Source organism: Melanaphis sacchari, unplaced genomic scaffold (assembly GCF_002803265.2).
Source record: "Melanaphis sacchari strain LSU unplaced genomic scaffold, SCAv2.0 Contig26_pilon_pilon, whole genome shotgun sequence".
NCBI lineage: Eukaryota > Metazoa > Arthropoda > Insecta > Hemiptera > Aphididae > Melanaphis > Melanaphis sacchari.
In genome coordinates this window covers 1,485,596-1,557,684 of record NW_020271143.1, presented here as the reverse complement: position 1 = coordinate 1,557,684, position 72,089 = coordinate 1,485,596, and the positions used below count along the sequence as shown (strand labels likewise).

The following is a 72,089-nucleotide window of genomic DNA, read 5'->3' as shown; positions in this document are numbered from 1 at the left end:
TGTAAAAATAATGAACTAAATACAATTGACACTCATTTAATTACATAGCATAAAACCTGAGTCGAAGAAAACTATATAGATTTCTATGACTGCCAGAGGTTGTTTTGATGGAGATTTTAATTGAAATAAATGTGTTATTTAACTTAAAAGCTTTATTATAAATACCATAATACCAAGGTAATTTATATATTTTCGTAGTTTTAATGAATATTGTAAATAATTGAACTTCAAACTTTCATAAAATATATGTGACTCTTATTTTAAACTTTGTTTTTAATTGAGTACTAGTAAAAAAAAAAAAAAAACATACGAGAAGTATAAATAATTGCATAATATTGTTACGTAAAACATAGTATCTACATACTGACTACTGTATAAACTAAAATACCATTCTGGTAAAAAAAAAAAGAAAAAATTATTACTAATTCACTTATTACAGTAAAAGAGGCCGTAGAATTTAATTAATATTCATGATTTTTTTACGATAATAAAGATAATCGTATTACTCTTTGTTAACCATCACATGCCGATATTGTAATAATGAACATTTATTTTATAAATACATTTTATACATTCGTATGTACATTATACCTATAAGAATGAACTATTTATATTTTCTACTGTTATAAGGTTGTTTATAGACAATCAGTTGTCATGCGTGTTTACAATTATTAGGTACAATGATATTATATACGATTGTCCACAAGGACTATACAAAATTATGTACACACTCCACAAATATATTATTTTTGTTCAATGCATCTGAAATCTAACAACAGAAATCTATTTAAATAACACCTACTCACTTATTGAAGTTGCGTACAACTATTACAACTACAATAAGTCATGTTTATTATGACAAGTAGGTACATTCATAAAAATTATTCATTTATATTTTTTAATTTTGCGTATTCACACATTTTGTTCGTGAGAGCCGTAGACATCGTTCTATTAAATCCTCTCACTTTCCGATTCACTACGTCAATGTAGCATCACGACATTATAATATTATGCCTTCGTTATTTTTTTGGTAGTTTCTTCTTACGATTATGTCTATAAGGAATGTGTGAAAATCGATAGATGACCTCTAAACGGCTCTAATCTAATCAGAGTGTACATTAGTCGGATGCAGTTTTCAATCCTATACTACTTCTTAATAAAAGAAAAAATTGGTTTTACCGAAAACTCAATCACGAATCCGAGAAGCGTTGTAAAAGTTGATATATATGTATTAAAAATATAGCGATTGATGAACAAATGAAGAACAAATATTTTTTCTTAAAGGTCGTATACTCGTATCGCACTATAGCATATAGTAGGTGGAATTTTCATCCTGAATCATGCACAGAACTTTTGAAGAACAATATGAATAATTCCAACAATGTTTTCAAAATTCTCATGCTCTTACAAAGTTGCAGACTAACGAGACTTGGTCTAATTTTATTGTGGATAATGATTGTTGTGTGATTACAAAACTATATGAAAATTGAAAAGTTCATTAAAATTTATTTTTCTAATAAACCAACTCTAAACCAACAATACACTGAGTTATATAATTTAAAAACTTATGATATATTGAGAAGTTTTACAAATGCTCGATGAAGGTCTATTCTTAATTTTTAAATTGGTATTTACTGACATCAACAAACAACAATGAAATATTGCACATTTACCATAATCGAATGAGCCATTATTTTTTCCCTACACAATATTATAGGAACCTAATTACTATAAAAATCGATAGAACTTATTTTCTTTCTTTATAATTGTTTAGGAGAAACGGTCTTTTTACACATAAGTATTGCGTTTGATTTTGATCCTTATTTCTAATCGTTAAGGTATAATATAAATGTATATCGGCTGACGACAAAGAAGAGAAACATTTATTGTATATTATGTGTAATGTAGAGTATAGTTAGACACACTACATAGAGTGATGCATTTGACAGGCTACACTTATTTTTGTGATTTAAAAAAAAATGTATTTTATAACATAGCTGGCGACTTAAAGATTTACTATACACTTGTATAACAAATATACACAGAATTTTTTTTTTTTTATGTTAACTCACGTACTACGTATAGTTATAATAAACTGTAGTAGAATACTTTTCTAAAAAACCTAATGCTATGATAATATCAGTAATAATATATTGAATACATGCATTGTTATATATAAAAGCAATCGGAGTAAAGTTACAGAAGATACATTGTGATATTTGTGGTGCGTTACTTCGCTCGAATGAACTTTAAATGCTTTAATATATTTATTGTTCAGTATATTGTGTAAACATTCTTAGGAAAGTTTCCTGCTCCAGAATATCAAATAAAAATCAATGTAGTAGGTTACCGCATAATATCTGAAAAAAGTAAAAACACTTAAAAAGTCACTGTACCGGAAAACTTTTAGAAAAATATTTCGTATGCATATACGATATACATACAAGGTATTACAATAATATGGGATTATTTTTTGAACGGAAATATTTTATTTTTTTTTAAATATCACGATAATCGGTTGCCGAAAAACTAGTGTACTTAGTTTGTAGTTGGTTCGTGATTGATATGAGAATATCTAGGATTTTTAACGCACAGCGCAGCAGAGTAGTCAAACGGATCAAGTAGAACCCTAGTTTATAACCTCAGGACCATCTGTGAAACAGTAGGTACCGTGATATATATAGTGACGATGTGTTGTGAATGACGGATTTTATTAGATTTCGAATCCTTTGAACAATCGGCCAAAGCTAAATCAAATACTTACGCCGTATGCGCTTTGCTTTGACTCGATTGTCACGTCGTCGTCGCAGTAATAATAATATTAATAATATATACTATTACTATACAATAATAGGGCAAAGGTTAGTCATTATTTATTTAATTTCCGTATTGTTTGTAGTAGATATACTAGATAGTAATAATGTTTATAAACTCGTAAGAGTTCTAAAAATGTTTCGTTGTGCATTTTAATAATTAATTAATATTTTTATGATACCTACCTGTATTATAATATTATCTCTGATTACATTATTCTGCAGATATCTCTATTCTACATTAAATTGCTTAGACTTTTCGCCTCATAATTCATATAATTTGAACTATATTACTCTAGTTTACTTTCTGACCACGCCACGATCGTTCGTCGTTTTTCCTGTCCCAACATTATATATGTATATAACTCGGGTATAATGACAAGCGTAAATCGTAACCTGCCTATTATTATAATTATATGTAAGGAATTCATGTAGCTTTCCGGGTGCGAACGCGATTATAGGGATTGTAAAGCTTTAACGACACAGATTTGACGGCAGTGGACCAGGCCGATTCGTATAATTAATTATAAGCTGCGCAGATATATAATTTACCGGCCAAGGGTTGACTGTGACGGATTGCCGCGTCTGTACATTATTTAGCACCTACCTATTATGTAGAAACCAGTAACTGGTATCACTTAAAATTATTAGAGCCACGTCAATATTAATTACAGCTAAAGCTTTAGAAAATGTCTCTATGACCCTACACGAATTTCGAAAATATATCTATCTACTGTAAAATTTATCAAATCACATTCTATTAACGTGACTATATACCTATGTATTTGGATTGCTAAAAAAAAATATTGTGGGTCGTCTATTTTCACTAGATCCTATTTGAGTACAAATTAAGCAAATGTATAGTTTCTATTTTGAAAAGGCTGGTTTTAGATATTTCTTGAAGTAATTTACCCCCCCCCCCCCCCCCCCCCCCCCCCCCACAAAACAAAAAATAAAAAATAAAATCATGATAATTATATGATATATACATTTAGTAGGTTAAGTAGAATAATCTGATGCTAAAATTATACTTGGAAATCTCCACATATATTTGTAAGAGTGTAAGCATATGATATAAAATATTTCAATAGGAAAAATAAAATAGCAATTATCAAGATTATAGATTTTCAACTGGTTTAATCACTGGTTCTAAAAATATTTTTTTATTATTCCCTAATATTTAATAAGTATCATATAAATATTAAAAATTGCAAAGAGTTATGGAATATTTTATTGACATCACTAAAAGGTAAAAAAATAGGTACCTATAGGTTAGGTCTTCTATATAGTAAGTGTCAATAGTGGGTCACTGTTATTGGATGTATTTTTTATTTGCATTCAATGATTTATCATTATATACGAAAAATGATTCTAAGCAAAGACGGTTTGTCAGTCTATACTCGTATAAGTATAATTTATTATATGTTTTTTGATATAATTGCAAAATTAATTGATTTTGCTATTTGTATTAGATGGATTACATTTTTGTATTTATAAATATTATAATAATTGATGACAAATATTTAAACTAATTATTATTTGTTATTAACTTATGAATTTTATTAATAATTTTTTATTTTAAAACAGTAGGGATACGTTTATAAAATAAATTAATATTATTTATAAATTTACATATTTTAAAAATTTTATTACGTATAGTAATTTATTTTTACGCAAAAATGTTATGTACCGAGGACGAATAATGTTTTTGAATTAAAACAAAATAATGAATATCACTGTATATAGTTTAAATAATGTAATTTCGTCCATATATAAAATTTAAATATCTATAAAAAAAAAATGATGATTGTACATTTTTATTAGACTTTATGGTTTTAGTATGAAACTTATGAAGAACTTTGTATTAATATTTTTAACTTGAGTAATAAAAATTAAATATTTCATACATTTTTAATTGCAAAACAATTTGATAATATTTACGACCTTAACAAATTTTGTCAAATATTAACTTTGAATGCTTATTATTTATTAACATAAATATTGAGCATAAGTATATATTTTTATACAGCTAAAAGAGCAATTTATGTGGAATTTTTTATAACATTTTCAAGATTTTTGGCCAATTAAAAATTTTTAACTCACATTTAAAATAAACTGAAAAATACAAATATTCAATTTGTTTTTACACAACTTATAAAAAACTAAAATTATACTATATTATGTAAGAAATAACGGTAAAAATATTTTGTGAAAATGCCAAATATTTAAGGTTGTTTATTTTTAGATTACGTCAAAGAAATAAAATCAATTTTGTCAAAAAGTTATTTTTAGTAAAAATTTCCGTTTTCCCCTATTTTTTAGTTTGCTTTTCTTGATAACTTTAAAAAACACTGAGAATTTCCATTTCTTCCAAGTATAAACTTTATCTAATTTTCTATCGAAAACCAACTTCGAAGTTCAAAATTGAAGCATTTTTTTTTTAAATTATCGTAAATATACAAAAATACATACATTATTGTAATTACAATATATTCATAATTTTGTTCTGAATATAATAAATTAGTTTTTATTGCCAAACGTCTTAGTAGTCTTAATCAAGGTAGAAAAGAAAACGGATTAAAGTTCTTAATTTCAATTTTTATTAACAGTTTTTCAGAGCTCAGTTAGAGTTAGGCTAGTTCTATCACTGGAAGTTGGTGGCGATTTATGAAAGTATAACTGCAGTACAACTGACAAATAACCATTTTTTTTCTGGTAAGTACTTATCCTTTTGAAAATGTCACTTGTCGTCTTCGAAAAAAATCTTCCCTCCATTACGCCAATGACAAAGTTTTGTGCACGTGTTTTTTTTATTCCGAATAACTATCATGCCTTCTTTATTATTTGTGTATATATTTTGTTAATAATATATAATATATTATTAGGTATGTGATTTTTTCCTCGTGAATAAAAAATTATGATGGAAATTTAAATTATCGAAATGTTAAAACTTAAAAGCATAGTTAGATACTTTATCACTGTATAGAATCAGCTAAAAAATGTAACTTTTTTTGTGAGATTGTCAATTTTTTAAATTTTTTATCTTCCATAGGTACTTAATTATTTATATTTTTTTTTAACTAGTCTATTAGTATTATTTAATTTTTCCGATAAAATATATTCCTACTTTGTTTTAATAATTGAATATTTCCTGAAACTGTTTTTACTAGTTTATGGTTTGCATATTATTTACCTTACAAAACTCAAAATCTACAACTCCTCGATCACGCGTGACATTTCAATTACTTTTTTTGTTCGTTTAGTACACTGCATATAAATACCTTATTACACTATACTGTTTTCAGTCGTATTGTGATAATATTATTACATTTTAACCTTATATTGTGTTTCGGTGCGTCAACCGATCGATTTCAGCCGTCACTCTTATAAGTCATTATTGATATTTCCATGATTACATACATGTCACGAATAATAATTTGTATGCCCGTTTATACAAATACAGAATAAACCAAACTTAAATGGACACTTCAAATGCAAAAAAAAAAAAATCCACCAATACAGTTTTAAGTCTTAGAGTAATAATAAAAAATTATAAAACTAAATAATTTTATTAATAAATCATAGTTCACAAAAAAGTGATACAAGTGTTCGACGTGTTCATATTAAGTTGTTCGTAACTCATAAGTTGTTAATAAATGTTAAATTAACTTTAGTAATAATATAAATAAAGTATTCGTTTTATACATGTATCATCATAGGTGGAGTAACTTTTTTTAACATGTAAATTATATTATGAAATATATATATATACCTATGTGGATATGTATCATATTTTTAATCTTGAAAAAATTAATTCTTAATTAAATAAATAAATAGGATAATATTAAACTTAGGAAAAAACTGTTAGAATCGATTGATAAATAATAATTAAAAATAAGTATAATTAATACAGCTTATCTATTTTTAATTAAGGAACAAGAAATTATTACTTACCAATATTTTTAGAATTGAAAACGGTTAATACTTATTAAAATTTTTTAGATTTTTCATAATATTTTTGTACACGTTATGTGTACACACGTTTTGGAATATGTTATGTTACTAAAGTTTAAAACATTTAATCAGAATTTATTCTCAATGTATCAAGAAAAAATAAGGAAATCATTATCATATACACATAAAATTAATCTTGAAAGGTTTAAATGGTCCATATTTTTATTATTGTTGTATATTATACGTGTACGTTTTTTACTATTTATTTTATTTTTTGGTATTATTATTTACACAATATTAATCATGTTCATTTATTTTTGGCATTTATTTTGGACAAATAACTCAAGAGCCATAAAGTTATTTTAAGTGAAATAAAATAATATATTATTTTTAATTGCAAAATCAATAGTATTTTACAAATATTATTACCAAAATATGATGTAACAACATAAATGAAATAATCTTGATTTTTAATTACAATAAATCGTGATGAGGCTAAAAAAATGTTCATGACTGTTTATAAACGAGTGACGATGGACGATGGTTGTAACCTGTAGGCTGTGGACAGCGTAATGCTGCAACCTCTAAATCCCTAGCAAATTTTCTACTCAGCTCGATGTTATCCCTTCACCACCTCGTATACGCGTCCCTGACTGAATGCTTTTATGTATATACTTTGATCTTTGATCGTGTAATTGAATCGTCGGCGCACGAAACCCTGCATTCGCTAAGCCTATAATTTATATCTGAATGTGTGTGTGTGCATGTATAACAACATGCATGTATATCCAGAATTCACAGACCATATTGTAAATCGTGTGTTTTGAATGTGCCCTCTATCATCATTGATAACTGGATGAAAAATGAATTGGAAGATATACATATAATATAACGTATCGGATAAAGGTGTGATTAGTTTTACATCATTGTAGTTAAAAATGAATTTTAAATTTTAATACGGAAGGTTTAAAAATTGAAAATAAAATTCCTCATAAGGTTTTACGATATAAATAATTAGTTTTCAAACGATTTTTGTTAGCTTATTGTTATTCATAAAATAATAGGTAATAATAAAAACTAAAAATATTAAACTATTACTCAAATGTTATAGTTTTCTAAATTTTTTTCAATTCATAGGAATAAAAAATTTTCAATTTTTTTTTAGTTTTTTTTTTATTATTATTGTTGATACGAATTTTATAATTATTAGATTAATAAATTTAAAAATATAATGTAACTCTATTGACACTTTAAGTTATCCTAATAAAAATTTAAAATTTAAAATACATAATTATTTTTATGTATATATTTTTTGTTTTGCTTAAAATAAAAAGTTGCTTTAAGTGTTAAAACGTCTGCAGTTCAAAACATGTATACATAATTCGTTAAAATCACAAAAATATGTAAATTATTTTGTTATTAATACGTAACAGGTGCGTGGCCAAAAATTGTTAAAGGGGGTGTTTTAATATAATATTTAAATACAATTTAGAGAGGGGGACTCTTCATACATCCATTATGGAGTTATGTGGTTACATTAATAAATTATAAATTACGTTTTACTTTTGATTATTTCTTTTAAAAAAATGTATAAAAATATAATCCATCATAACTCAACCTAAAACATATAATATTTTTTTAATAATACATTTATCTTACATGTAATCTTGAAAATTTCAGATGGTCATGAATCATGATATTCTATACAATTTTCTTCGACTTAATTAATAATCTATTCAGAGAGAACAGATTGCATTTTATTGAATACTGAAACGTATTAAATTATCATACACTAATAAATATATTTTATCACAAAAAGTTATATATTATACCAGCAATATTGGTTTCATATCCCTAAATTTCAATTAAATAATTTTATTTATTTATTATAGGATTTTAAACGATCTAAAATTGTTATTATTACAAAGTTTTATATTTAATAAGATTCATAATCTAGTTTTGTTATTTCAAAATCATTTTAGTCTACATAACCGAAATAAAATATTTTGTCGAGTAGGTAGATAATTTTTTTTAATTTAAAATATTAATTTAAGAAGTGAGTGGACTGTTTTATTTATTTATTTTTTTTTTTTGAAGCAGATTGTTTGCCAATTCACATTGGTGTGCTTATTACGCAAGTAAATTATAATTTTAATTTTTCAAAACAAATTCCTATGTATAGCACTCAACACCCCTTTACAGAACAAACAACTTCACAACGATAGATGATTGTTCCACCTATAAATATGGTAGATAATAATTAACCAATAAAAAAACTTAAACAGTTCAACAATAGTCCGAATAAAAAAGAGATTTCCACAACAAAATCAACGGAAAAACGACTAAACCTTATTTACCACAAGATATCTTCTTAAATGACCGATTAAACAACTAACAAAAAAAGAAAACAATAACAACAAATATTTTTTTGCTTATTCATGTTTATTTGTATTTATTGTAAATACTATAGCTATCTCCGTGCACTTCGTTGCTTGTACAAAATGCATCTGTGTTAAATTTGGTTGCCTAATGCAAACATTTAGCGTAACGCGTGTGGATAAATAATATTTTTGGTTTTCTAATTTAGTGTGTAGATGATATTTCCGATATAAAATCAGTTTTACGTAGCTTTTTCCATCCTATGGTTGCTTTTTTTAGACCATTTAACAGTAGCGCTTTTTTTTTTTTTTTTTTGTTTTTGTTGAACGACCTAAATTTAATTTCCTTTTCATTCTGGACAAAAAATCAACAACTCATAAAGTGTTTCAAAAACAACGAAAACGTTTTGTACTGCACATTTAACCACACACATCTAACACATCAATTATTCGCTGAAATATTAATTTCTAATAATTAATAAGTTATTAATAACAACTAATAGTTGGTAACAAGAATGAAGAAAAAATAAAGAATATCATTACCCGCGTATTTGTCTGTTATTAAAAAAAAAAAAAAAAATTAATAACGTGATTTTTCATCAGCTCATAGAATCAAATCTAGGGTAGACATACTCTGCAATGTACTCTTTAAAAAAAAAAAAATGAAGATAATCGAATGAGTATAATATTGGAGAACATGCGTCACAAACATTGCCATTTTCATATTTTATACGTATATACGTACATCGGTATATTTAGATTTATAAAAAACATTTTGTGTGCTAAAATAATATTAATATTTTATTCATTAGTGAGCAACGTGTGTGTACATGTGATTCTCATTTGTGATTTATCTCTACAGCATTCGCTGTACACACACGCACGAACGCAAATGTCAGCGATACCACAGGCCACGCGCACAATCATTACACAGTACACACGGTTTGTACCGCTTAACAAATCCATTTTCATGCCGACGTAGATAATATAACTATTATGTATACATATCGATTGAGTCATCGCGATAAGCACATTTATCACGGATAATTGCCTTTTTCATTTTGTTTACCCGAGAATGGGGTCATTCTGTACGATTTACATTTGTTTCGTTTTTATTTACTTTGCAATCGTATAGTCTATAATATAATGATAATAACTGTCGTAAGTATTTATGCTATAGATCAGCGGTTCCCAAACTTTTACGACCACGGCACCCTTAAGAAATAGTTTGTGTCACGCAGAATCCCAATGTCTTTAATTTCAACTCAACTCTAATTTTTCTAAAAAAAAAAGAAGAAAAACCAATACTCCAAAAATCAAAAAAATGTTTTAACAACATTGTTATTGATTGTTATTTACTTATTGTCAATTAAAACTAATTAAAAAAAAAAAAAACAATTTTCTATCAAAATAATATAAGATAAAAGTTTTTAATAATATTTTTTCCAAACATAATAAAAAGTTATTTTCTCGATAATCACATACATCTGGTAGAACCCTAAGATTCCGTGGAAAACTACAGCATAGATTTTACATACGAAAATACTTATTATTTATACGCCTCGATGGTTATTCAAGTACGTTTTTGAAGTAATTTTGAATATTAGCACCGATATAATGTATATATATTATGTAGTATTATATGGTATATAAAGTTGCGTTATTTAGTTAAAACTAGTACTCATTATAAAACTTTCTGTAATACATATAATTGGTATGCCTATTAGGAACCGTCAACATTTCGCAAAATACGCAGTTATAATTGCGTAGGTACGATATTATTATAAATGAGGTATTTTCGTAAACAAATCGACTAAAGGGGCATATCGCATGCGCGTTTAGTTTATATTAAATTTTCATTTTTAAAAAACTTTACTGCATGCAATTTAACAAGCAATATCCATTTAACAGTCAATTTAAATTTCCCATCTCCGACAGTAAAACCGTCCTACTTAATATGATTAACCTGGCTGTAAATATTGGATTTACAATTTGGTTTATAAGTGGAATTTTTGTAAAACATTCCTTGAAAATATTTGGAAACATTTTCTGCTTGTAACAAATTGTTAATATTTGATATGAACATTTAAAAATTTCGTATTTTAACGAATTTACTAAACAAATGTACAAAATTATGTATCCATGCGTAAAAATACAAACTTTTGATACCACGTTAAAAGTATCAATATTGCAATTCGAAATATTTTCAAATATTAAAATAATTAATTAATTTTGAGATATATATAAATGTGTTGTAATACGTAGATTCAAAAGTAGTAACTTAGAAATATATTACGTCATTAACAGACAAATTGAAGTCAGACAAAGCCATTTATAGATTATATTTTCATTACATTACAAATTAATTATATTTTATAAATATTTAATGTATTAAATAATTACCTGAGATTTATGATTTTAGTTAATACGAACTTGCTTTATATATATCTACATATATTCAATATACAAACATAGGTACTCCTATATGCTAACTATATGGATTTAGCTAAGCAGTCATCAGACATACGTACTTGGATTATGTTCTACATTATTCTTATCATTGGTAAAGTTTGTACCGAACATATAAATTATAATATACAGCTGCACTAGTGTGGAACAGATAACCATATAATTTCCTACAATACTAATTATTAATAATGACAGAATTTAGTAAATAGTTTTGTGTATTGGACGAGCTGCAGCCAAAGCGAATATAATGAAAGGAAGACTATTTGTGGCATAAAACCCTTTTATAAGGATATTTTATAAATTTTTCGAATGCGGTAAACTTTGAATGCATCAAAGAAAGTGATGGTACTGGATATCATGTTAGCCATTTTAATATAATAACCGGTAACCGGTACCTTAAACAATGGCGGAAATGATTTGACAGTAAGCAGGTGGCATAGTAATTAAATCATCGGCACTGTGAACAGGAACTTTTAAATAGTTTATTTCCGAGTTTGTCGTCAATAGCTAATATTTTACCGACTGCATTAAACCGTTAACTGATTAAAGGAAAATTACACCTGCAGCAGTTCAGACTTTTACAGACTTTTTATCGATTTATTATTATAACAGTCAACCAATGGAAAATAAATCATGATATGTCTGTCTTAAATATTATAAATGTGTGTTATAGGAATCGACAAAAAAAAGTTGGGTGTTTTAATATAAATACAATATGATGACATTTATTTAAATTTTTAATAGAATATAACTAAATAAATATGCACGATTTTAAAACGCACCCAAACACGTTTTTGAATATATGTTGAATATCATTATATTATAGTCTATGGAAAATAAAAGTTTTGTTCTTTGGAGTAGTATTTTATTACTCGAAAAGAAAATTCTGAACAATCAAAATGCACAGTACTGTTAGTGAGTAAAAAAAAAAAAAATAATTTAATTTGTTGAGAAAAACAAACTGTTTGGGTTATTATTAAAAATGTAACGCAGTTGTGTTATTACATTATTCGTATACTAATTTTAAAAGTCATAAACCATATTATTATTATATTTATATTAAATAATAGAATTTTACAAATTTCAAATTAAAAAAAAATATTGAACGCGTCATTTGAAAATACAATATTTTCTATGTTCGTTTATTATTATTGATCTATATTCTATAGTATTTTATTTTATTGCTATTAATGTTTTATAACGGTTAAATGTATCGTAAATCATGTTGATTAATTTTTAGAAAATATGCATGATTTATGTTTTATGTTCATTATTGAGATTTTTAATTCTGAAATAAAGTGAGATATATATTGGTTTTACAATAATGTACAGTGCGTTATTATTTTTTTTTAATTTATGTTTTTTCTCCATAAGCAGCACTAAAAGCTTTCTCATAAAATAATTAAAATAATGCATTAAACTATATACATATACACATATTGAAAACGTAATCATTACTATAAAATATGTAATTTTAAAAGGATTCTAGGGCAAATATTTATTCAGTTTTTTATGAATATTTATTGTATTTAAATAAGAATAACATCATATATTATTTTTTCGAACAATCGTTAGACTACTTTGTCTTTAAATATTTTTTTGATATATTATTAGAAATGTTTAATATACAAAAATATCTCTGGTGGTCTAGTAGGTATAATTCTTTACCATTGATGATATTTTATAAACTTAAATAATATACAATATCCTAACGTTTGTTGATAATAATTTGTTGTGATTGATGCAGTATGCATTATTATGTAATTAATAACTAAAGTTTTTATGTTTTTAATTTTAAACAATTTTTATTTTTATACTTAATACTTTTGTTTTAATATTTTAAACATAATAATAAATAATATTTTGAAGATATAGCAGTATGCCCGTTTTTTTCTCTCGATTTGTTATGAAACGCGTGCAGTATAATAATGTCGTACTTTACAATTTTATGGCCACCTATATTTATTTTGTAAAATGAACATTTCGAATTACTATTATTGTATGTTGAACCATTTGTATTGCTAATGTTATCTTAGTGATTTTTTTTTAAAATAATTCCGAAGTACCTTTTTGAAAATGTCTAACATTTCCGTCGTGATCTCTTTCCGCCAGAAATGATTCATATGACGTCTACATAGCGATATTATTATATTATATTCTTATTATTCTATGCTCACTTTACGTGCTTATTCATTTACAATAATGTACATATTGAATTCACCTGTGTCTTGTACAGTATATATATTATGTCTTTATTTTAATTCCCTCTTAACTGACAACCGATTTACCAAAGTGAATGTAAATAATATAATGAATAATGGTTATAGGTACAATTTCTGAAGTAGCATAGTTGTTGACTGCGCGCAGGTAGGTAGGTATCGCAGTATCCTGCTGTTATGATATATGCTCTTGCCGTGTTCGCATTAACCCATTTAGGATTAATTCTATTATTTGACTGAATATACAGCAAACAATACATTGGTGGTCAACCCTTAAAAACACCGTACTAGGAGAATAATAAAACGTAGTAATGTAGTATGTACATCCGGTAGACTGGTGCCACAAAAATGCATTTATTTTGAAGTTTGTAGTTTAAAAACAGCCAAAACGTTTATTATTTACAGCTAGGCAGCCATTATATGTGGTTCGTCTCAATAGGTCTAGTGGACAGTGTTTGCCGCCTCGATGTTTTATGATAATATTATTATATTTTGTTCGAACAATCGAGTTCTACACGAAGGCGCGTCAATGACGATTGACGAAGTTTCTACAATTACACGAGTTTCAAACTAAGCGAAAACATTGCAAAACTACAACACGGAAATGCAAACGACTACAATTATACCCTTATGCGTATTAACGGTGGTAGTGGTGACGAGCCCCACCCCCTCTTCCCTACTTAGAGGTTTTTTAAGAAGAATTAATCTAATTTCTTAGTTTTCTAGTCAATAATAACGGATAACTAAAATATATAATACTTATTCGAATTAATTGTATTTTACTTCGGTGTTTAGAAAATTGTTAATCATAATAAAATAAACAATTTGTAATTTAAAATATCTTTGTAATATTGTTTTATATAACTCTGATTGTAGATATAAAATAATACAACTGAACTTTATCTTATGAACGGATAAGTACTACCGATATATGTGTATTTTAGAATTTCTACGAAATCATCTTTTCCATGTAATGCTGCGACATTGCGTCTCATTAATAATTAATTAATAATCAAGACGGTCGTCATAACCACACCGCACTTTCAAAAAAATTTCATTAAAATCCACACAGTTTTTTCCAAAATCAAACCGTCAATACCTCGCACACTGGTATTAATAACGCACACTTTTATTTAAAATCACATTTACGTTTATAACCACGCTTAAGTCATAATATTTAATCAATATCACAAAATTATAAGTAATGAAATTAATAAGAGTAATTGAAAACATTTGGATGTACATATTTTATTCCAATTTGAGTGTTAGCTTATGTAAATAATTTTCATCTCATTATACATAAAGTAATATTTAAATACAATTATTTTTACTGCGATCTGTTCAATAACAATAAATGTTTAATTTTTAGCTATCTATCAAATGTTTTCAGATTTGAATAACGACTAAAAATTCAGGTCTAAGTACGTTACTGGTTGTACTTGTGCTTGGGGCTGAAACTATAATCTATATTATCATATTAAAATAATGGATCTCCAATTATTATAATATTATATAAACGTGTCATTAGCTTATGACTTACAGTTTTCGACTGTTTAATGAAAATGTGTGATATATGGTAGTAATATATTATGTACTATTACATAGGGTGATTCATCAAGTATGTCTATCCCCATTTTAATGCAATTTTCAAATTCTGATTTATGAAGTTCTGTAGATTACATTGTTTTCAAGATTAAAAAAAAACTTTAAATATGATAACTTTGTTTTAGTTTATAAGTTTTAACCAGGATATTTTCATGGAATCACACTGATCATCAACTATATTTTAAACATTGGATGTAAAAAATAGATATAAATGTATTAATTTTGCATTAAATATATGTTAGTTATATTATGAATACACATTAGTATAATATGGTATTGACCACTAATGACTTGATATAATTTGTTTGCTGATATTGATTACCAAAGAATAATATTTTATTTTATTGTTAAGAAAATAATGATATCGTAATAAATCATTTTGTTATCATACTCATTCTGATTTTATTTAAATATTGATTAAACAGTTAATTTTAACAACATTATAATATAACGATAAAAGAACGTAGACTAATTTTGGATTATTTTACTGTACAAACAAAAAACCAACAAAATCAAAAAAAGAAAAGAAAAGAAAAGAAGATAATTATTTTGAACTTGGACTAAGAACTATACAATCAAATCACTGTAATAAATCAGTATTTATTAATACAATTGTTAATAAATTTGACAATTGTAAGTATATCAAATCTACAAATCGATCATATAAACTATAAGCTATACAGCAGAGCCTTTTATAGTGTGTTTTAAAGCACTAAGTTTCCAGTACAAAATATGAAGTGTGCAGTCTGGATTTTCGAAGTGTATCATAAAAAAATTAATCTGAACTATAATAAAATATACTACTATATATTATCAAGAGAGGATCCAGAAATTTTTCAAGAAGGGGGGCGCACAAAAAAAAAGTCATCAGATAAAAAAAGCTTGGCCCAATAATATCTTATTTTTTATTCTTGGTCGTAAGTGTGTACCCGAATTTTATATTTATATTTTATAGGTACTGCTATCTATTGCAAACATAAATTGGAAATTTCGAACTATATTTTATTAGTATTTTAAACAAGTTAAACTTTCTCTAAAGTAGCAAACGGAAATTTATAATACCAGTAACACTAAAAAAAACTATAAATGAATTACGAGTAACTGAGAAAAAAATTATATTATTATTTAATTAACTACTTAATATTTTTATTATAGGATATTAAATTATAATACAAACATGATTTAATAGCTAAGCTTATACAATATACATATTTTGTAATTTTTGCTTTTGGCAGGTACCATTTTTTTCCTATTTGAATAAATTACTTTATAAGACTGAAAAGAAGTAAGTTTAATACTTATTATATTATTATTAATTTTAATAAAAAAATATCATTTTTAATTTATTTTAAAATAATATCTATTTTACTATGATTCTATTTTTATTGTTTTATAGAATTTATAGGAAAATATAGTTAAATTTTGATTTCTTTAAATTTATATAATATATTGTAAATATATAATGTTATTAAAATAATTAAACATTAATAATAAAATAAATGCAATATTTTTGGAAAAAATTAAATCAACCTACCATAATACTAAAAGCAAAATAAATAGCTATATCAAAAAAATGTCATGAAATATACTTAATGATATAGGCTGACATTAGATTATTAATTTACAGTAAAAAAGTAGTTCTTATTTGAAAATTTAGTGAAAGTTTGTAGACATTAAATGATGAGCAATCTAAGTAATGAAAAATACTAAAATATACTATTTAAGTATACTTTTAAATTTCCAAAAATCAGATTTTGATAAAACGTATGTTAATAGATAAAATTGGATTAAGCATATTATGTTTAGTGAATCACTTTGCGTAATAATATTGTCGTGTTTAATTTGATAATTTTATTGAATACTTGAGATAGATTTTTGTAAAACGAAACAAAAATGAAGATTTATTGTCGTGTAAGACATGGTATATTTCTAACGTTAGTGTGCAGACGACAGAATATTCCACTCGAAGCGTAAAAGAAAATGTGCATTAAGGCGTAGGATGATTTATTATAGTTAGAGCGAATTGAAGTTAACAATACCTAGGAACCGAAAGAAAACTCACGTATCACACACTCGTGTAGAATGTGTAAAAATCAAAGTAAGTTTACTGTAGATGAACTGTAAATAACTGTTCGATATCAAGCACTCTAAACACAATATCATATAAATGTTTTACAGATAATAGAACCATCGCTCTCGGACACGTACATGATCAATGCTGTGCACCACCCATTCTAAAAACCGTCAGAGATTTTTAAACCGACGATCGAGTGATGGACCCATAAAAACAATACGAACGGAGAGAGATTTTTACAATGGTTAGTCAACAGAGGACTGAATTATAATATATTTTTGACGGATAACAATATTTAATAATGTTATGAAGCGAACAACAAACCGACAGAACTTTTAAAATGGAAATTTTGCCAATTGATCAGTCGAGTCACAAGAAAAATCATGATTAATCATAAACACACAAACAGTGTGTTTGCTTTAAAATAAACACCTGAAATTAATTTTCAAAAACAATTATATTTTTCATTAAAAATATTAGAAAGTTACTTTTTTGTTCAAAATCAATACCAACTTGATGTAATGTACGATTTGTACGAAAGTAGGAGTATTAGATTTTTTCAAGAGAATTTTGTTTAAAAAAATATACACGATTTCGTTAATAAATAATATGTAAGTATTTTTTCCACTTAGCCCCTTCTCGTTCTATGCGGATACTGAGCCACGGTACAAGTTTTTTGATGTCTTCCTCAAAGAACTCTTTCACCATCTCCTTATTCCAGTTCAGGATCTCTTGTTTTACTTTTTCGTTGGTTACAAATTTTTTCCACTCATGTGTGTCTCAGGAAAGTAAAAAGTTAAAAGGTTGAAAGTGTCAACTTCCAAGTCTAGGGAGTATGTAGGTTGGTTCAAAAGGTCCTAATCGAATGAGTCCAAAAGTACCTTGGTGGTGTTAGCTGCATGCTGGTGAGCGTTGTCGTACAACAAACATACTTACCTATTGTATTTAAAATTTATTATATTACCTAATTATTAGAAAAATAAATTATGGCACTGAAATATTTTACTAGAACTATTATGTAACTAAACAAATTTGCTAGATTTTGTTAGTAATTTTTGGGTTTTGCTAAAAAATTAAACACACATTTTAGACAAAATTAGATTTATTCATTAGTTATATTTTATAATAAACATAATAATATATTTAAAACATTTAAATTAATTTTATTTGCACGCTATTACCTAATTATTCCACGAACTTATTCACATTGTTCTATAGTAAGTCTGCATTTAATCAGAAGTTAGTAACAGTAGTATTGATATATACGTAAATAAATACTATTAATTATTATAATAATTAAATGTAATAAATGCAATGTTTTCAATAATAACTATTAAATTCAATTTATTATACGACTAATAATAATAAAGTAGAAAACTATAATAGTAGTATAAGTATATCATAAAATATACTTAATAGTATAGGTTGATAGATCATATATGTATTCCCGATTCTAGCAGGTACGTTTCATTGCGGGGGGCGGAGCCAAAACCTTTCTGTATGATGTATACATATTTTTACCGATTCTAACGAATTTGATTTAGCGTGAGGCGTTCAATCCATATAGGATTCGTAATTTTAATTTAAACGCTTAAAAAAAAATATATAATATTAAATTTTACATGAATATTTTATTATCAATATTTATATTTATGAATTAATCGTCGTTTTTTTTATGAATATTATTAATTTAATTAAAATATTTCTGTTTTTATTACTGTGTTTGTCATAATATTATTTTATAATCAGGCTGTGTTACATATTATAGTGTTGTTGTATAAAATATTTAAATGTGTAAAATGTAAAGGATCAAAACGTATTCAAGCAGGACGCCCATCTAAAGTAGAAACAATTCAATTAAAAAAAAAAAAAAGTGTAAAGAAATTTAAAAGCAAATATACAAGCAAACGAGCTCAATGCATCGCATCACTACATTATACAAATTTCACATAAAACACTATATGTAACACAGCCTGATTATAATATATGACAAACACAGCAATAAAAATATAAATATAAATTTATTGATAATTAATTCATAAATATAAATATTGATGAAGTATTATTTTATTTAAATTTATTATTATATTTGTTTTAAGTGTTTATATTATAATTACGAATCCTATATGAGTTGAGCGCGTCACGCTGAATCAAATTAGAATCGGTAAAAACTAAAAATATGTATATATATATATATATCTTGCAGAAAGGTTTTGGCTCCGCCCCCACGCTAAACGTAATAGGATCAGGAAATACGAAGACCGTATCCACTCAGAATCGTTTTTCGTAAGTAATAATTTATTGAATTCAAATTGTACACATATATTACGATTCGTCCTCGGTATACTCAATACCAACTGTGTAACCCAGCGATTACCTAGTTTTCCTCTTTTTATAATTAAATTTAGATTTCATGGAAATTAATAACTCATAATATGATATTAAAAATGTTATTTTATTTTTATCACAAGGATTTTGAAAAAAATGTAGTTACAAGAAAATTTTATTTAACATGATTGAGTAAAAATCTGAATCGATATTACGATATTATTTTATTAATTTGCTTGCATTCGGATTGAATAGGAATAGAACGTATAAAAATAATTTTAGTTTCCCTAGATGGTTTAATTCGAAACTGTGACTAAAATTAAATACCAAACTTTATCATGACTAAAATAATCGTTATGGGTTTTTCAAAAATTAATGTTCATAAAATAAAGTTTGAAAATTACTTTTAAGTTTTAACCAAACAATGTTTATCAGTTCAGTTGTTTTATTTCACGAATCTAGTTACTTTTTTTTTTATTATTATGTTGGGTATATAGAATATTATTTTCATAACGTTTTTCATTCAATTAAAATCGATTTTATTGTACGTTTACTTTACAGTGAGGATGGACGAAAACCAAATAATAAAAAGGTTTAAATTAAATTGCCATTAATATTATATTAAGTTACTATTATACAAATACAACAATAATATGTGAATGAATGTTTATTTAACGAAGTGATTTCACAAAAACGTTATTATATTTTATTACTGCTGCCTTGTCAAAATTGTCATGCTCAAAGCTTGAAGAAAAAAACATTATGTTAGACTTACTTTAATTTCATTTTCCAAATATTATTGCTTTTGTACCTAATATTATTGTTCAAGTAAATGCTAATAATACAATCAAAAACAAAAATTATTTTACTAAGTATATGTTTTCTGGTGTTTAGATTGTTTCAATAATGATAAAATAATGTATTAAAAATAATTTAATTTTATATTTTTTATCAGATCAATTAATACGAAATAATATGTCAACCGTTGAATCCAAATATACTAATAAATAATAATCAATGATAATACAACAAAATATACGATATACAATGTACATAATATGTTGTAAGGACAGATTTATTCGATTAAAAAATAATGTAAATATAATAAAAAACGAGTTTAACTTGAAGCGTTTACGTTTTGTATTATAGGAAAACAAATTTTATTACTGTAAATCATCGTACAAATGACGGTGAAATAGTTATAGATTATGTTTAATATTGTAAATATGTTTTAATAATAGTATAATAAAAAATAATATGTATTGTTTTCTACTACACGTCGTCTTGTGGTCTCGGTTAGTGGTGATCGTCACCGCCTTTGAATTTTTTTTTTTAACATATTTTTTATAGTTTATTTAAAACCATTCTATCTAAATCGTATTTACAACTTTATTGTAGTTTTATAATCTGGAGATAATACGTTTTATTGACTACCGTTTATCGTTATCATTATTAATAATTATCATTTATAGCTACACATGATGCAGCTATATACCTTATACTATAAGTGTACAAGTTATGTATGTAGCAAAATTTACCAATCTATAATTACTGATAAATTATTTAATATTAAAAATATTATTATTTAAGAGTAATCGTTGATGTTACAGAAACAAAGATAATTTAAGTTATTATTTTGTGATAACCTATTGGTGGCGTTTTTTAATTTTAGGGATATAGAGAGGGCTCAGTGATGTTCTGCTTTTGTCTAAAGATCATGTAATATGGAAATTTAAATGTATTTATTCTTTTTTCAAAATACCGATTGATCAAGTGAAACAATAAGAATATTCTGAAAATAGATTTTAATTTTTCATCAAGTCCATATATACTTGAGATTGACTTACAAATATTTTTACTTATTTTCTCTTAAGCCATAAAACATTGTATACTAAAAAAATATAAATAAAAAATGTTCTTTTTTCAATTAATGAAAAAGAAATAAAAAATGAGGTAAAGGTGATTTTAAGTAGATTTAATAACAAGTGCATTTATGTGTGTAAAATAAAGACTAGTTCATCGCTTTCAAACCTCTTAATGTCAGTTTTAGTATACCTACTGTTTACCTATTAATTCTTCCAGTGTTCATCTGTTTGGTACTTTAGTCAAGTATAGTGGAACGGCTATAGTAAATATTTTCAGAAATACTCATAAACACAGTCATGTGTGTATTTATTTACCCATCATTTAATCGTTTCAACTACTTATACTTTTGTAATATTTTTCGCAATATACTTAAATGATTTACTATTATTTTAGTTTGTGAACAATCGTTATGCAAACAATATAATATGATTACGGAATTTGAGAACGCAGCAATAAAAATAGGAAATACTGCGCAAAGCTAATTTTTTTTTTTAATTTTACTGGCTTGCAAATTCATTACGATGATGGAAGATTTATGGAATAGAATATAAATGAGGTCACAGAAGTTTGTGTACTTATCATGGAAACTGTCATCATGTATATGTATGAACAACGTACCTATATCTTCAATAAATATAATAAAATATGTCTTAAGGCAGAGATTAAATTATTTATTATAGTTGCAGTGCACTAATATAGGTATATTATGTAACACTTATCTGCCAATTATTAACGCAAATGTTTCTCCCGTCAAATTTTTTTAAAAAACAATAATTTCAAATATGATATTAAATATAAATCCTTATTGTCGTTTATTGTTCGTTGCTTGAAATTTTGGTCTTACATTTTTTTGTAAGAAACGAATAATTTGTTTCACCTTCTTTGAAATAATTTAATAAGTTTTCCATGTACATATGTTTTGAATAGGGATTTTCTTTAGTAATTTCAAACACATTGTAATACGTACAAAATTGAGTGATAAATAAAATCGCGCTAAAAATATTCATGAAAAGGTTCTACTTTGTGGATTTACCATTTATATTTCATATTATTGTTCGGGCATTAGATATAAGATACACGTTTGTGGAGCTAGAGAGGTAAACCCTCTTTAATATAAAATTTACCTCCTGAAACTGACTAGGTATGAATATAAAAACTTGTAATATATATAAAAAAATTTCTCATAAATACGAGTATATTAATTAATAACCAATTTTAACCTATCTAATAGTACATATATGCATGCGAAAATTTTATATTTAACAGAATCAAAATATGCGGATACTGATGTTTTTAATACATAATATTATATTTTATACATGTAAATAATAAAATTTTTGAAAAAAAACCCCTTGCTAAGTAACCTAACCAGATACCTCATATACCATTTTCCGTGCTAATGATAATATAATATAATATCTCATTCACGTATTTTGGTAAATCATTTATTCAACAGAGCCTAATTTAAAAAAATAAATAATTTTTTACTGCACTTATTTTTTTTGCATATTAGTCAATCTTATTGGTATGTGAATAAAAAAATTTAAAAAAAATTTTTCTGAAAATTTGAATGAATTTATAATTTTTTACATATTAATCATTGCACTTTACAATAAAACCAAATTTATTTTAAAAACACTAGTGTATATTGAATTATAGTAATATATGTGAATATAATAGAAACAAATTAAGTTTAAGCAGAAATAAGTACAAAGGTGGTTGCCGGTTATTGATATAATTCTATATAAGGGCACGTTTTTTGCAAAATTTGTTTTGAAAACTGGTAGGTAAAAAATATCTTGAGTCACTTGATTTCGAGATAATGGTAATACTTATTACTAGGAGCATGAATAATAAGTCGTTTTAATAGGTAGGATACATCAATGTATCCAATAATTAATAGCCAAATAAATTTACAATTGGAGGTTTTGCAACGTTCAGATTACGGTTTGACATTAAATAATTCACTAATAAGTTTATATTTATGAGACAGATGTGCAATATTGGGACAATAACCTGCAAAACTTAGGAAATGGTTTTAAACTCTATCAAGACTCCAAATTTTACCCATATAGTAATATAAGTAAGTTTAATATTTAGTAAGCATACTATATATTATATATAGTATAAGCTATAAGGAGACTAGACAATAAGTACCATATTCCAAAATCAAAAATTATATTGTTCTACTAAGTTATAGTTTGTGAGATTACCATACATTATATAAAATATCATTTTTTTATATATTTGAAACGTCATTTTGATAATGCCGACGAAAAAAGGTCATTTTCGCACATAATTTTATGATGCATACGTTATGCACCCGACTTCTAATGTCGCAAATTTCGTCGTATCTCAAAAAAACTGAAGGTAGTAACGAATAAAGTTTCCACATACGGCTGTCTCATATACAAACAGTAGTCCGGGCTTAGTGTTATGGTCGTAACTCGTAGCAGCCACAGGGTCCGTGTGAATGGTTGGTATACATAATAACTGTACGTAATGATATAATAAAAATTCTTCGTAGACGGCGAACTTGACTCGTTTTGCGCTATAGTCACATACTCATAAACTGTTTTTCGCCGGCCGCTAGTACCTATTATTATTATTATTATCATTACAACAATTGGAAAACTGACGTGGGGCGTTTAACCCCCTCTCCCTTGTTAAAATAATCATTCTAGAGAAAAAGTGAAATCTTATGTACAATAATTAAAAAAAAAATACCATATACACAGATTATATACGTATATTTTAACACACAATCATACAGGCTCGTATCGAGACCTGGCGTGTTTTCGTTGAAAGCAGTATCTCATTCCATAACCGATGATCGTTGTAGGGATTTTTACTATGGAATGTATTTTAGGTTCTGATAATCTTGAGAAAATAATTTAGGACTATTAGTTATTACTTAATGGTTTTTTAATGACACGTCAATAATATTTTAAATGCTTGTTGACAATCAAACACTTCTAGACCTGCGCTAAATCGCTTTATTTTTGTTATTAGCGATCTTTCATATATCCTGTAGTCTTCCGTTCATCCTGGCCAGTTGCCCTTCCGATTTGTTCCTTTTCCTAGCTCTTCCACATTATTCTTCAATATATATTCCCACCAAATTGCTCGTATATAATATTATTAACCTATTTAATTTTCTAATGGCAAAAAATAATCGTTTACTTACAATACATATTGATAAATTACATTCAAATATGAATATGTTCACATAAAAATATTTTTATTTTTTTAAGTGTGTATGTATACATAATATGCGATATGTACCGTCACAGGGTAGTTGAAATAAACTATTTCATATATTGGTGATAAATCTCTGCCCAGGGGGTGTAAGATGACCACCCAAAAACCACCACATTTTTTGCCTATGATGTTATATTATGTATTATTATATCGAGGAACCGCGTGTATATAAGTACGGGACAACACATGTTAGCTGTAGATCGAGCTGTTTGCGAGTCATTAAAAATAACTATAGTTGAATAAGATAAGATAATTTTCGATAATAAGTAATAATCAATATAATATTATCTTTTGATCATAATATTATAAACCAAAGTCATTATTCGTGATTTAATCATTGATACAGAAATGTGTATGTATATTTTGTAAATATTTTATTCTTTTATTGTAGAACTACCAAACAAAATACATACTATTAATATGATTATTTTTATTATTTTATTGGAGTGGTGAACCCATGCGATAACACGATATCTGGCATAGTAGATAAAGTTTAAGTGTAAAAAACAATTTTCAATAATACTCCGTAATAAGTACATACTATGTACGCGGTTAAAATTAGTTTTATGAAAATTGAGTCTGGGTTGTTATTGTGGAGTGTAGACAAAGGTTATTAATAATTAATAACATTTAACTTAAGTACTAATAATTACATCGCTGGTTTTTGAACCGACTTAACTTAATCCAGTTTATTATTAAATAAAATAATTTGCTTATCCTAGCTCGATGTAAATTTATAGTTTAACTGATGATCATAAGTAATCATGCGTATAATATAATGAGTTTTCGGCATTATTAAAGGGAATATGCATGTCGATTGACATAATATTACTATTTTACTATTAAAAGTATGAATACCTAATTTATATAGTATTATAACCTGTTAATACCTATATTTTAAATAAACGATACATCAAAAATATTATTTTGTTGAGACGTGGTATTATGATGTGTTTGTGTTGTTACTTGTTGATAACACACCTGCAGCGATATTGTTTTGTAATTGATTATTCTATTATATGTATGTATTATACATAGAATAATATTAAACAAGAAAAATAAAACTCAGTATAATATAATTGTAGAAAATTATATTGTATTCGTATTTGCTTACCATTTTTTACAGTATACCTTATCAAGTTTCAGAATATAGAATCTTTAATTTTGAATTATCTATGCATTTAATAATACCAAATATATTATGAGTTACATGTAAGCATACATATACACATGTAGTACAAGTATACGACTTATAATTTTTTAAGTATATTATAATGTAAATTATACCTACTATATAATTAAACGTGCAGTTGCAGTTGATATTGCCGAAGTGGATCAGTATATATTATAGAATGCACTATGTACAAATAATAAAGCTATGATGTATATTACGTATATTATAAGACTATTGCGTCGATAAAATTTATTTAATAATGTATTTAAATCAGTTTTTGTAAAATTTAATTCCACGAAATTTATAATTTATTTGATTGATGTCGTAATTATCAGTTTCAGTTGAAAAAAAATATATATATATATATATATATATTATAGATATTATAATATTATAACTTTACAACTTTATAACTACTTTTTTGGAACAACAACATTAAAATTTATAATATGAAGAATGTGATTTTCTTTAAATATCCAAAGTATGGATGCTTATATATTTTTACGATATTCATGAATTATTTTTTAATATGTCATACTATAATGACGTCAACGTGAAATATTTTTAAAGCGGTATGCCGATAAGTTTATTTCTGGTATGTTTAAACTGCATATTTCACAAAGTATTTATGTGTAGTACATAGGCACTTGGAAAAATAAGGGATCAACAAGATATTCACAACAACATGCAAGCGAGTTAAGGTAGTTTATTACTAAAACAACTATTGTTGTTGTCAATAAAGGTATTTCGTAAAGATATAGAGTTATTACAAATATTGGTACATATAGGTTAACATATTACACCTTATAGTTAATGTTAATATATTATAGCTATCTATAAAATATTATATTACAAATTGATAGAAAAATTTGCAAAAAAGTTTTTTTCAAAGACGCATAGATTTAGATTATAGTACCGTAGCCCATAGTAAAGAGATTTCGAATTATACATATTTCCTTCGATTATATTTTTATTTTAAGTTTCTATAAAATACATTTTTTGGTATTCCCGAAATGTATATATATATATTTATATATAAAACCCTTAGGTTTACTTATTTATTCCTGTGATCTTTTTTGTTTATATTGAAATATATTATAATCCTGTAGTTGGATTTATCTCCCGAAATATACTCGTTAACGTTTTGTAGTTTACCAATAATATCAATTTTTGTTAACTTTTATATACAAAAATGTATAGATGCTTTGTGTTTATTTTGAGTTTTAGTAAATTTTTTTTTATGTTTCGTTTGATTAAAGTAAGAACTGAACAACTAATTAAATGATTTTTTTTTTGTCAACTGTTTTAAATTTTTATTAGAAAAAAGTAAGTAGTAGCATTGATTATAGAATATAATATAGTATTATATTATATTATATTATATAATCAATGGTAGTAGTAATAACAGTTATTATTATTATTATTATTGTTGTTGTATATATTAGTTTAAAAACAAAATATTGAAAATAAGACTTAAATTTAACGACCTGCCCGATGTTTTTAATGTTGTATTATATTTAATTATTATCAATTGCTCACGACTTTATCACATTCACGTTTAAATATAATAATAATTATTACCAAGAACGTTCTCATAAAAATAAAATATTTTTATCGAAAACACTGAAGTAGTTTCCTAAATACGTACAAACGATAAATATATTATATCATTATATTTTATTAGCATTATAATTTGATATTTTTTTCCTTATCCAAATTCATCATTTGCGGCTTCGCGACATAACGGGGCGTTGCCCATTATATATTATAATAATTATTTACAATCAGGTGGGAGAAAAATGAAAATAATACACACAGACGAGTATACAACAATTTCCATTTAGATGCATATAATACATTCATCACACGTGTCACGGATCCACTAACACTCACATAAGATTATTAATTAGTCGGAACGCCTATAATTGAGGATTTGGAGACCCGAGGGTAGGGCGAAATATTAGTAATAATAAAAAAAACCCAAAACAATCAACCCCAAGACACTCCTACATCGTTCGAACGCCTCTACGATTATATACAATATTATTGTTATACGTTTAGTCGCGTAGTGTATTCTAGCGAGGGTGGTTAAGTATGTAATGGATATATATATATATATATATATATATATTATATGAAGCGTGCAAAGGCGGAGGTGTGATGTCTATAGAGCAAAGTAGGTATGTAAACGTTACGATGACTTATAAGAGGACGCCAAATTCACGTGTGTTGTCTTCGTTTAATATGGCGGATTCGTTTTTGGCAAAACACTCTCATGTCGTCGACAATAATATTGCGATATTGCGCATATTCGATTACTCGAAACTCGCTTAAACGTCGTGAAAAAAAAAAAAAGCAACGTTTTCAAATATAGTTAATGTTTTTACATTTGTATACGTTTGATCACAATGGTGGTCAACGCACTCCACAACGTCAAAGCCATATATATATATAACACACACACACTCACACACACACAAATCCACACACAATTGGTTTTGCGTTTTCTGAGACGAATACAATACGGAGCAGCGGCAACAGTGGACAGTGGGAGTAAGGGTTGGTGCAGCAAACAGGGGTGGCTGCATGCGTGTGGCGGTATGGTTGTAGAGACAGTGGGATAACATCGTACATTCGTACGCGTAAATGGTAGGAACATAATATTATATTATTAAAATACAACGGCGAAGGCGGCGCGCGGCGTATTGTAAACGCGGCACCGCATACGCACACACGCCCCCCACCCCCACCGACGACAGTTTTAATCGTCTTGAAAAGAACGACAACAACATATAGTAATACAGAAAAACACCATTTACAATGATCGATGCGCGCGACTACAGCTACAAATAATATAGGCTCTTCGATCGTGGGCTCTCACATGCGAGGTAGACCGCCACCGATCGCCACTGATGATTCACAGTCCGTGTCCACCACTCGTGTTCCGTATCGAATTGTAACACATCTCTATACAGGTATATACCTATAATATACTCGCGCTTTAACAATAATATAATATCATCGGTCTCGTTATTCCGCGTACGGATGCTGTGTTTATACGTACCTGCACGCGTGCACGCCAACTACTCGGATAATATAATAATAATAATAATCTTTTAAATATAACTACAGCGACTAAACCGAGATAACGCGCCGTTAATAGCAACAACAACGTGTTATCGTACGTCGTTAAGAGAAGTAAAAGAAACCGTTTCGATCGGTTCGGGTGATCAGTTTGACGTAATCTCGCCCGCGATGCGCTGCTACAAACGTCGCGCCACCATCCGAGTGCTGCTGCCGCGCCGATCGTAGAACGTTCCGAGTCTCGTCGTTTTTTTGTTTTTGAATTTTTTCGATTTTTTCTATTTTTTTTTTTTTTTTTTTTACGTTTTCTTTTTGTTTTTTGATCGTTTCGTCGTCGTTAATTTTCGATTTATTATTATTCCGTTCAATTCTCCGGATGCGCTGTGAAATGCGTCAAGTCGATTTCCAGACAGCGATGCAAGTGAAAGGTAAAATCGCACTTCCGATTTTGCAGTAGCCGCCTCTGTGTCGTTTCCACATTGTAATTTTGCGTTCGAGCACGAGGGAATTGACTGCCGTTCCTGTCACCATGCATATCAGACACCATAAAAGATCGACGAAAAGTCAGTATTTTCCCAATAAGTTATATTATAAATTTATCGTATTGTAGTAGATACGCTAGTGTAACATGTACACGATAAAATATTTTTACTACTTATAGTGTGCCTATATCGGTCAAGTATTTATTTATTTTTTTAAATCGCACGATAAATAATCTATACTTTCAAATGTACATATTTTTTATGTGTACCTACTCTAATATTATTTAAATTCTTGTTTTTTTCTTCGCTTGTGTTTTTAATTTTTTTTTTTTTACGTTTAATAATTATAAACCAATAAAATAAATTCAAATATTTTGTTATATTCCATCATACATTTTGTATATTTCATTTATTTTAACGGACAAATATTTGTTTAATCTGAATATGCGTTGTATTAGAGATAGACGCTCCGTGAAAAGTTTTGCAAACAAAATTAAATCAATTCCGGTACCTAAATGCGTTTGTTTGTATTGCTGGGTACACTATTGTGTTATGTCTATATTATCGCACAGCAAATGTAAACTCGCCGTAGGTATATTCAGATATGTTGTTCACTGCTATTAAACATAGATATGAGTAACGTGAAATTGACCATTTTCAGATATTATAATAATATACAACGATATTGTAGTTTGCTTATTTGATAATAAAAACATTTAAAATATTTATAAATATTATATTGACTTGAATCTACGTATAGCTGGTTCAAAATTTAGTCATGTATATCGTATATATATATATATATTATTTATACATATAATATTGGTTTAATGTTTTGCATCTAATATTTCATTGTATTACTAATCAAATCGTACGCACTAATATTATCATACTTAAGTTTTATACATGTAATCATATTATAATGATTTAAGATTTCACACGTTCGCTGAGTAACAAAATAAATTAAAAAAACGTAAAATGCCCCATAATCTATTGATCTGTGCATTCTTTAACGAATAACTTAATAAACATATTTTTTTAGTTTTACTTTATTCACTTAATAGTTATAATATTATTAATTAGTATACATAATATGTTATATTAGTAGGAGTTACAATGTTACAAGCGGCCTATTATGTTTATTGTTTACTGTATAAACTTGGTAGGTATAGATGTTATTGTAACCGTATGATGTATTGTATATTGTATATTGTCCATCAACACTATCGAGAGATCAGAATTTAACTATAATGTAACACTTTAAATGTTGTATTGTGTTTAAAAAAATAATGAAATCGTATGGGTATAAAAGGGTGTACAAAAAGAAAACAATTTAAATTATACGATCGGTAAATAACAGTATTGAATACCTACGTATTTACGATGCTGGAGAAAAATGTTTCTTTGACAATATAATATTATAATATAATGTACTTTATATGGAATGAATACAACAAAATTATTATTGATATAGTAAAAAAAAATCGTTTGAAAACGTTTATATGAATACGAGTAGGCCGAGTAACAGGGATTTACATATTACTTGTAAGTTGTAACAATAAAAATTAAAAATGATTAGTTACGAGGAATGGCAACGTAAGATAAATAAAATGAATTATATCAACTCTGATGTATAACGTTATAGCGTAGTCTCATTATTAACAGATCTTGCCTCATAGTTCTAATCCTTCATCCATATTATCAACTCTTATCTATATAATATTGTTATTTTTTGAATTCGAGTGGAAAACGGTGCCTTATCACTGGCCCGTGAACCCGTGCCCTCTGTTGTTATTGTTTTTTTTTTTTTTTTTTTTCAAAACGGCGATGAACTTTTGACGGTTTTCTACCGAACCACGCAAACTCAAACGATTAAAATGTGGATTAGGAGGCACCTATAGTATATTATTAAATACACATAATATGGTGCATATTATGGGTACGTGTTTTATGGTCGTGCAATATTATATTGTTACCGCTGCTACCAACAATACTATATATTGCATATAACTCTGCACAAACGTATTTACTATAATAAAATTATATCTGTTCAGAGGCGTTGCTCGAGTACTGAATAATGTATAATAATACCGCACCGTGTTCGGCGGCGCGTTAATTAGCCTACCTGCTTGGATTGTATGTAATCTTGTACTCTGTTTTCAAGAGTGCTTTGTATAATTCTTTTTTTAACGTTTAGATAAATTAATTTTTTTATAATAATATTATTAATTATAGATATAGGTAAACAAGTATATATATATATTATATATTAACTGCATTTGTTATTATTAAATGATACTATATATTAACACATATTTACGATGGACTATTCCGATAAAAAATCATTAATTATCGAGTTCAGGCTGATAGGACTACTGTTACTTGGCTTGTTTTCAATCAACTAATATTATATATTATTCATATCAAATCGTATCAAATAAAGGAATGGATAGGACCATTGCAGCAACATATTTTGTGATTAAATTATGAGAATATGTAGCTTGGTAACCACTAACCATATTGTTGATAATATTCGTTTCGATTGGCCACTATTTTGATTAGAGCTTCACTTACATTTATCACAAAATATGCATGTCATTCAATCCATTTCTCTAATTTGTTATATTTATGGATACAAATATATGGAGTAAATCGAAATCAATGACATTTTAGGGATTCTGTAATATATCATATTATCGTGCGTAGCATTTAAAATAAATTATGATATTCTAAAGCATTTAAAAATACATAATATACATATTATAATCAATATAGTTAAGTACTGTAGTTTTTCTCGAGTATTCCGATATTAGTATTTTTATGATGTAGTCAAGTATTGCCAATTGAACTGCAGGTTGGTTAGCTATTTAATAAAATATAACAATATTATTATAAAGGCACGTGCATTGTATATTATGTTTATTGTGTTTGGTTCGCACGCATTTTATTCGGGATGAATAGAGTCGTCCATTCTCTTGCTGTGACCCTGAAATCGATGCGAAGGAAACGGTACTATACCGCTACAATATGTTCGGCGCTAACGACAAAACCGTTCCTTTTATTTAATAATAATATTATAATATAGGTACTTGGTGTTTCGTGTAGGTAGAAGTACAATATACACACTAAACATGGTTTTGACAAATGTATCCACAAAACGTACACAATGATCACATATTAAACTATAAGGTTTATGGTTTCATTTTTATTTATCACTGCGACGCGACAGGGAGAAATATTTTAATAGCAATATAACGAGCAAATAATTTTTTTGGTATTTTTCGTATCTAATTTATTTACTATTAAAACGTCGTTGACATTTATTCGAATTATAGACATCGATTAAATTTTTATTCTATTAAAGGATGTCAAAAACTGTTTGATATTAATAAATAATAAATTATCGGTTTTTTTTTTTTTTTCATAGGCTAATCGATAAATACTAAAATAGAACATACACTAATAATGTACTTTTATTATATGATATTATATTTTACGAATGTATTATTTTGTTTTACGATTTCATTAGTTATTCGTCGTTGATTAATTTTTTTGAAATTATAATATGGTACATTATTACGAATCTATAATATAATATAATCTAGGGTACAACGTCGATATTTTTTTAAATTTTACAGTGCTACATGCAGAGTGACATAGATCTATGTAATATAATTATATTTTCTAAGTACTTATTATAAAACTATTCATTAAGCTACTAATTAGTAATTACTATTGCCATTTGATATTATTGTTATCTATTTAAATATAACGTTGAAATTATTTTATAAGTTGTAGATTACATTCTGCGATTAAATAAAAATAATTTTGGTTTGTAATTTTGTGAATTATGAACTTAAAATGCTCCTAGTTTTAGAATAACCAAGCAATATTAAGAGAATTTTTTTACATCTCTGTACGTATAATTGTATTCTGGGATGTCTTAAATATACATATTAATATTATACTCACTGGTCACTGTTAAAATCTTCTTTGTATTTCTGAATTAGATTTTATAATGTCTATATTTTACACTAATGTCTTATACAATTTAAATAGCTTAATAAGGACATAATATACCACGATTCTATGCTATAATAGAGTAGGTTGATTAATGATTAATGTATTTTATACTATCCTAATGATTCGAAAATTTTAACTATTTATATTTTAACAAAACATTGATTATAGTAGTTTTAACTGACATTATCATTATTTAATAACAATTTTTCAGTTATTTTATATAAACCTTAACAATTTATGAAACATGTTTGTAAATGTTGATGAAAAATGTTTACCTGAAACCTATAAATTCACACTTACCTATAGTTTAACTGAGATAAAAATATATTTAACTTATTCAAGTATAAAGTACAAACTACACACATATATATATATATATATTAAAAAAATAATATTAGAATAGGTACGTAATAGCAATAAAAATAAAAATTTATAAATAAATTACTATTAATACAAATTAAATGTTACAATTAATAATATGAAGTAGATGTACGAGCGAAAATTATTGATACTAATAATGATATAATTATGAAAAAAATCGACATTTTATTCTACAGTGAATACCTAGTTATTTCAATTTCATACTTCGGATTTTTTAACGTAGTGAAGTGGAGGTGTCCGTTATTAAAAGAAAAAGGTTTTCTTAGTTTTACCGGAATTTCGAATAATATTTACTATTATTATTGTATTACTAAAAAATGTATATAATTAAATAATTGTACGAAACTACAAAGTATAACGATAATTATATTTTTAAAAACTTTACGTTTCTTAAAATTTACATTAAGATGAATAAGAAGTTAACTTAATTGTCGTACTTAATTATCTATTAACCAAAACAACTTAAGAATATTGTGTGGATTTGATGAACTTGGCAAGAATCCTGGAACCAATAAATAAATAAATATCAAGTGGATAATTAAATTTTATATTTCTTGTCTCCCACACTGTACATACTACATACGATACCGAGGTAAACTGAATAGGTACAATGAAATATTCAATTACATTAATAAGCTTCTTGTTTATTGTAATGTCGTTCGACTCGTTCGAGTTTAATTTCATAAATACTTTTTTAAAAGTTTATTAAACAAACTGTCTTTTAAACACTAAAGCTGTTGTTTGTGGGATAGAACTCACAGGCATAACGTGATTCTTATTAATCGTTAAAATACTAAAATAAAATATTTCGAAGAAAGGTGCACGAAATTCAAACTTAAATTAAAATAATAATACTGTGTTCTGGGTGGGTAATAAAAAAAAAAAAAAACACCTTCTCCGTGCTTCTGCAGTAATGTACCTATCGACAAAGGAAAAACGGAGCGGTTTTTAAATGTTTTTTAATTAATTTATTTTATGTTTATAATACCTATATTGACGATGTTTAAATAAATTGGTAATGTATCATTGTCAGAATATTTTTCTCGGTTGATTATTCCAACACTTTGATTAATTTTCAGTTATTTTTCACCCCATTATTTTTTTTTCATTATTCGGAGCGCTCTGTAAAATTGAGAAAAAAAGTAAGCAATAAACATTATTTAATTAGATTTTTAATTTATCGAGAAATTTAAAGATCGGGCAATAAACAAGGACAAAATATATAAATAATAATATACAACAATCGTTTTCAAATAGCTATTTATATTGTTTTTTTATTAACGGCCAGTTCGTTCGTAAATATTAAATTAATCGATTTCTTATAATATACAGGGCAATATTGTATATTATTATGTTATTATTGTGGTAATTCTGGACGAAATAACAAACACGGATAAGAATATTACTATTCAAAATGTTTGGCCGTAGGGAACCTATTAAGACCTTTATAGCTGGCGCGTATCAGTGTTTGATATTTACGTTTACAACGTTTGTAAGCAATTATTATAGCGACTACGGTAAGGTAAGGTGTAGATGGTATGTCGAGAATAATTCATTTTAGAGTTAGGTGTAAGAACCCGACGTAGGTATGACGGACGATCCGACCGTTTTATGGAAAATTAAAGATAGACGTTAGGACGAACGTTGTTGATTTTGTCTGTCCCGAACGTGGTTAATATTATAATGTGACTATAATTTAACAGTTGTCGGTATTTACATTTTGTACCATCGTCGCCACGCCGCGCCGTCAAGGGTGAAACCGACCAACTGTGTACGCGGCACGTAAAGAGGTATTTCGATAACAATAATAATAATAATAAGAATTGTTATATTATTTTTAAAACGAATAAACGATGTCTAAAAACAGAAACAACGCATCCGGGTGCTCAATAAAATTCATAAACTTAACATTATTTTAATGTTTTTTTTCTCTACCAATAACCCTGTTAGTGTATCCACACGATAACAAAAAAATTAAAGCCCTGTCATTTTTCTTACTTAGGTTGATAAGTGCAGCGTGTCGCTCGGAATAAAATTACCTACTTGTTTAAAAATAACATTTTTCTTGTTATAATAATCAAAGCTTATGTAAATATTCGTTCGAATACGATATTATTATAATTTAAATAACGCAATTTTGATAATGTACAAAATTATTTCAAGTCACAATAACATTTTTTTTTTATATATAAATACGTTTTAAAACCTAATTATTATTTTAAAACCCATTAACGTTGTTAAATATAAGTTTTTTTTTTTTTGAATGTTTATTTAGTGCACTTTATTTACATAATTAAACGAAATTATAAATTCTTAAGTTTATGAGATTAAATAATAAATATATGAATAAATTATTAGTTTTACCGTAAGGTATAAAATGTCTTTCAACAATATAGTCCCTTCGAATAATTTATTTTTCTGTTTAATTTTATCATTTGATAAAGGTATCTTTAAGCAATCTGGAGGTCTTTTTTAAAGAATAAACTATGTGTTCTGTATGGTTATGAATAATTAATAGAAATTATTAATTTAAAATTTAAGCAATATGAAAAAAAAAATATTTAAAAAAGAAGAAGTTAAACAATAGTTATGTTGGACACTCTGTATAGAGTATAATTATGTGTTTAATATATATATGCATATTTATACAAATTAAAATATAATTAGTTAAAAATTTGACCAATAAATTTGGTATTGCTTTAGCAAATAATTCGATTAAACTATTAAATACTAATGCCCAAATACATTAACAAATATCAGAGTTCAACAATGTCGATAATAATTTGTATGAGACCAATAATATATTAATAAGTATACTAGCAAACATTTTTTTGCAGTTATAATAATCTCTATTATTACTTATTTATTTATAACGTTTTATGATGCATGGGAATATTTATTGTTTCGCATGAAAAAGAGGAACAAATAAGTTCTAATCCATTTTATATGTACTTATAAATATAAAAATAACCGTTATCGTAAAAATACTTAAATATTCTACTTGGTTAACAAAATTAATAAAAAAATATATTTTCACGATTTGTGAAAATCAGTATGCTATAATTTAAAAAAGCTCTTGAAATTATTAAAGGATTTTGAATTACTAAATAAAAATTTTTAGTTTTTTAAAATCTTATACATAACATTGTACAACCAATATATTTGTGGGTTGATTAGATTTCAAAACGAATCAATTATAGTAACCTAACGCGATGTTACAGGACGCGCGTTGACTACAGTAAAGAATATTGATCTCGTATATTATATTCTTTTATGTATAATATTTAGGTAGGGTGTGCTAAGATGTGTATATTATAAATGCATGTAAGAAAGAAAGAGAGATGAAGTGTCAAGCCAATTTTAATATAATAATAAAATTAGTAAACATAATTTATACGCATTGAATAGTTTTGAAAACAAAATTAAAATTTAATCTTGAAAAAAATATGAGCTAGCATGGGATAGTCATTGTTAATTACACGAAATATTTAGAGAGCCAAATTTAGAATTGTTTTCATAACCACTATTTTTCTCCAAAATGAAAGTTAAACAAAGAAAAATAATTGGCAAACATTAGTAATACCCACAGTTTCATTTTGTTCTTAATTACAGTATTATTTGAAGAAAAATAAAACACAATACGGTTCTCATAAGAAAACAGTAAAACATGATACAATTATAGAAATTGAATTTCAAAAAGTTACTGCTTAAGCTTCTTAAAAAAGTATATAATTAATTTTGTTATACTCAGGGCTTTGATTTTAAAATAAATAATAAATTTAATAATTAAAAACGGATTTACAATTTTTCAAAATATTTATTTTTTTTTTAGATTTTATAGGACGCATTTCAGATTTAAAATCGTCTGCGCCTTAATTAATTTATTAAATAATTTCGTAAACTACTCTACCTAACTAACAACGAAACTAATATAAAACCACTCGTAAAAAACTTAAAACTGATGTTAAAATAAATTTTTACTTCAGTTGAAATGTTTTAATTATCAATGTTAAACTCTTTAAAAATAAGTTAACCGTCATATTACTATGATAATGTACTACATTTTCAAGTATAAAATATTACATATAGTAATAAAATGGCTGTTAAATAGTTGTGCCTATAACCAGTTCATAAATAAATACAGCAGAATTATTTTTATAGAGCACTTACGTATTTATATATTATATTTTATCTATTAGTACTTTTAATTTTATCTTTTTACAATAAGTTTATTATGATGTTTAGGTAGGTATATAATATTATAAACTACACTTAATGAGATTTTAACATTATTATCTGTTGGATGTGCAAAGGTGATCACGAGTACGATAAGCACGTTCGATATTGGAAATTATAATACCTACGAAAATGAAATTAGTGTAAACACGCGATCAATACACGAGTGACACTACGCGTACCTACCTTTAATATCACCTATGGATTAATAAACAAGCATACTATTTTTTTTTTTTTTTTTTTTTTTTTTTTTTTTTTTTAATGAAACGTGCTTAATTTAAAATCAGTTGAATATTTGTGAAAAATATTAATTGTTACACATAATATTGATTATATCATATATGATATATGTATATAATTTATCAATATCACAGACGGAAAATATTTTCCATCCTAGGCGAAAACGTATCGGATTGGTTTATCAAGTTACCAGTTAATAATGTTATTAATTTAATAGATAGTAAAATAGATTTTCCAAAAACTTATCGATAAACTGTGATTGCACTAAAGATATACTTTATTAATCAGCAGTGGATCCAGAGTTCGTCAATGAAGCCCCTCTATTTTCATTTTTGTTGATCTCATTGTCAAATGTTTTGAAAATAAGTAACTTAGCAGATGTGGTTTGATTTTTTTATATACATAATTTTCTTGTTGTACTTTGTATTTCATACAAATTATAAACAATTGTCAATATTTGGTGAAAATGATTATACTTATTATGTTTTATCACGTTTTTATTTTACAATATTCATTAGTTATTCAAGAAATATAACGAAAATTTATCACTTGATAAATGAAATTTCTGATGTTGGAAGGTGTTGTACATAATGTTTTTAGACTTTTTTTTACTTCCCAAATAATTTTTTTGCGTAGCTTGGAACGTAAAGAAACGTCATACAATGTTAACAATTTACATACTATTATTTAAGGCATGCATGTTAGAGATATAAGAATTGAAAGTAAAGATAATAAGGTAATTAAGGTTATTAAATATATCGAAGTTAAAAGTATTACTAAATAACTTGATTAATATTATTGCAGAAATTTAAAATCGTATTGTGTTGGAGAGGGAAGGAAGATACCCCTTCAAATCCTCTTCTCTTGTAAATACTAAATATAGTTACGATACTGGAGTACATATTAAATAGTAGGTATCCATAAAAAGAGTAATTTCACTTGCAGAAAAATTATGTATAAATAACATTGGTAAAATGTATATGTACATTTACCAAGATTATATCCCCGAATATAATATTATGTATGTGATTTTGCTTGTATAAATAACAAAAACTACGTCCATAGACCATAATGAATATTTTGGCTTATAGTTTGAATGTAAAATAAAAGCTTATGCTATTTATATTTATGTATAAGGTCATGTATATTCGAGCATCCTTCGCAACAATATTTATTTAACTCGCTGCAGTGTAGTTTGAAAATCAATCGATCAAACAAACAATAATTATAGTTGAACATCGCATTGGTAATAAATAATGATTCATAAATTGTAGGTAAATAGGAAATTGTTATTTACACATCTGTAGTCATATTTACGGCAGCTGCGCATTAAATGTAAACAATACTAAAATGTATCACGAGTAAACACGGTATTTTGATTAGCGACATTCTATTATTATTTTATCAATGTCTTTTAGAATTTCGTACCATTATGGACTTTAACAATGTTTAACGTCTAATTGTTCCGGTTGTTAAATACTTCACGCTTCTCACCGGTCAAAGTTTTATATTTTATTATAAATAGTTATATGAATTTATAATAATATACATGTATACAGATATTTTGTAATAATTACTTACTTAAATGTGCAAAAATCATAACGCCTATAATCATCCAGTCATATCACGGAGTTTTTTACGATAAAAAAACTGATTGCACGCCGGTATTTCACACACTATAAGTACCTATACTTTCGCGTAAATATATTACAATATAATTGTTTGGTACCGGAAGTATAATATTATTATTAATTATTATCTATTATTTATTAAACACAAAAATACTAGCGTGTTAAGTTTCATAAATCAAATAAAATTATGTGTTCACATAAAACGTAAAAAAAATCGTATGATTAAATATACGTTTATGCAGTATGTATGTTAAGAAAATATAAATAATAAAAGTATAATAATATTTTACGTTGCAGCAATAACCACGGTAACGGTAAATAATACATTTTCGTAATAAAATATCTCATATATAACATAATAATAGCTTGGCTTGTGTATTGTCGTTGTATATAGTATATTACACTCGTATGTGCTCCTTAATAATTAGGTATATAATATATCGGAAAAAAGAACTTCGTAGATAATATAAAAAACGAAACGATTTACTTTTCCCATTAAAATAGTTCTTTGATAATGTGAATTTTTTTTCTTCTTATCCTTCCTTTTCATATACATATACATAATATAAATGATGAGAATCCCGTAAAAGTTTCATGACGTCATCGTAATATAATGCATATTATATTTCACAATAAACAGCACGGAAACGGGTGACATGAAATAAATTCTTTGAAGTGAACAAATTGAGACATTGAGACAATTTTTTAATAGCATAGCTTTCCAGCAATGTACGGAAATCATACAAAAAGCCAATGTCCACGATATTGTGTACAGTTTACATTGTCTGGTAGCCGAGGACCACAATTTTCATAGAAATGTCTGACGACCTTTTAAAAATTTTGTATTCCTATAGTTATATTTTTATAACATTGTAGACGTGTGTAATATAGTTTTTGAAAACTTTTGTCTGCATTATATTATTAATATAGCAGCGATTTAATAATAACTATAAATTGGAAATATTTAAAATATAGTTAGACATAAAAAAAAAAATCTATTTGTATAATAATAAAATTACTAATATTGTTTTTGCCACAAAGTTATGTATGACTCGCTAAATCACACGTTTTTAATAGAATCTCGACTGTTTTAAATGGAAAATAGTATTTAAACAAGCTTTTTTTGTGTTCATTAATTATTGTTAATGATTTCATATCATTATGATGTCAGTACAAGCAGTGGCTATCAAGACTGAGTAAGTGAAACGGAGGTCAGTATAATGTAGCGTTACCTAACATGCACCCATTCACAGGCATATTTTACCATACCTTTAAAAATTAATTTATGCTATTTTCCAACCTAAATATATATGCCTTGTCCTTTGAATATATTCTATTATAATTATTATATTTTCTTGGTTATTACTTTAAAAGCTATTATTCTTTGCGGTAACTAAGATAAGTTCAAGTATTTATTAATGAAATTTTATTTATCCGAAAAACGTATCGGTCTATACGAGCAAATAATATATGAATCGATAGATTGTTTGATTTTAAATATTTAGATAGAAAAGAAATAACATTTATTTTTTATAGATGATAACAATTATTTTATCGTCCGACTGTTATTTTGAAATTGCCTGTTCGACAAAAAAGCTGATATAATATTATCAATTATTATAATAATAATACACAGGCAATTATCTAGTATATACAAGTATATACGTAATATTAAACTTAGTACTTACTTAGTAATTATTAATTAGTTAATTATCAACTAATTTAAACTAAACATTATTTTAGAAGACGTTCAATGTTATACAATGTACAATGTTTGAATTATTTAATCTTGAATATATTTTTAAAAATCAATTTCCAAGTTTAATTTAGTACGAATTCATTTCATTTCATGAAAAATAAATAAATATTATAATAAATATTTTATTTCAAATTAAAAAACATTTTTTGTAGTGTTAGGTTGTACAAATTTATTTTTTATTCGAGCTTATAATATAATACTGGTACATTATTTTTGTTACACGAAATCAGATATTTTATTGTTCCATCTTTGATGCAGTTGAAATTCAAGTAGACGTTCAAAAGCGTATTTTATTATTGTTATTATTATTGTGATCTGTAAATATACTATAAAGCCTAAGATAATATGTAGATATGTTTGAATGATATAATGACAATCTTCGGTACCCGAATTTCGGGTAGATTTGAGAATAACGGAAATATTACGCATTTAGTAGTATTAATTGGATTGAGACAGAGCACATTAAAGTGTCATGAAGGCTGCATAGGTCATAGAGTCGAGAAATTAGTAGGAGTAGAATTAGTATTTGTCTCGTCTCGCATATATAATAATAATATGTTCGTAGAACATAAGGCGGTATTCGGATAGTTTGACGTTGAGATGTCATCGATGCATTCGTATTGCGTATACCACTGTGTTTGTATGATGCGTTTCAAAGGCTTCCATTTATTATTCTTTTTTTATGAATTCGGATAGCCTATAAGCTAAAGTACTCATAGATGGCACTTGTCAGACATTTGAAATGGGAGCATACATTTATCACAGTTTATAAGCGCGTATGAATGGAAGGATATTATCTTCATACTCCACAATAAAGTCCATGTAATAAAATTACTTGATTTTAAACTTAAAAGAAAAAAAAAATTATAGTCATTTATACCTGCATATATTTAGAGTTATATCAAATTTTAAATTAACATAATAGATGAAATCAATAATCTTATTACAAAACATAAACAATCTGTTGAGACACCAAATTTAATTAATTTTTTTTTTTTAATGTTTATATCATTAATAAATATAATAATTTTATGTATAAAAAACAATGAAAATAATCATTTAAATTATTTATTCTCGGTTTAAATGTCAACTACAGTAGTTTCGGGCACAAGTAGTATGTCCTCGGGAAATTTGATTGCAGCAGTGTCATGATGATGGAGAATGATTTTGTTTGATGTAAGGTTCATTACGATCTAACCTAACGGTTATAATGTAAAAAATATAAAATTAAAACACCTGTGCGTGACTCTACCCCAGCATAGATGTATACTCATCTAATATTATTGTAATTTATAATATAATAAGTAAAAATATTTTAATTATATGCTGTAAATGTTGCTCGTATTATTTATATAAATATCATTGTGCATTTGTGCTGAATTAAAACTTTCGATTTTCAACACATATCTATAATAAAGTGGCGTGAATCTATTTTTAGCCAGAACACGTTAGGCCAAATAATAATTTTTTTTTTTGAAACCGGAAAATTTGTTCTATAAAATGAACAATTTTGAGAGTATTTTGTCATTGAGTAGTTCGCTGTAATTGATGTGTTAATAAATGGTGCATCATTGAATACAAAAAACGATTATGTGTGGAAATGGTGTTATAGGGTTAGCATCTATTTTTTAGGATATTTTATAATTTATTAATATTATTATAATGGTAATTCGGTAGGTTAAGTTATAATATTACAAATACTCGATTTTGTCAAAATTTTAACTTGGAAAATAAAAGTTGTAACTTTTGTAGTTTGGGTATTTTGTAAATTGTTATTATTCGTATACATATCGAACTACGAATAAATCTGATTTCAAACACTTATTGGTAATCAAAATGATTAAGACTTTACTACTTAATACTTTTTTTTTATGATTCCAGCTAGAAAAAAAAATAGGAATGTATTATTTTAAATCTTTAAGGTTTTTGCGACAAATACATCATTGTAAAACCAATTCATTCATTACTCAGATTATAATCTAAAAGAAAACACAATACTGTGGTCTAAGCCGTAATAATATATTGTTCACCCTCGCCAAGCACCGTTCATAATCTATAATAAGTTTCAATAATATAATATAAGAAATAAGAAGGGAAAAAAAGAAAAATAGCGGTTCAAAGCTGTTTTTCCCAAAAATAGTTTTTGCGTCAGGTACATTGTAAAACAATTTAACAATAAATATTACATGTCATATCGTCAAATCTACATAATGACCAAAGAATATTATGAAATATTATTTCCTGTATAGGACTGCTTTCGGTTGCGGTAAGATATCAAAAATATTTCACGATAATTTTGAGATTTGTAACTTAGCAGTATTTAAACCAGAAATCCAGGTGTTTAAATAACTTTAATCTTGCATCTGTAATGTTAAAAAAAAAATAAAATTATTTTGAAGTCGATACGAAGATTTTTTTAACATTGCATGGCCAGGATACAAGGATTGTGTCTACATACGATATTACGTATGGGTTGTAAAAACAGTTATGATCATTATTTATCCTTTCGACTGAACGACCTTAATTCTAAAAGCCAGTAATTGGGTATTTATCTCACAATATAATTAAATAACTTATATTGAATATATTACTGGATACTTATTTCTCTTTGCAGTTAAACATATTTTATGCTATGATAACTCAACGAAGCTGAATAGTTATGATTCATGACAAATTTAAATTAAGTGGCCATAATTTAAATTCTTTTATAGTCAGACTTGTAAATAAAACGCATTTGAATGTTTTGTAAAACTGATTATAAAAGTAAAATTCGATCAAAAATTATCTTAAATAATTAATACCTAGTGCATGTTTTCTCTCAGTATTTTAATTTAAACATACTTTTTATATTTTAATAGTTTATTACAATAGTTCGTATTAAAATTATGCTAGACAATTTAAGATTTTCAAGATGTTTTGATTATTTTTGAGTTATTTATAGACTTAATGAAATTTTCTACTTAAAGTAGTTTTTTCAATAAAATAATTTTTTTTAATATTTTTGGATTATTGTTGCATATATTGCAAAATTGTATTGTCCATTAAGGTTATTTAAAAAATTGTTAGTACATATTTAGTTCATATTCCGATTTACAACACATTACTCGGGAGCCAGCGAAGCCGCGCGACGGCCCCACCTCTCTACCAGTAGACAAAATATATACTATATACTTGCACCACACCATGAATACTGCAATGCGTGTTTCTATACGGCATAATATGATATAATCATGTGTATAAAATAATAAAAATATACAAGAGCGGCCCAGTTATCCTTGAAAATATGTCAGTTAGTCACATGTTTAAGAGTATACACTTTTCAATATTCATACAGTTTTAATCCTAAGATTTTATATTGTTGTCGGAATTAAAGGCATTAAGGTACCAACTAAAAATTATTAACATGGACTATTTTATTATTTAGTTATAATTTAATAAAAAATAATAATAATAAATATGGTGTGCCATAAAAGATATAGGTATATGCACCTACGAACTATAATTTGTAATTTAGTATTAATGGAGGAATCTTTATATCAATTATTTTATCGGTAAATAAATAATAAGCTTTTTGAATTCTGCAGAGTTAATTTTGAACCTTTTGAATATTTGAAAAGTTTTGGCCGGATTTGATGTACAATTTAAATAGTTTGGCTCTTAAAAATTTAAAAAATAATTTGATTTGATCTGAAAATAATTGGATATCATAATATTTCAAAGAATGACCATTTAAGGAAGAATCAATTTTTATGTTTTGATAAAAAAATCTTGATACGGAGCCTCCTCCCCCTCTTCAGTAAGTACCGCAAATTCATGAACTTCTTGAATGATTGTATTTTTAACGAATTCATTTTTTTTTTTTTATGTCATTTAATTCCATCTGTTAGTGTACGACTTACGATTTTAATCTATATTACGGTGGCACGGGGAAAATTTCTGCGTATATCAATAAGAAGAGCGACTACTGTTGATGTGTTAGTATAATATATTATATCATTATAATATACGCGGAATGACTGATTAGGCCTGTTGTGTTGCACAGTCTATCGCAATAAGTGGAAAAATAAAAAACGATGTCGGGATAAAATTGTTATCAGACGTGTGGCTAGGACACTCCGTCGTTGTAGTATATATAGTGTATGAAACGTTATATTATAATAATATCATATATGGGTATAGTGTTGAAAACAAATCGGCACGGTCCAAAAGAGCAAAAGAGCACAGCCACAGTATAATATAATATATACTGTTACAATATATTATTATCTAATATTATGCCTATCGATAAAATGCTATATTACATGTTTATGATGAACGACGCGTGTGGATGGCTGCTGTGTGCGTAATAATCTGTGAGAGATCACACACAGTATTTTGATAAAGGCGCGTGAACCAAAAGGAACACGTTTACACGTCGGCCGTACAGCTGCTGCAGTACCTATAATATACGTACACTTATGGTACAGAACAATAAAGGTCCGGCCGATAATAAGTCGTTATCTGTTTGTAGGGCAAATGCGGGCGCATAGAGAACACATTTCAGAATCTAAGTTTTGTAATTTTACACACACGACTACCATATTATATTCTATAACAAGATTATAACATATTTTATCGATGTGTATGTGTGTATCGATATGTGTGTTTGTGTGTGACTTGGTTTCTTACACAAACAAATATTGGATCTTATACTGAGAACAACTCACGTGGGAGATTTAGGGTATCATTTAATATGATATATAATATAAAATTACAATGTAGGTACAAATGATGACAAATATTGTATTGCGCTATTATGAGATGAATTCTTGATAATATACTGTCCGAATAAAAAAAAAAAAAAAAAAATGAAACAATAAGTATCTATAATAATATTATTATATATCATATTCTTAAAAAAAAAACCAGATGATTGTCATAGTTGTTATAATTTTTAAATATAAAAAAAAGGTAAGGTGAATGAAAGTTTCGGAACCTCTGTTATTAATTTTCTTCTTAGAAAATAACATTGTAGTTAATGAGTAGGTGTATACATAAGCGTGCACAAACTTATATATAATCTAGAACAATTAGTACCTTAGTTCTTAGAAAGTGCCCCTAAAGTTTTTTTAATAATTTTTTATTGTAAATTAGTTCACTATGGGTATTTATAAACACATTAATACATAGAAGCAAGTTTAATGTACATATGACATAAATTTGTTGTATCTGTATTCTGTATGTGTCAAGATGTTTTTGAATTTATAAATACAACTTTAAATTCTTTGAAGTCACACGAAATAAATATAATTCCAATCACGTGTATGGATAAGAATGCATTAAATAATATTAAAAAAAAAAAAGATTGGTTTAGAATTTCACAATTAAGTATACACATATTTTATTATTATCTTATTACATAATAATATTATAATAAAAAAAATATTATAAATACATAAATTCTCACTATTTTCCATAACTTTGATTCGTCAATTATATCGTCAATATCAACACTAGTTGTTAGTTCTAGTTCGGTAAACATTAATAATAAATCATTCAATTTATTTTCGACTAATTTCAAAAATACTCGTTCGCAGGTACAATTTGTAGTTAATATGATAGGTACTACGGTATGAAATCAATGGTAATTAAGTCAATAATATGGTAAAAGAATATTATACAGTTTTTGTTAATTTAGTTTACGTCAGAGTATCTGCAAATATTTTTGATTAATTATACTATTAGGTACGAAAAATAAAATTTTTATATAGGTTATGATGTACTCATGCTCGACCGTCTAGCCCGACGCACACGTCTATGGGTATAGTACTGAGTGTTCGAAACTGGACGTCAACAAGTTTAAAAGTTAAAAGTTGAGTTACGGTTTCCGTTTTTAGAATAACAGTTTTAACTATTTTCAGAAACTTCTATACTATATAGTTTAACAGTATTGACTATAACTATATAGCTAACAAATGTTCATAACTACTACGATGTGACTCGAACTTTTCGAATAATTTTCAACATAATGTTGCTGCTGTAGTTATTCGGGGACTTGTTATTTATATTTTATTACATACATTAAAATAAAACTGATCAATTATTTACTTAAAAAAAATTTTATACGTGTAATAGGTAGTGAGATATTTATCTATTGTTATGATTTATAGAAAACGGTTAAGGATATTTAGAATTTATTTTTAAGCATTGACTATGAAGTTATAATATATACTCAATTAATTTATAATCTTCGATTTTTTTATAGAAAAAGATTCGAAAATTGTCTTAAAATGTGTTTTATATAATTTTCCTAGCATTAGGTAATAGGTATTGAATGAGTATAACAACACAGAAATATAAAATTTTCAAATTTAAAATATATATGGTGAAAAAAATTTGAAATTAATTAAGTTTTTTTATTTATGTCATCATAAAAAATAAATTTATTTGTTGTTTACTCAAATTTGACTTATTAATACAAATATATTATAACAGTATAAATAGACAAGAATTTGGAGATATATAAGATTGTTTTTAGGCAGCCACCAACTCGGTTGCTCAGTTAGCATTTAATAATGTAATAAAACATTTTTTCTGACAGTTTTATCTGTCTAACATGGCAATATTTATGTCCACTAATAATACATTACGCTGTTCCTTTTAATATTTTATGCCATACATTTAAAGTCCATTATAATAACATTTTATGAAATAATATCATTTAAAAAACTGAAATTTTTTTCTGTTTAAAAAACTAAGCGTTATAAAAACGAATTTCATTATAACGTATGGTATTTTATCCTTTAAAGTCGTATTTATTTGTTTCTGTAGGGATGTTATTATTAATTTTTATATTAATATTGCGTTTTATTTCTCAGCTTCATCGAAATAGAATAATGTCTATGAATAACAAATGCTATATTTTACCAAAATTTATAAAAAACTGAAAAGGAAGATATTTATACCCAATCGGCTAATATGTATACTATAAATAAAGTTATCATTTTTTGAATTATTTTAATATTTTAATATTATTTATACTGCTTTTTGTGGACATTTATAAAATTTATAATTGTATAATTTTTTATATGATATAGAAAACTGTATGATCACTATGTGCTTCGGAAGAATACTTTTGTACCATTAGTACCACAACAATATATTTAGAAACGAAAAAATAACATAGTAAACCAAAAATATTGTTTAGATTTACTATTCTACTAGCTTGACAAAGAAAATGTATACTTAATTTAACATATTTTACTAGGTACAGCACTTTCGAAGTAAAATTTAGGCTCGAAGTATACTCAATAACAATTACTGTATTATTGCGGTGAAATATTATTATTATTATTACCGTATTTTAGCTGGAGAGCAATATTGATTAGATTTTAGGTTTAAAAAAAAATTAATTAAAAATACATGGCTTTGTATGCGTGTTAATTGGGTCGGTTTCTGCTCCTAGAACTGTGACAACTCATTTGCGCGAGGAGGATTATAATTTATAATCGTATATTACAACAATTTTTGTTTCAACACAATTTAGTAAAATACTATTGTCTGTTTACTATTACTACTATCTGCAAAGCTGTTTGTCAGAGTGTACGCATGATTCACCGTGAGAAATTATACGTCATAAATAAATGTCGAATGGGTATAGTGGAACTCATTTCGACAAATTCCGTTTTTATTTTAGATCTTCTTTCGTTTTGAAGTTTCAACGTGCTATATAGTGCTATTGTGGTCGTTGGGTCATCGCGACGAGGGCGCGCAGAGACAGCGAAACGAATTCGATTAAAACTGGGCCGGATAATGAATAATAATAATCTTTGTGCGATACGGCTCGACCACGACCACGTGTTCGCGTGCGTGATCCGTAGGAGTGGGTGGAGTCCAAGGTTCGACGTGCGGCTGACGATTGAGGCGTTAATAAACCGAAACAAGTGTCTGGGGCTAAGGGTAAATACTAAATAGTAAATACCTAAAAAAATAGATTAAATAAATGAACATACACAAACACACACTTGAAGTATGCGCCCGCGTTGTTTTTGACGTTGGACGTTTCTTAATATACAATTTTCACCGTTTTCATTTCTCAGCACGCCTGCGTGTTAAATGCTTTACGGGTAATAATTATTGTCGATGATACTTTTATGCTCTAATAGTGATATTATTATGTGTTACGCGTTTCTTCGTCCATCTGGTGATTACCGTTGGAAAACGATCATTTGTAGTATATATACGTATTTTATTTTGACACCGACGTCGTTATAAATGACGGGAAAAAAAGATAAAACCAACAAATGTTGAAAAAGAAAAAAAGAAAAAAAAGTCGTACGGGCCAATATCGATGTATGTGCACTGGATTTTATGATATGTACAATGTACATCACGCACTTTCAAAATAATTGTAGAAAAATAAAATATAAACGCGTATAGTTATAAATCTAACTTTAATACGTGAATACAAAATATAATACGACGAAAATTCGAATTTAATTGATAACGGCAATAAATTTATTGACTTCTGCGACATCAAATATAATGTTTATTTGGCATTTTACTATGGTTTACACAGTGACACGGTGTTGTAAGTTGTCGTTGTATGTTATCATAAGAGTATAGGACCTAAGATCATCCACATGTTTTCTATACAATTTCTTAGCTATCAACTTAAACATCCGGTTAGAGATTAATAATATTAAAATTATTTATCCACATTGCCCATTGAAACGATTCGTATTTAGGCGCTTGATTTACTTTGACTCAATCAATACTAATTGTATAATCAACGTTAATATTAATTTTGACATAAATACCATTGATCTATTTACTATTATAGTAAAATATTATTTAGAATATAATTTTAACTTATTAATATTAAGTACTGAGTATTAGAAAAAAATAGTATTAGGTATACTTCTAATTTTTTGTAACTCTGAAAATATCCTAAAATACTAATCCAACCTATGTATTATTATACTTGATAACTACTACAAGTTAAATAACTCGAAACTACTTGTTTGTATATTGATCATTTATGTATAATTTTAATAAATTATCACAGTAAAGAATAATCGATTGGAAAAAATGTATATTGCTAAACAATGCTTCTTAAATTTTATAAATATGTGATAATCAAAAATACATATAAATTATAAAAATCAGAGTTTTATATGAAAATTACTTGGAGCATTATAATATAATTATTATCCATTTCTTGATGAATATTTCATTTTTTTTTTTTTTTTTTTTAGTATCAAAACATTTATAGCTAAATAAAAAAAATAGGTAATAAAATTATCGTATTCTCAGAATTTTGTTTATCAAACTTTTGAGGTCGCCTTAATATATTTTTATTACTTCAGTAAGCCTTTGATTAAATACTTAGATCTTGTTGAGTAATTTATGTTTGTATCAGCGATGTTAGGTAATTTCATCAACGTTTTTACTTTGAACATGTTTTGAATAAAATATTTACAAGTAGCAACAATTAAATTTAAGGATAAAACCTTGTATTATAAGATTTTCGAAATAAGTTTTCAGCTGAAAACACTGTGAATCTTTTAAATTATATTTATCGCAAATATTCAGTATACCTTTAATCTATATAATATTTTGTAAAGTAATAATAAATAATTTTCTGAAGTGACTCGATGGTTAAATTTTGTTATTATTTAATTCAGTAATTTAAATACAATATTTGACTTAACACTTGTTTTTTTAATAACTGTACGCAGTAAAGTTTATTTAAACTTCGAATAATATAATTATAAATATACATAAGTTAAAATACATTTTCTTGATGTATATAAATATTATAAATTTACCTTAGTTTTTTTTTTTTTTTTTTTACTTTATTTACTTTAGTTAACAAACTCCGTTGGAGCGAATATAATATGTAGTGCAAATTATTATTTAAAAGACAGAATTAAAAATATAGTTATAAGTAAAAATAAATATCTATTACATTTTTTCAAATAAAAATATAAAGGCACTTAATATTATTATTAATTTTATATTGACAGTTATATTACATAATACGAGTATATTTATAATATTGTATTTTACCGAATGAAAAACCTAAGTTTTATGTATTTTTAATTAGTGTTAATAAACGACTAATTTAATATTGTAATTTAAAATTAGGAAATTGGAAAGTATACTTACATATACATTTAAAATATCGAATTTAATTTCGTAAATATTGGCTTTTTATACGTTTAGCTTAAAGACATAAGGTTATTACATGAATTTATTTATGAAATATTTGTTTATTTTTATACCCTTTTCAGTTACACATTCTGTTTAAGAGTAGTACAAAATGTGAGACATTTATTTTGTAACAGATAATTTCAATCCAAAATGGTAAAGTTTTCGTTTAACATAATTACATAATTGAAGGGTGGGCGGGAATAACGTGCTATGTAGTAATTCGTAAATGTTCAGGAACAACTAAAAATTAAAAAATAATTAGTGAAAGCAGCTAAAATCTTTAACCTAAATACGGATACAATTAAAAGAAATGTTGTGAAGACTTGCGAATATGCTTGATTAATAGCCTTTTATAATGTATATATTTTAATGTCAGATTTTTCAAATTCCATAAATGGTAATTTTTTTTCCCACACCTATAAATTATTATACACTGTAATAATGTTAAATAAGGGGAATGTTTGCTAAATTGCTAATCCAAAGAAAACTATGATAACACACTCTATTTCTTTACTTTGTTAAACGAAAACTTTTCAATGTTTTTCTATTCAACATGTTAGGTTATGAATTAATTAGTATATGAATAATTATTTATAAATATTTAATTTTCCTAACAAAGTGTATGAAATTTACCACTTTTCCCTGTTAAAAGGATAAAATAACCGATTAGTGTGTTGTTCCATTAGATTTATAATATTAAATATAATTATAAAAATTATTATACATCTTTATAAATTTTACAGGGATATAATTTTAAACAAACGTAAAAAATCCAATGTAGCTTTATTCGATAGCGACAAATATTATAATTATTAGCTGTTATAACTTATGGAAAAAAATTATTATGAAATAAAATGAATTAGGTACAACATGAAAAATATATTAAATTTAAAATATACAATAATTTGAACAGCCACATTGTACATCTTTCATCTATGTAATGTACTCGAGTAAAGTTATCGAGTTTCCTTAATGGTAATGTATTATATTATGATAAGGCGCTTGAGCAAGAAACTTTTTAATTCAAAACAATCTGATAATTAATATGTTAATTTATTTATTGAATTTATATGGGGTGTTTGACATTTTTAATCAAATTCATTAAATATTTAATATTTTAGTAAAAAAGTAGCAACGGTAAAATTAAAATAAAACGTCTATAGTGAACGTAGCTTACAATTAGAGCGTGTATGTGTATGGTGTATGTTTGACAGTTAAGAAAGGATTTTAATGACGTGTTTGCTGTTCATTCGAAAAAGTATTTAATTTAATTTGGCTATACATATCAGAAACCTAACATAATATATAATTGAAAAACCTGAAAGCATTTTTATATATGGGGTCGATGAGGAGATTTAATTAAAAGTCATCGATGAATTAAAAAATATATATGTCGGTAAAAAAAAAAAGTAATCACATTTTAATCGAAAATCAACTTTGACATTGTGCTTTTATTATTACTATTGTTATTTTATAAAAATACATACAATACTTCATATTTATTAGATGTATATATGTGAGCACTGTGCAGTACCTATTGATAAACTAAGTAATTATCGTGATTTTTTAATAATATATTAAATTTACTTATGATGATTTTTTGAATTACTGTTATTTAGATATAACAGAGTAAAATTGATATTTATTGAGCGATTCTTTTAAGCACTAAAAACTTACCAGCGAACGTTGATAGCGTTTTTGAAAATAACACGAGTCATAATTTGAATTCATTAAAAATAAAATTTCTAAAAACCATGTTTTTTTATTTTTATCATTAAAATTTTTATGTTTTTACTTTTATGAATTATCACATATATTTTTAGTTATATCTTTTGTATTACAAAGTAGAATCTTATTTGTAAAAAAAAAAAATATCGATTTCAAATGTTTTAAGGTAAACAAAATTAAACAAATTTAAAATGTTTCCTGTTTTTAAAAAGAATATTTATTTTAAAACATACTCGTAGCAATAAAAAATAGTAAAAATATTGTCGTTTTAATTAAAAGAAAATATTATTAAATTCGTTAATATTTTTTGTGATAATGATTATTTACTGTGAAAATAGTTACTCGGTATATTGTACCATAAATATTATACAACGTTGATATTCAATTATAGTATTTGTTTTACGATAACAGCGATGAGAACTGACAAAATGACGATGACGAGAAAGGATTAAAATTTAAAAGCTCATCTCGTATTATGTATACATAATAAATAACAAATTAGTATACTACTCAACTCTATTCCCGCAGTAAAAGCTAACTTTCAATCAATCCGTAAATATATATGGTATTCATCAAAAGTTTTTATTTTCGTTTTTACTTTAATCTATATTATTCAAAATCTGATATTTGCAATTTTTATCTTTATTTAATGAACGTAATTTTTAAAAACTAATTTTTTTATACTATTTAAGCTTTAGGATCAAAAACAGAGATGTACTTAACATTTTTCGATTATTTTATTTTCTTATGCAAAATTAATGCTGATATATCAATTGGAATTAAGACTAATAGTTTTTGATTTATCATTCACGAGCGGAGAATAATAGTCCTGCTCTCTTGTACGATAATAGGATAAAATTATATAGAGGCTATGCTGTCGCTATGGTTGCATGTTAAGTCATTATTAAAGACTACTATTCTTGGTATTTAAATTATGTTTAAAACTCGGAAATTACTTGTTTTGATTTGGATTTTGAAGTATTGACAAAAAGCTGCTTTGTCTTAGTAAAATTGACCTATATACATTTTGTAATAGAAAATATAAATAGAAAAACATTGTTTTTACGTTTATTGTTGTTTCAGTTGAAAAACAAATACTAAGATCGCCACTATCAAAACATATTAAATTTTTTAATTTATTAATAATACTTTTTCAAAAGACCATAAATCATCCTACAATTTTTTATCAGGTGATTAGGTTTAAATACCATCTTATGATAAAAGCAGTTCGTGCGCATACTTAATGAATTATCTCGTGTATTATGTATGGAGTATAGATTTTTGGGCTTAGTGAGCGTAATGTGTTTGCATTAATTAATATTAATTGATGCTATCGAATACGTCGCAAATGCTGGGAAAGGTAATATATAAATATATATAATATATACGTTCAGCCGTTGTTAATGAAAACGGTAAGTTGCATAGGTACGTGTGTAAATATTATATACAATAGACAGATACCTGTAGGGTTCTATTATGTATATACCTATTGAATATTATACAATGTAGTTTATTTTATACCTATTCGGAATACGGGGAAATGAAAATGATGTGAATTTTTTTAGAATTAAAAAGTAGTCTATAACTAAAAAAAAATAATTACTTATCATTTTTTATTTTTTATTAATGTTAAAGTTATTGATTACATTTTGTGAAAATAGTGATCGGTTAAGTTACTAAAATTAAAAATTATTTCCACTTGTTGGCAACTCCGTGTGATTCATATTTGAATTTTTGTTTTGCACACACTAAAATCATGGCTGCTAATTGTATAATAAATATAACTAAATATGTTGTTTAATAACGATATAATTTAATATCTTTCTATTATACATATAATTTTGGTTAACATAAAGCTATAATTAAATATTATGCATATACTATGAATAAGATGTCAAGTATAGGGTTCGTATCTTCTTGTATTTATTCTAATAATTACTCGTCTTCTGAGTACTGAGGTATAAACGCAAAAGAAACATTTTACTGGTAGTGACTTTAACTTTAAAATATACTTACATAGGAGTATAACTAATCTAAGTTATAACTATTTTGGTTTTATAGATATGAACGTATTTTATCATATAATCATGTATTATAAAATTGTATATTACTTGTTTATAATAATTGTGTTTATTTTACTTAATTAATTACACAAAATTAAATTAATCATTAAACATTTTAGTTGATGTTGTCAGTCCTAGTATGCAATAGTGGGAATTGAAATGTTGCTTTTTTTATTTTCGTAGAATTATTTAAAATTTAATATACCTATACTTTATAAATGAAATTAAGTAATTATTACAAGGTTTTGTTGACAATAAATCATTTTTTTCTTTTTTTTTTTTTGACTGAAGAATAAATAGAATTATAATAAGTAACATGTGCTGTATTATTATAATAATATAGCTGATAATTTAATCTAGTGATGAGTGGTGACCAAATACAGCCCGCGATCACTTATTAACCGGCCCGCCAAAGTAATTAAAATGTAAAAAAATAAATATTTTAAAATGTAACGTTTGTAAAATTTAATATAAATGAATATTTGTTTTAAAATAAATAACAATAATAAATACTATTATTTATTTATATTTAATTTTATAATAATCAATATATAATAAATAATTAAATTTATTAGTTTACGCATAAAATAAAATATGACATTCAATTTAAAGAAAAAATTTAAATTCTTGGCCTGCCGAGAATTTTAATTTTCATGGCCTTCGGTAAAATAAAAAGTTAGTTAATACTGATTTAATGTATTCAATTTACTTGTTATTGGGGAAGAGCATTTAAAAAATATAAAACAGAAAAAAAGTTATTGATGTAGATAAACACGGTGAAATCATTGCGTTTTAATAAATATGTATCATCGTATACTATTAAAAACGCAATCGACTGTTATTATTAGGGGAGAGAATTGATTGTATTAAACAATTAAAAATATATATAGTTATACAATACATATATTATGTGAAAAAAAAACAATAAATGTTATTAAAAAAAAAAAAAAATCATACTCTAAAACATAAATATGATATATTGTTTACATAGTGTAAGTATATATAACAGACCGAATAAATATAAACAAAAACATATTAATCAATTTAAATTTAATACACAGATGATAGGGTGTGGTATTTTCTTTTACCATTTATGTATCAGTATAGCTATATACACTGTATACTAATTTTTTTAATAATATAATATGAATAAATAGCTAAATATTTGGTTTAAATTAAATAAAAAATATGGAACGATATTTTCCCATACGATTCGTATGGAAAATAATTTAAAACTTAATAAAAAAATAAAATAATAATTTATAAATTAGAAACACAAAAGCTTTTGATTTAATGAAATACTATTGTTGTGGTTATAAAAGTTGTTAGGAATAAAAATGTAGAAAAACAAAAATAAGTAATAATATGTTTTATGCACTACATACAGGTAAACATATTTTTCTGCTGCAATAGTTATCGTCGTTAGATGATCACACGAAATACTTAGTTCATCTATACTTGTAAAAGAAAAACAAACACGGCTTTAAAACTATAACAAAATTAAATGATTTCGAAAAATTTGCTTGACACGTAGAGTTAGTACTGTTGAAAATTACCGAAAAGACCTGGTTCGGAAATTCCTAGAAATATTAAAAACTTACTAAAAAATACAATTTTCTTAATTTAGGTATTTTCTTATTCGAGTATAACCATATCATTTTATTTGATAATTTTTAAATATTCTACTATAAAATCCTACAATATAGTACAGAATAGTTTTTATAAATTGTAAGAACATCTTTCCATGTGTTGCGGGGTTTGACAAGTTAATCTGGTTTTTACTCTAGCGACGTTTTACCCCTATATGTAATCGCGGAGTTTCCTCCTCTAGGCAATAAGTCAAGGTGAGCTCCCTGGAGCCAAGCACCACGAACATTCCGTCCAAGACGCTAGTTTTGCTTAGGTGTCATAATGAGCCACTACCTAATTTTAAGAACAGTTAATAATTTAGAAGAAAAAATGAATAATTTTACTTAAAATAAATACTTAATATGGCTAGATATACTACTAAACTATTAATGAAACTTTTAAAATAATTTTTAGATCTTGATATAAAAAAGAAATAAAAGTTATAAAAATGCTTCGTTGATCATTCATATTAATCGTAACACTAGAAACAACAAAAACATTTTCATATGAAATATACTTAATAGTTAGTATATAGCATCTTATTATTTTTTTTTATTCGCTAGTTAAAAGCTATAAATATTAACAAAGGTTGTCCAGACGACCGGAATGTGTTCCTAAAATATTTATCAGGATTTCGATACGTCTAAGCAATAAAACTTGTTATAATTCGTATTGCATCATTTGATGATTTATATTACTTTTTGAAATTTTTATCAAACTTTTTTATTTAAAATAGTGAGAAATTGAGTATTTAAATTATGTATACGAGAAATAAAAAAAAAAAATGGTTGGTTTATTTTATAAATTTAATCATTATTTATAGTTATAAAACATTTTTTGGATTAAATTGTTGTTTAGCACTTGCAATGTTATTGTTTGTTTTTATAATTTATTATTTTATTTTGATTTAATAAAAAACCAGAGAATTGTAATGGAACCTATCGATTTCACCAATGTAGGTAGATATATAATATATCTCAATTCATACCTATTTTTACTTTTGTTTATTTTTAAGCGTTATAAATGCTTTTTTATTGGAATTTAGTAAAAAAATATTTAAAAGCTCGAATATCTAAATGAAATATATAATGAGATGTAAAATATAATTTGTTCCAACAGTATTTCTGTATTATGATATCCATGAGTATTTCAATTTCAACACATTCCTGTGAATTATTTACCCCTATCGGTGTTATCTATACTCTATATAGGACTGTTTAATCAAAATGTTGAACCATGTTAAGGAAATTTAATCTCAATAAAACTTATGCCACACATTCCAAACTTTCATGAAATAATTATTAGATAGATAGTATTAGGTATTATGTATAATAAGCCCTTACTAATTTCTACACACTATCAGTGTGCATCTAACTTCAGTTATATTATACTTAAGCTCGCACAAGGCTAACTCATTTAATATTAAATAGTGAGTAATTTAGAGCATGGATGCATAGTGAAGATTGAAAAGAGACTGTACATTTAAAATTTACATTTAACCACAGATTTACATACACACATAAAATATTATATTTTTTGTACTTGGAAAATATCACATATTACTCAATAGCTTTTGTTCTAAGATGTAATTTATTTTCTTAAAATCGTAGTACAAAAAAAAACTAGAATTTTCTAAATAAGCTTGTTAATTAATGTATTTGTGTTATACTATAATTAAGTACTACATTGCAGGTAACTATAGCATTATGCTTATATAAGGGAAATAATTATTGTATGTAACATTTAGTTGCCATAAATAATACATTAATTTATTAGATCAATGGTATTTATTAGTAGGTACCAAGTGGATTAGTCTCATAGTAGGAATAAGTAGATGATAAGTAAAACAATTATTAAAGATGAGATTATTGAAGAGCTTTGCTTTAAAAAAAAGGAAAGAATATTGTTTTAAATTAATATATTATATGTATATATTACTTTTATTAGTATAAATTAAATCTAATCACTAACAAATCAATTTTTTATATACCTCTTCTCAAAAATCTCAAATATGATCCTATGTTGGGAACTGCATTGTAGTGGACAACACATTGCGGGTTCATTTGGTACCTATTAAAATTAATGCTACTGTTGTTACATAGTATTGATCCCATGTGTATTTTTCATTATAACAGGCACCTATTAAAAAACACTCAAATATTTACTGTTCTGATATTTTTCCGTCTAAAGGTTATTTTATTTTTATGCGTTTTATCAGTATTTGTATTGAATCAATGTTTACCAGTTTGTATATTTATAGTGTTTTCGTTGCTTGGCGTTCGCATAAAACGTAATATAAATTTAATAGAAGTTCATAAAAATATGCTGAACTTTTATGGTTGCGTCCAAATACAATTACGGAAATAAAATGTTCATAGTATATTTTTCATTGAATTGATTTAGAAAATAATATATCCTCGTCGTTAAATTCGAAACAAAAATTTACTCGTTCTAATAATATTCGTACCATAATATTATAGACAACAACATAATAATATTATTTGTAAGAGAAATATATGCGGTGTATAAAAATAATGATGGCATGTCCAATATAATATTGTACGTGCTTACAACGAAACCGTAAAAAATGTATTCCTCAATCAGCATTTTATAATAGCTCGTGTCAAGTGTTCTAAAAACCGCACCAATATTACGTAGGTGACATGTTAGTCGTCTTAAAAAAACGATCAGCAAGTCCAAAAGTCCAATATTCCATTTTTTATCGCACAGTTTGTCGAATGAGTTGTCGTTTATAATAGTTCTAATGCGAAAGTCAACATCAAAGCACATTTAAAATACGATCTTCTGCCATCTGATATTAATCTAAACCATTTAAATTGAATATTTTATACGTATAAATATAATATATATTAATAAAAATAAAACAAACAAACAAAAACAACACATACATCGATTGCCCCTCATTAGCGTTAGACGTTTTTGTGTAGCATCACGATATAATAATGTAATCGATTGTACAGCTTTTATAAAACTATTCGAAATTTCACTGTATGATATAAGCTATACTCGTATTGTATTATGATGATAGTAATAATATTCAGAATAGGTGAACACGAAGAAGAATATCAATAACGATTAACGACGATAAATAAACGTATATTATATTATATATACATATAGACACACACATCAACCCTTTACGATTGCATTATCATCATGAGTTAACCCTCACGTGCACGTTACGCGATTACAAGTAAACAAGCGTTTTATGACCACTTTGAAATTATAGTCGGTAATTCGACTCTTGTCTGTCTACACAGCGTTTGACTCTCAATAGAAAACGTAAATCCGTTATTTTAATATGTCGGCGTTCTCTGTTGTACGGTCGCGTTCCTTTGATGTCTTTTAGGTATGGCTTAAAACACATATGGTCGACGCGAGTCTTTGCGCTTTCTCACGATTACGCACACCTAGGATAATATATATATATAAATGTACATTTGATAATGTAGACTCAAAGGGCAAGGCTGCATTAACGAGTTTAAAAATTAAAATTAAATTGAAATTTTTTTGCTCATTTTTAACTAACTCACTATTTAATATACAAATGGTTAATTAATAATAATAACAATATAAGGGTTACTATTTTTGTTGTTAACACTTAACCATGAGATTTATAACTATATTAATACAAGCTAATTTTTTATTTACTTATATGTCGTGTCAGCTTTAAAATATTTTAATTGATAAATATATACATTATACATATAACTTAAGAAATAGATTTCCTTAACAAAATAATGTAAAAACTGTATGTATTGTACGTTATATACTGCTATCTTTCATATTTGACTCAAACCTCAAAAAGCTCAAAAAGTTAAATTTAGAAATATGTATCTAATTATTTTTAATAAGATTAAACATCTTGGTGCTAAGCATTAAGTTCAATTTATTATATATATATATATATATATATATATATATATATAATATCATAACAAGTTAACAAAGATAGTCGACTATCCTGGATATATTAAACAATGGATGTTCCTAACGTAAAGATTTCGAATTTCAGCGGAAAATGGTCGTCGATTTGGGTCTTGTGTTGAGAAGAGACCGTGCGGATTTGAAGCGGCTTGTCGGCAATTGGACAACAACTTTTATTTGTGTATATGTCCACAAGACTTGAGTGAGCCCACCGATGACTTGAAATGTCTCACCAGAAAGACGGGTAATATATTTTTTTAAGTTGTATTATTTTTCTATCGATTTTTACTGTATACCATCACATACATATAGTGCCGGTGGCCCCGAAATCGTTTGTGAACTTGAGCATCAACAAAAACGAACATAAACCATTAGAAACAGTGGTTCATCCGTTCACGACCACCAGTCAACCAATTAAGACCACATTAAACCAAACTACATCATTTCCTCCCGTGAGTATATTAAACAATTTTGGTCGTATGATATATTTTAGAATAGATAACTGTAATATATAATAATGATGATACCTTAACCCAACCTATGTTTTCTATCCTTGTAAGTCATAATTATATATATAATTATATATATATATATATAATTATCAGTCATAAACGAAATTGTTGAAATTAAAAATTTCAACGTTTTCTATTTTTTTCTTTTAAATATTTTTTATTACATAATCTGTTAAAGCAAATAAACCAATATAAATTACCGCGATGAGAAAAAAATAAACGTTTCACGAAATGAAGATAAATTTGAGCATTTTATAAATATGTTTGAATAATTTAAAAAATAATATTATTGTTAACGTAAAAAAAAAAAAAATAGTAAGCTTACTTGGCTATATGGTAGGTTCAAATGTATCTCGTCGTTTAGTGAATCACTGTAGTAAATGATTACTCATTGCATAAAAAAGATTTTGTGTTGATACGATCAGTCAGCTTATATTTTTAAGAATAATTTATTACAATAGTATAATATACTATTTAAGTATATATTTTATATTATATTAGAGTAATTTATTTTTATATTAATGATACGTATTTATTCCGAAAAAAAATCGTTTATATAATAATATAGTAATTTATTATTATAATATGTATTGTTTAAAATAATTTTCTTACCATTAGCCATTATTAAATTTATAAATAAACTATAATGTATCGCGAATTTGTAACTATAAGATTCTTAGGTTATGTTATTAACTTTTAAATACAAAATAAATTGCAATTTTTCTCATCATTTTAACAAATTTTTTAGTTTAAATTTTATACTTCTAATTATAAATATATTTAAACTTTTTGTTAGGATATGATTTAGTATATAAAAATCACTTTATTCATAAGTAATATTTTTTTTTACATATATTTGTGGCAGGTTTTAACTGCATATCAATATGTACACGTTTTGATTATTTTCCATGTATAATAATTGTTTGTCGTCACTCCTACCTCATAGAAATATGTTTTTAAATATGGATTTTTTATTAATTTTTTTTTTATTAATCTTATTTAAGCCCGGAAACTAAGACCATTAGTTGTGGATAAGAATAATAGGTTTTTTTGTATAAGGTTTGTTTGTAAAGTTTGGTTAGTACGGTTGGAACACATGTGTGTAAGTGTGCGCGCCATGGATTCGTCACTAAGAACTCGGATGGTCACCCATCCGAGAACTAGCGACGCCGGCCGATGCTCGATCTTAGAACACATTAGTGACTGAGGCCAACCACCGAACCACACCAGGCCACCATCAAATTTTTGTAACCTACATGACTGTGTTATTGTAAATTTAATATATTATCGCGCAGAATCAAAGTAACAATAACAAATAAATGTATATTTCCGGAAATGTATAGAGATAATAAAATTGGCAAAATCAGATTAAAATAATAATAAAATCGAGTAGAAAAAAGTTTTTGATGGGGAAAAATATTATGATAGTTGATTGCTGATATATATATCATGGTGTCCATAAAATATGCAGTATAAAAAAAAGCAAAATATCTGTCGAATAAATTATTTATTTCTGTCATGACTTCACTCCTATACCGTAAAGAGGAAAAATAGGCGAAAACGTAGTAAAATTTGATTTTATTACCAAATGTTAATAATTATACATAAGGTGATTTTTGTTAAGTCAAATACTATTGAATTACACCAAAAGTATTAACGTTTTTGGTAACTGTAAGTTTTCATTATGTTAAATCATCACGAGATTGAACATTTTTCTGTAAAAAGAACACCTTAATGCTGTATATTAAACAAACAATTCGATTCTGTTTATACAATCTAATAATAATTAAAAATAATTATTTAATTTTTGAGTATTCTAGAATTTCAAGAAACATTTATTGAAAACGATATTGTTTTCGTCGAGCACAAACTGTACGTCATACTCTACATTATATCATGCTTACAGTGTACGCAATATTGAGTATATATTTTGTGATACAAAAAACAAATAAATTAATAGATAATAATTCTGAACGAATAACTTGTGTTTGATTTATAAGAAATAATTTTTTTATCATCTCAGTTTACGCAGAAGAACCCAGTAGATGTTTCATCGGTTTTTAAATTGGTTCTGTGAATAAAGCTTGATTACAATGTTAGGTACTTTATAAACCACTGATTATAATGTATATTTTAGAGTTCGCCATCATTGTATCTGACAGAGTTGTTTCTATCGAATAAATAATAAATTATATATCGCATGGTATAAATATTTATCATACTAAGTTTTTGGAGTACCACGTATATTGTTGTTTAAGATTTCTATTTGAAAAAAAAATAGGCGAAGACTTAAAAAAATATGTTTTCAAGAAAAACTAAATACTTACAAAAACATAGAACTCGAATGACTTTCGTCGCAATAAATTGTGTGTGCCAATAGTAAATATATATAGGAAACTAAGAAAAAAAAAAACATTAATGAAAAATACATCAAGGAAAAATCTACAATAAATTGACAATAATAATATTAATATTTTTATAAATACCTCGAAATTCTCTTTGTAAATATTATTAAAACGTATAATATGAATTTCGCTGAAACTTATATTGTGATTATCAGTATTGCCGTTTTTCCACTGCACTCGGACTCGTATTATAATAACTATTATTAGGTATCGAGTATTTTATCACTAGACGGTGTCACAGTGGCGAAAGTAATAATATCATAGCTTATAATATTTTCCAGCTAGTATATTATGATATCTATATTTCTGAAATGTGAAAACGCTCTACGCAAGGTTGTGAGGCATCCAAAGAAACAAGTCGTAAATAATTAAGTTCTCGGGACCCGGGAAATAGGTGTTTTGTAATACCAATTCATTCGGATAAGCCAACCTCATTATTGTTTCCGATCATAATAATATTATTCACGCATGCATTTTGTTTTTCTGCAGGCCAAACAGATGGACGTCAACATATTGGGCTATGTTTTGCGCATAAACGTGCTCATGCTATTGGCGGTGGGAATAGCAGCGTTCGTGTCGATAGCGTTGATACTGATTATTTGGTGGAGTCGTACGTCGAAAGGCTGTTGCAAGTCAAAGACAGCTATCGTCAATGTATGTATCGATGACCTACAACTATATTATATAAACGCACTGTGTAATACATAAAAATGCTAAAAGTATTACAATCTCACAACCGTAATGGGGAGGGGGGAGAGGAATGTTTTAGTGTTCATATTTTAATGAGATATTAGCTCTAATAATTAAATATTATGGAGATTTTTGGTTGAGGTTCTGTAGACGCATGGTATTACAGTATGTGTGTATTCTATATGTTATATACGCGTACTCTGCTACACAGATATATATATATATATATTATAAATAATCTTTAATATAATATCTACGACGTCATGTATATGTTTAGTCACCTGTGGTGTCTCTGATAAGAGGTGTGATCCAGGAAGAAAGTTACGCGATGAATCCGCATTACGCTGCACCGTCGCCCGTTGCTAAAGACACTATTCTGATACCGTATCTGAGTAAAAGTTGTATTTCGTCAATGGAGGAGATCGGGCAAGGATTCTTCGGGAAAGTTTATAAAGGTAATATGTCACTGACTCACTGTATTTGAATCCCTGACAGTAATGTTAATTGTGCATATGACAACAATTTTAACAAACTGAAAACACTAATATATTAGTGTTGTATCACCTATATAAATATAGATAATGATAAACACATAATCCTTAAAATAATAATAACAATAATAATCTCAATAAATAAAATGTCATGTTTTTATTCAAATTTATAACCGTATTAGTACTAAAGAATATCAAAAATATCCAAAAAAATATTAAAATGGTATATAACTTTTTTTTTCAAGTGTTGAGTTAATCTATAGATAAGGATATTTTTTTATCTTAAATATAACCTTACTATACGCTTTACCAAGATTAAATGAGAGATTTAACTAGATTAGATAAGTCTCAACGCTGAATTACCAGACACATTGATTATTGATGTTCTAAAAATAACTATGAATAACTACGTCGACTTAAAAAAAAAAATCAAAGTTGAAAACGCATTAAAAAAAATATGTTTGTTGTAAATTTTAAATTAATGTATTTAACTCAGCACATGAAACGGATTTATAAATATTAATGTTTTTCGGCAGATAGCATAGTATACTGAATACTGATTGTGACGCTTCTTCATATTATCGTAATAAATAATATATCGTTTTCACAATTTTTGATATCGTATTTGGTTTTTTGTGTAATCGGATTTTAGGAAACATTATAATAATTGTAAATAGCCATTATGACGCTATAGAAAGGCATATCTATGATTTTTCTCGCATTCGGTATAGTACGCCAGAAAAATTAATCCAATAAATTGCTGAGAAACATTTAAAAATAACATTTTACTATAGTTAGATTATTATAAGCGATCAAAACAAAATATTAGCCAGAAAATCGTCGTTTATTGAATACTACGAAAAAACTCATCAATACACTTTCACATTATTTTATCATTGTCGTACACGTCGTTGCTGATATCGTTGTAATTACCAATGCGATTATTGTCCACGCAGGTGTCCTCCAACAAACTGACGGCAAGTATGAAACGGTTGCCATAAAAGTGTTGAAGGATCACACCAACTTAGAGGCTAAAGAAGACTTTATGAGGGAAGTAGAGATAATGACGTATTTCAGGCATCCAAATATCTTAACTTTGATTGGAGTTTGCCCACAAGGTAATGTTACGCTATACTTATTTCATATTTACAACAAGAATAAAATATAAATTATACATTTATGGTTACGGTGATGATAATAATAATAATAATAATAATAATAATAATAACAATAGTAATTATTACTATTGTTATTTCATCAATATTTTAATATTGATCATAATATAAATACAGAATAATATTCCAATGTGTGTTTTCAAAACATCGACAGGTCGTTTATTACGTTCATACCTAACATAAATATTTATTTTAATTGTACAATACATACGTATACCATTTCGTAGTTATTGTCCGCGATTGATGTCGATACGTTTTAATTGATTAATTTCGCATACACATCATACGCTGTTGGGATCAAAGTTACGTTGTCATCAAATTTTCCACCTCAGAAGACATTTGTATAGTTACGCACTTTTTATTACTCACTTACTTAGCGAAAAAATGTAAACATTTAAGCTAGTATCAACCTAAAAATCACACTTTTGAAAGTGTAATAACTTAAATCTATTGAGTTTAGGTAAAAATCTTGTTTTATGGTAATACCTAATAATATTGAGAAATGCGTACTCCTAAAAAAAAACCAATACCTTAAAAATGCCAAAAATTTGACTACTCTCAACTAAAATTTCTTTGCCTTTTTTTAACAAGGTATTGGGCGTTAGAATTCTAATGAGTACTGTCTAATAATGCAGAATAATCATAATACAGCTGTAGTAAAAATAACAATTTTATTTTTCGAACCATTTTTTTCAAATATTTTTAAATAATTACTATGAAATGAATACTTTTTGTTAATTCCAAATTAATAATATTTAATTAACCTATATTTTTGCACACCGTTAATTTAAATGCCGGAATAGTGTATCAGTAGAGAAGAAGCCATACTATAGCAATTTAGGGTACTATGAAATGATCGGGGAGGATGACATGATTTGTGATTATAAAAGAACAAAAATAAAAAATTCAAAATATATACATAGATAACTTATAATTATTATAATATTATGCATTTTATATGGCAAAATATGTAATATTAAAAATAGTGCGATTTTTTACTTTGAGTTTATTTTTTCACACCACAGGGGTTCAGTGTAGCTGATGTTGAGTATTGAAAGACTCATATTTGAGAACAAATAACTTATAATATATTATAGGTTTTAAGGTTGTTAAAAGTTTAAACGTGCAAGGGAAATGCGAGTTGAGAGTGAAATAATTTACTCCGTCCACAGTTCACCAGTTCACACACACACACACACACACACATATATTTATATATATATATATTACGTATTACGTTATACACCGCCTGATATTATATTGGTACTATATATATATATATGGGCATTTGAACTTTAAACAACCATTTTGGGTATTAATCAAAACTTGTTATCGTGTTTGTCAAAAGTTTGAGGTGTAAAGTTCAACTAAATATTCCTTAACTATAGCTATTTTAAAAAGGATATACATACTAAAATAATAGCAATAATAAAAGTTGATATTTCATTGACTGTTAGATATTAAATAATAATATTGACGATGTTAAAAATAATTATTTTTCTTGTTGATTTAAAAACAATTTAATTACAAAGATTTATCCGTTCAATGAATTCAAAATTTCCATAAACACATTGAATCTACATATCCGTAAAAGTAATAGTACCTGACAAAACTTAACAAATGCATTGGCAAAAAATATAAATTGTGTTCTTCATGAAACAAATGATTTTGTCGTTTTTTTTTTTTTAAACTGAGTAGTACATTTTTTTAATATTTAATTTTATAGATTTATGGAGAATAAAAATAAATAACTTTATAGTTCTGTTAATTTATTTATGTTAAATTAGTAGATAATTAATAGCTCAATATTTTATTTAAATGTGGTCATATTTATTATACTTTTTTCTAAATTAATAAAATAAAAACTTTAGGTACTAACAGAAAGATGTTTAATAATTATATTTCAATGATTATGGACGACATAAAATAATGTTACATTATTTATTATACTTGTATTTTATTTGTGTAAATAAAGTTTAAATCGTAAAGTTTTATTATAAATTTTAACTTTCATTTTAGTGCATTTATTACTTTATTAATATACTTATACATTTTCTATATTAATTTAGTTTACTTTATGATTGCATCTACTATTATCCGAGGTAACCAAATTTTCAATTTTTTTAATCTTTGCATCATATAAACCGATTCATGAGCGTAAGGTAATAAATAAAATAAATCAAGTAGGTAATCTAATAAATACTATTAAGTAAATGGTATTAATATTTCCATTGTAAATATTTACCAATAAAAAAACAATATTGTATCAATATGTTTTTGTACTTTTAATAAATCATATACGGATTTACTCTTATTTGGGTGAAATTAAAAATATATTAGTATGTTAAATGTTAATATAATTTATAAAAAACATATCATAGTTTTCTGTAACAGTATAAAATATACATGTTGTAATGATTATGAATGTAATTAATGTGTTTTTTTTTATTTTTACTCGGTTAGAAGATAAATGTTCACCGTGGATGATATTCGAGTTCATGGCTTATGGAGATTTAACCGAAGTACTGAGAAACAGCAGTGATCAATTTACAAATTATTCAGAACATTTGCCAATTTTGGACAAAGTAAGTGTAAAAAATATTTTGAAACGGTTTTTGAAAACTTAAAGTTAAAATTAATTTGTTGTTAATATCTCTATGTTATCAATTACTTCATTAAGTAACTAAATACATAAATGTATAGTATTTACACATACATAATGCATCCAAAATGTTAGAAAATTTAATATTTTTGTACGTACCCAACTCAAAAACAGTATCCAAATTTAATGGTGTTAAAATTGGTACATTGCTTATACAAATAATAGGTCTTCTGTAAAACAGTTCTGTAGAATTCAAGATTATTATAAGGTATTAATAATGATATAAATCTAAGAACTCTTTTTTGAATAATATAGTTCTTAGGGTTTAGAATATAACAATTGTACTTGACATAACCGTATATAGATATAAACTTAAATGTAATATTAAGGGTTTGCTGATGATATTTAAATATTTAAATATTTCATTACTATGGTAATTATCGAAAACTAAGTTTGAATAATTTATAAATATTTAATTTTTATATAGCGGTTTTCATATATTGAAATTTTATGTTTAAGGAAGCGCTATTGGTGATATCCTTACAAATAGCAGCGGGCATGAAGTATTTAGCGAGTCAACGGTTTGTTCATAGAGACTTGGCGTGTAGGAATTGTTTAGTCGGCATGGGTTTGACTGTGAAAATCGCCGATTTTGGAATGAGTCGGGACATTTACACCTGTGATTATTACAAAGTACGAAACGCCCTAACTACGCGATGAACACAACACTTATTTTCATCTTGTCGTTTTTAGGTCGGAGGATCCCGATTGCTTCCCGTGAGGTGGATGTCACCGGAGAGCGTCGTTTATGGAAAATTCACGTTGGAATCAGATGTGTGGTCATTCGGTGTCGTGTTGTGGGAAATTTATTCGCTGGGAAAACAACCATACTATGGTTATTCGAATGATGAGGTAAAAAATTTACAATTATGTTGATAAATTAGGGTTTTTCGTAATACATATTATACTATTGTTATGGTAATAATAAATTACGCATAAAAATATTTTCGACTAAATATAAACAGAAATAGTAAAGTTATTGGTATTGCATTTATCCATCGAATATTTCCGTCTAAACAATTACAGCTGCAGTAATTATGGGTAATATTTAGGCATGCTTGTATCGAAGACGCAGATTTAACGTGATAATCAAGTTTTCATTTCCAAAGAGTATTCCCTAAAAAATATAAAAAAAATCTTATGATTTTGGAAATCCGACCTTTAAATATATTTAAAAATTCCAAAAATTAGATTTTGATTATGTGTTTTATTATTAAAGAAAAAAATATTTTACATCGCGTAATGATATTATTAATGGTGTTTTTATAAACCTAAGAACTATTTGATGTACTTGATATTTTTTGTGTTGATCCAACATATTATTATATGTTATTATTGTATTATTATATATTATTATATTATTATATGCATATTATTTATTAGAAAAAAATATCGATAGTATTTGCTACTAAATTACGTATCGCTTTAAGTTATAAATTATTAAGGGTATACTTAGGTACTACAAATATGTTCGATGTTGAGTGTTCGACTTGTTCGACATCTTTTACAATTATTGAGTATTTTTGTGATTTTTTAGGTTTTAAAGTTAATTCACGATGGAGTGTTATTGGACATACCACTTAACTGCCCTCCGGTTATATGCGTGTTAATGAACGGATGTTGGAAAAGTGATCCTAAAGAACGTTTGAGATTCATTGACATACATGATCGTTTGAAAAATGTCACTAAACGACCAGAACTGGACAGTCCGTTACCCAGGCCACCCACCTTGCCAGTGATTGTTGATCATTTGAGTTTGAGAAAAATGCCTTCAGAAGAACTTTTGGATGTCGATGATTATCTGCAGCCCGACGAGCAAAATGTCGCTGTAGAGTACATAATGCCATATCCTGCATAATAAACTTTTTTATTGTTCCTTTTGCTATAATATTATTATAACGTAAGTCGCTAGCACTCAGTAAATATAAGAATTCGGTTAACTAAGTAAGTTTTAAATAGATATACAATAGTTTTAATATTTTATAATATTTATTTACATTTTTTTTTTTTTTTATATATATATTATCTAAATTCATTTATTGGGAATTTTTCTAGTATTTTATCAATGTACAAGAATTTTACACTGATTTTTATAAGCAAAATTTAATATATTTTGATGATCTTAAACATCATTAGTATAGTATATAGATTTAGTTTTCGATGACATGTTATGTTGTATTTTAGTTTTAAGAAACACATCATGTAATGCATTTTTAAATATTAATAATTATTACAACAATTAATAGCGTTAAGTAATCAGTAGGAACTATAAAAAATATTAGTGAACCATTTCATAGTTTTGTTTGCTATTAATAACTTATAACAATAGTAAACTAGAATAATTAATAATTGGATTTACGTAATAAGCGGTTTTTATTTTATATTTAATTTAGTCTCAAGAAATTTTGCATTGTATACATTAAAAATTTTAACATTATACTGTAAAAAAAAATAAAACATTGTAGTGATATTACATTATTTTTTTGCACCAGTTATTTAGTAATAATTATATTTTATATTATAATTCATGAATCATCTATTAATTTGTACTCAGTTTGAAATAAAATAAATCATCATTATATTTATTGTATATCGATTTTTATTTTATTAATATT

The 72,089-nt window shown here is 26.1% G+C and overlaps 1 protein-coding gene across 1 annotated transcript; it reads left to right on the top strand.

The window, feature by feature from the left end:
* Positions 1–29,026: 29,026 nt before the first annotated feature.
* On the top strand, positions 29,027–71,429 carry LOC112595314 (tyrosine-protein kinase transmembrane receptor Ror-like). The gene is made up of 10 exons (XM_025340459.1): positions 29,027–29,788; positions 61,628–61,783; positions 61,852–61,991; positions 64,946–65,110; positions 65,424–65,601; positions 66,594–66,755; positions 69,276–69,397; positions 69,934–70,107; positions 70,168–70,326; positions 71,012–71,429. Exons 1-10 carry the CDS (start codon positions 29,755–29,757, stop codon positions 71,330–71,332), a joined length of 1,611 nt encoding a protein of 536 aa, XP_025196244.1. The 5' UTR covers positions 29,027–29,754; the 3' UTR covers positions 71,333–71,429.
* The last annotated feature ends 660 nt before the right edge of the window (positions 71,430–72,089 follow it).

Coding starts and splice junctions, on each gene's coding strand:
- LOC112595314 (XM_025340459.1), top strand. CDS start 29,755: ATGCATATCAGACACCATAAAAGATCGACGAAAA. Junction 61,784..61,851: donor ATGTCTCACCAGAAAGACGG/GTAATATATTTT, acceptor ACATACATATAG/TGCCGGTGGCCCCGAAATCG. Junction 70,327..71,011: donor ATGGTTATTCGAATGATGAG/GTAAAAAATTTA, acceptor GTGATTTTTTAG/GTTTTAAAGTTAATTCACGA.